Raw genomic sequence first — 72,089 nt, forward strand, 5'->3', positions numbered from 1 at the left:
TTGCATTAGCCCAAACACTAGCATTTGCACATGCCATGTTCATGCATCATATTGTTGCATTTGTTTGTGTATTGATTGCCGGCACCGTTTCTTCTCGATAGGTTCCGCTCCGGAAGGTGTTCCCGAGTACCTGTCAGAGGAGCAGTGCCCCTTCGTCGTCTATCGGGCAAGCAACCCCCCTTGAGCATTTCGATAAATCCCACTCTCTCGCTCCTGCTCCTTATACTGCATTAGGACAACAACGATTCAACTGCTACTTTTTCTGATGCGGTAGTTGAACCCATTCCTCTGCATGACCTGTCATTGCCATAGTAAATAGTTGAAACCCACTAGCATGAGTAGGAGTTGCTTGAGCCTTGATGTGCCTTCTCATCCATGCTTGTTTTCTTTATGCCAGCTATGCTTAGAGTTGTGTCAGGTCTGATTCATCGGGAATGAATCGGAGTGGTGAACATGTCCTACTGATAAAGGCTAAGTGTGTGAACACGTTTTGGTAAAGGTAGCGATGAGAGGCCATGTAGGAGTACATGGTGGGTTGTCTCATTGGAACCGTCCCTAAGCACTGAGTTCTGTGTATGTTATCCAAGTCCAGTTACTATCACGCATTGGGTTCCAGTTATCCGGCCCCTCTCGGCTTATTAATCCACTTGATCTCTGTCCAGGAGTTGCAACTAGTTTCTGGCGTTTGTAGGTAGTGCTACTTGTCTACTAGGTGGTGTTCGACGGGACGGGCTTGGGACAGACTAGGCACCGTGGCATGGTGTACCAAGTGGCACCCGGATGGTGGGCTTGGGAACCCTGCACACATCGTTTGGGGCCGTACTGGAGACTTCGGCCGGAACTCCTTGCGGATGGAACTCGAATAGGCGAGAAGCCTGGACGAGAGATTTGTGTGGTTAGTCAGGTCGTGGCCGATGCCCTCGCCTGGTTTCCGCTTGAAGGTTGCCGATGTACATGACGTGTACAGGGCGATAAGTGGCGAGAGCGTGTGTGAAGAAGTACACCCCTGCAGGGTTAACATTATCTATTCGAATAGCTGTTTTCCTCTGATATGGAAACTTGGAGGACTTATGTAGTACATAGACAACTTGAAGTGGATACTCTAAAATCCGCAAGATAAGCGTGAGTGCTATGGATGGCCTTCTCGTAGGGAGATGGGAACGGATCCGTAGTGGAGTATTGATATGGTGAATATGTGGACTCGTGTGCGTCTTCTCACCTCAAAGAAGTTTCTGATACTCGTAGTATAGGTTAGCCACTGAGTCAAAGCTGGCTTGCTGCTGTTAAAACTCCACCACCCCTTTGTTGATAATGTTGCACATGTAGATAGTTCTGATGTAAGACTTGCTGAGTACCTTCGTACTCACGTTTGCTTATTTATGTTTTGCAGTTGGTTACACTAGTGTTTCGACGAGTAGCTTGTATCCCAGCTACGATCTTGTACCCTTGGGAGGGTCGTGTTTAGTCAGGCTTCTTAGTCTTTTCCTTTTGTAGTTGTCTGTACTCAGACATGTAATGCTTCCGTTGTTTGTATGTTCTGAATGTTGGGTCATGTGACCCCTGTTTGAATTGAATACTATGTGGCTCTTCTGGGCCTTTATCTATATGAGTTTGAGTTATATTGTGATGCCATGTTGTACAACACATACTTGCATGTTATGCATACGTGTAACGTGTATTGCTATGTGTGGGGTTCGACAACCTAGTTGTTTATCCCTGGTAGCCTCTCTTATGGGGAAATGTAGTCTTGTGCTTCCATGAGCCATAGTAGTCCGCTACAGCCCGGTTCACCAGAGTCCTGCTAGCCCAGCACTACTGCTCCGGAACACTTGACTGGCCGGCATGTGATTCACATTGTTCCCGTGTCTGTCCCTTCGGGGAAATGTCACGCGGTGACATCCGGAGTCCTGCCTAGCCTGCTACAGCCCAGGTTCCCAGAGTCCTGTTAGCCCAATGCTATAGCCCGGATTCACACGCTGCTGACCGACATGCTCGATGTTGATTCATGTATGCCTGTCCCTGTAAGTTGGTGCCACCTTGGGTTCACGACTAGTCATGTCGGCCCGTGTTCTCTGTCATATGGATGCTAGCGACACTATCATATACGTGAGCCAAAAGGCGCAAACGGTCCCGGGCCAGGTAAGGTGGCACCCGTGGGAATACCGTGCGTGAGGCCACAAAGTGATATGTTGTGTTACATGCTAGATCGGTGTGACTTAGGATCGGGGTCCCGACACAATCAAAGAGCAATTTTCATAATTAAATTCCTTGAAATCCAAAATAGTGGGTTTAGCAACATCTAGGGTTTTAATTTCTTCAATCCCACTTTTATCAATTTTAGCATCAAGATCTAAAAACTCTGAATTCTTGGAACGCCTTATAGGTAAAGGTGGATCATATTCAGTCCCATCATTATCAAGATTCATATTACAAAACAAAGATTTAATAGGGGACACATCAATAACTTTTAGATCTTCATATTTATTTTCATAGCAATCTGGTTTAGTGGCCATCCTATTAACTACGGTAGCCTGCCTATCCAAAATTTCAGCAGTCAATTTCTCAAGATGATCAATTTGGGATCTTAAACCATCAAATTCTTTAGACATATCATCAAGCTCTTTATTCATAAAACTCATAAAACTTTTCTGTTCCTTAAGCTCGTTTCTGAAGAAACTATTATGTTCAAATTGCAAAACCATAAAACTCCTGACATTGCTTTCGATCTCTTCTAACCTTTTAAGGTGAAGGTCACCAAATTTAGGTAGAGCCATCGCAACAAGCAAGCAAACTAACACATACGCAAACAAAAAGCAAGCAGGCAAAAAGAGGCAAACGGGAAAGAGAGGGAGGATGCATAAAACGACAAGGGTGAAGTGGGGGAGTGGAAAACGAGAGGCAAATGGCAAATAATGTAATGCGGGAGATAAGGGTATGTGATGGGTACTTGGTATGTTGACTTTTGCGTAGACCTCCCCGGCAATGGCGCCAGAAATCCTTCTTGCTACCTCTTGAGCACTACGTTGGTTTTCCCCGAAGAGGAAGGGATGATGCAGCAAAGTAGCGTAAGTATTTCCCTCAGTTTTTGAGAACCAAGGTATCAATCCAGTAAGAGGCTACCCGTGAGTCCCTCGTACCTGCACAAAACAAATAAATCCTCGCAACCAACGCGTTAAGGGGTTGTCAATCCCTATACGGCCACTTACGAGAGTGAGATCGGATAGATATGATAAGATAATATTTTTGGTATTTTTATGATAAAGATGCAAAGTAAAATAAAATCAAAGTAAAAGCAAAAGGAAATAACTAAGTATTGGTAGATTAATATGATGAAGATAGACCCGGGGGCCATAGGTTTCACTAGTGGCTTCTCTCGAGAGCATAAGTATTCTACAGTGGGTGAACAAATTACTGTTGAGCAATTGAAAAAATTGAGCATAGTTATGAGAATATCTAGGTATGATCATGTATATAGGCATCACGTCCGAGACAAGTAGACCGACTCCTGCCTGCATCTACTTCTATTACTCCACTCATTGACCGCTATCCAGCATGCATCTAGAGTATTAAGTTAATGAAAACAGAGTAACGCCTTAAGCAAGATGACATGATGTAGAGGGATAAACTCATGCAATATGATGAAAACCCCATCTTGTTATCCTCGATGGCAACAATACAATACGTGCCTTGCTGCCCCTACTGTCACTGGGAAAGGACACCACAAGATTCAACCCAAAGCTAAGCACTTCTCCCATTGCAAGAAAGATCAATCTAGTAGGCCAAACCAAACTGATAATTCGAAGAGACTTGCAAAGATAACCAATCATACATAAAAGAATTCAGAGAAGATTCAAATATTGTTCATAGATAGACTTGATCATAAACCCACAATTCATCGGTCTCAACAAACACACCGCAAAAAGAAGATTACATCGAATAGATCTCCACAAGAGAGGGGGAGAACATTGTATTGAGATCCAAAAAGAGAGAAGAAGCCATCTAGATACTAACTATGGACCCGTAGGTCTGACGTACACACTTCATCGGAGGGGCTATGGTGTTGATGTAGAAGCCCTCCATGATCGATGCCCCCTCCGGCGGAGCTCCGGAACAGGCCCCAAGATGGGATCTCGTGGATACAGAAAGTTGTGGCGGTGGAATTAGGGTTTTTGCTCTGTATCTGATCGTTTGGGGGTACGTAGGTATTTATAGGGGAAGGAGTATGTCGGTGGATCAACAGGGGGCCCACAAGGGTGGAGGGCGCGCCTGGGGGGGGTCGGCGCGCCCCTACCTCGTGGCCTCCTCTTTTGTGTCTTGACGTAGGGTCCAAGTCTCCTGGGTCTTGTTCGTTGAGAAAATCACGTTCCCAAAGGTTTCATTCAGTTTGGACTCCGTTTGATATTCCTTTTCTTCGAAACCCTAAAATAGGCAAAAAACAGCAATTCTGGGCTGGGCCTCCGGTTAATAGGTTAGTCCCAAAAATAATATAAAAGTGGATAATAAAGCCCAATAATGTCCAAAACAGTAGATAATATAGCATGGAGCAATAAAAAATTATAGATACGTTGAAGACGTATCAGTGATCCTGCCAGCGACATCGGCGAGGCGGCTGATCCAGAGTTTCTCGCCCGCCACGAAATCTGCGTGGCTGACGGCGTCGTTCTTTTGCAGCTGCCTCACCTCCTCCAGATTCTTGGTCAGGGTCTCCTCCCGGGCCCTGACCTTCGAGAGCATTCCCTCAAGACCCTCCAGCATCAGCTTCAAGTCCTTGATGGACTCGTTGGCTGTGGAGAGTAGCTCGACCTTGTCGAGGACTGCGACCTGCGCGTCAGCCAAGGCCCCCTTGGCCACGTCCCTCTCCCCCGCCAGCTCCTGGATCTGCTTCTTCAGCCCGTCCCGCTCCACCTCCAGCTCGTTCACCTTGCCGGCATGGACCTGGTCCTGAGCATTGAGGGCCTCCTCATGCCTCTGCTTCAGTTCCTGGGTCTGCTGCACGACAAGCTCTTTGACCTCCTCGTCCTTGCCGCGGAGTGTCGCGGCGAGCTTCTCCTCGCGAGCGGCAAGGTCCTCCTCCTGGGAGTTTAGCTCGGCCTGGTGCTGACGCCGAGCGGCCTCCTCCCTGGCGGCCTATTGACTCGCCGCCTTCTGGGCCTTCTCGATATCGGCCTGCTTCATGACAAGATTCAGCTTGCGCTCGGCCAGCTGATCCTGGGCAGTCTTTAGTTCCTCACAGGCCTGGCGGAACCAAGCCTGCGTCTCGGCGACGCGCCCTTCGAGGTCTGCCTCCGCCTTGTCCACCGCTGCCATCCTGGACTTGACCTTGTCCAGGCGGGCACGGTGAAGCGCCTGAAGCTTGTGGAAGTTGGCGCTCGTGCTCTGGAGGAGCCGCTCTTCCTGGGAACCACCGCCACTGACGCTCGGTTCGTCAATGACCTCGAGCCCGGTGGTGGCAAGCACCTCGTCGTCGAACACCTCCCCCTCGGTGGGCACCCTAGTGCCCGCCGTCCATGGGAGGTGGACGAACAGGTTGTCGCTCACCTTCAGATACTTGCCCGAGCCAGAGGCGGCGGAGGAGGAAGGATGGACCACTTCCTCCTCGACAGCGGTCTAGATGGCCTCCTCGGCAGGCCCCTTGCCGGCCTCACCGGTCTCCCCGGCAGGCCCCTGGGCAGCGTCCTCAGCAACATCCTTGGTGGCCTCCTCAGCGGCGATCTCGTCGGCCTCGGCCGCGGCCTCCCTGGCGACCTCCTCGATGACAGTGTCCACGTCCTCCTGGTCCGCCGAGGAAGGATCTGGATACCGAGAAGGAGAATGAGGCGAAGTCAAGATCAAAATTTGAAAGAAGAAAAACGAGCGGGAACAAGAGGCAAACAACTCACCCGTGCCAAGCTAGGACGAAGTGGCCCCCTCCCCACCAGCATCCGGTGCCGGGACGGAGCCGCCGACGCCCGGGTTCACCTCCTCCTCCTCCTCCTCCGTGCGCATGGGCTTGGTGTTTGGCGCCCTTGCGGGGGATGCCCCTCGGGGCGGCGTGGTTGATGGGGGCGGCGTGTTGTGGGTGGCCCTTAGTGGCTCCTCCTGCTGCCGTCCTCCTCCTGCAACCACGACAAGGTCAGCGCCAGGAAATCGTGTCCCAGCACACGTCGATGGGGAGCGAGTGATGAACACACGCTGGGGGCTGCGCCGGGGGCTGTTGTCTGGGCTGGTCTCCACCACCAGCGGCGTACTCGAGGTGCCCACCGGGGCTGGCCGCCTGTCGAGGCCCTGGCCATCTTCGCCAACCCTCTGGGCCAGCGTCTCCATATCCCTGCAAAGATGAAGACAATTCAAGAAAAGAGGCACGGTCTGAGGGGACGGAGATGACAAAAGACTAGATACTTACTCATTCTCTGCCTCCTCTTCCGCTGCCTTCCTCTTCCTCCTCGGGCTAAGGGACCCGAGGTCGAAGATGACCTCCGTGTCATCGTCTGCAGGAGGAGGGGAAGCGGGTGGAGTCCGAGGATGCTTGGACGAAGAAGAGGCAGTCACTTTCTTCTTCGCCACCGTAGCCTTCACCGCCTTCCCCACTGCCGCGGCCCTCATCTGGAGCATGGACGCCTCTTGAGGTTGTTGCGGTTGTGCGGCCCTGCCGGACCGGCTCACCAGAGATGGCCCACCGTAGGACACGCCCTCTCCCCGTGGCTGGGGGCTCGACAGCCTCGACCTCCTCCCCAAACAACTCATCAAACTCATCTTCAATGAGAGGGGCCCCGGTGCCGGTGCTGCTGGCCTCCCCAGCAGATTCCGCCCACTGGGCGAGCTCCTTCTCCTCCGCGGCCACCGTGGCCTCGTCCTCCATGATACCAGCGCTGGCGGCCTCCCTGGCGAGCTTCGCCTCTGCACCCTGGCGGCGATATAGTCCAGCTCCGCTTGGGTGGTGTCCTAGATGAGCAGCGGCTCTTCGCGAACGTACTTCTCCGACAGGGTGTCGAAGAACTTCTGCACCTGGTCCGCCTCCGGCTCGACCCAATTTGGGTCAAGGCCGTGCAAAGATGGGGGGGGGGGCAAGCACCACATGTTGAAGGATCTATGACAATATAACTTCTATGTGAATATGAACAAACATAAACCATTACATTGTCTTCCTTGACGTCAACAATTTTGGCATATAATATTTTGATGGGGGCTCAAAATCACAAAAGATTTCCAAGATAGTGTATTTGCATGTGAAAGTTCTCTTCCTTATACTAATTATTCATAAATTTCTTGTATGACCAATATTGTGATTGTCAAGCCTCAAAAGATTTCTCTTTCTAAACCCAATGTGAAGCTACCACTAGGCATGATATGATTTCAACTTCATGACATTCAATTCATTCAACAATTTACTCATAGGATATAAGTGAAGCACAAGAGTAAATGACAAGCTACTCCAAAAGGATAAAAATGAATATCATGAGCATAATATTTCTTTCTCTCAAATTAATTTAAGTGAAGCAGGAGAGAATTTCTTCAAAAATACTAAAGCATACCGTGCTAAAATATATATAAGTGAAGCACTAGAGCAATTCCATAGAGAAGAGCTTTGTTGACAGGATGTGAATGCCGCTTACCTAGCCTCCCTGGCAACTATTTGAGGACTCTATTTTATTTTAAAAAAACTTTCAGATTGATAATTGTTGAAGAAGAAAGGTGGGATGCCTACCGAGCATCCCCAAGCTTAGATGCTTGAGACTTCTTGAAATATTATCTTGGGATGCCTTGGGCATCCCCAAGCTTGAGCTTTTGTGTCTCCTTAATTCTTCTCATATCACGGTTTTCCTAAATCTTAAAAGCTTCATCCACACAAAACTCAACAAGGACTCGTGAGATAAGTTAGTATAAACCAATGCAAAAACCTTATCATTCTCTACTTTAACAAATCACTAAAGTTATTATTCAAAATTGCACACTAAATTCCTCTGCATATTTAATACTCCTATCCTCAAATAGAAGCATTAAACTAGCAAACATATGCAAACATAACAACAATCTGCCAAAACAGTAGAGTCTGTAAAGAATGCAAGAGTATGAATACTTCCCTAACTCCAAAAGTTATGAAAATTTGCCACACTGTAGAAAATTTATCAGAGCTCATTTTGAAAAAAGTTTTAACATTTTATCACATTCAGACTTTCTAGGGAATTTTTGCAACAGCGGTAAGCTTTCTGTTTTCAAACAGCAACATGTATACTTGCAAAATAAGCATGGCAAAGGCTATCATTGCCACTTTTATTGAAATAAAAGATGCAAAACATTATTATAAATAATAGAAATAAAATCATAACAAAATAAAATGATTCTCCAAGTAAAACTCATATCATGTGACGAATGAAGACATAGCTCCAAGTGAGGTTACCGGTAATGCTGAAGACGAAAGAGGGGATGCCTTCCGGGGCATACCCAAGCTTAGTTGCTTAGATCTTCCTTGAATATTACCTTGGGGTGACTTTTAAATCCCCAAGATTAGGGTCTTGTCACTCTTTATTCTCCTCATATCGACATCTCACCCAAAACTTGAAAATTTCAATCACACAAAACTTAACGGAACTTTGTGAGATAGGTTAGTATGATCCAGAGCAAACCATTTCACTTTTGGTACTGTCAAAGAAAAGATTCATAATTTTTCTCACATAATGCCTACTATATCATATCATTTCCACAATTCATATTGAGCAATATAAGCCATGGAAACTAGAAAACAAGCAAACTATGCATTGAAAATAGAATCTGTCAAAAACAGAACATTCTGTAGTAATCTGTACTCCAGCCATACTTATGCTACTCAAAAAATTCTGAAAAATAGGAAAACCTGGGTAATTTGTCTATTAATCTTCTACAAAAATAATCAGCATTTCAGCACGCCTCTGTTAAAAATGAGAATTGTTTTTCTGAGCGTAAAAGTTTCTGTTTTTCAGCAAGATCAAATCTACTATCACCATAGACCATCCCAAAGGTCTTACTTGGTACTTTATTGAAACAAAATCAATAAAACATGATTAATATAGTAGCATAATCATGTGAACACACAAAAACAGTAGGTAAAAGTGTTGGGTTGTCTCCCAACAAGCGCTTTTCTTTAATGCCTTTTAGCTAGGCATGATGATTTCAATGATGTTCGCATAAAAGATAAGAACTGAAACATAAAGAGAGCATCATGAATCATAAGTTCCTCTCTCATAATAATTTTCAGTAGCATCATGAATAGATTTATCAATATAACCATCACATAAAGCATTCTTTTCATGGTCCAAAAGCATGGAAAATTTATTACTCTCCATATAAGCAATTTTATTCTCATTCATAATGGTGAGAGTATCATATGAAACTCGAATACTATAAATTGTTTCCACATTAAAAGAGTACGTAATGTTCAGAAAAGGGATATTCAAAATTATGACAATAATTATCACTACTTTTTATAACATAAGTATCATCATAATAATCATCATAAGTAGGAGGCATGCAATCATCATAATAAATTTTCCCATCAAAACTTGGGGGACTAAAAATATCATCTTCATAAAATATAGCATCCCTAAGCTTATGGCTTTGCATATCATTAGCATCATGGATATTCAAAGAATTCATACTAGCAATATTGCAATCATGCTCATCATTCAAATATTTTGTGCCAAACATTTTATTGACTTCTTCTTCTAACAATTGAGCACAATTTTCCAAACCATCATTTTCAAGAAATATATTATAAAGATGACCAATAATATGATGCAACCTCAATTCCATTTTTATGTAGTTTTCTTTTATAAACCAAACTAGTGATAAACAAGAAAATAAAAGATTCAATTGCAACATCTAAAGATATACCTTCATGCACTCACCTCCCCGACATCGGTGCCAGAAAAGAGCTTGATGTCTACTACACAACTTTATTCTTGTAGACACGTTTTGGGCCTCCAAGCGTAGAGTTTTGTAGCCATTTATCGGAATCTGGGCTCATCATTGCTTCTTCATAGTTCGTAGGTTCGTCATTGTATAGTAACATGACTTCCAGAACAGGATTACTGTACCACTCTGGTGCGGAACATGCTCTGGTTGACCTGCGTGGTTCGGTAGTAACTTGATTTGAAGTTTCATGATCATTATCATTAGCTTCCTCACTAGTTAGTGTAGGCATCATGGGAACGGTTTTCTGTGATGAGCTACTTTCCAATTCAAGAGAAGGTACAATTACCTCATCAAGTTCTACTTTCCTCCCACTCACTTCTTTCGAGAGAAACTCCTTCTCTAGAAAGGATCCATTCTTAGCAAAAAAGATCTTGCCTTTGGATCTGTGATAGAAGGTGTACCCAACATTTTGTTTTGGGTATCCTATGAAGACGGACTTCTCAGATTTGGGTTCGAGCTTATAAGGCTGAAGCTTTTTAAAATAAGCATCGCAACCCCAAACTTTAAGAAACGACATCTTAGGTTTCTTGCCAAACCATAGTTCATATCGTGTCGTCTCAACGGATTTAGACGGTGCCCTATTTAATGTGAATGCATCTGTCTCTAATGCATAACCCCAAAACGATAGTGGTAAATCGGCAAGAGACGTCATATATCGCACCATATCGAATAAAGTACGGTTACGAACTTCAGACACACCATTACGCTGCGGTGTTCCAGGTGACGTGAGTTGTGAGACTATTCCACATTGTTTTAAATGAAGGCCAAAGTCATAACTCAAATATTTGCATCCGCAGTCAGATCGTAGAAACTTTATTTTCTTGTTACGATGATTCTCCACTTCACTATGAAATTCTTTGAACTTTTCAAATTTTTCAGACTTGTGTTTCATCAAGTAGATATACCCATATCTGCTTAAATCATCCGTGAAGGTCAGAAAATAGTGATACCCATCGCGTGCATCAACACTCATTGGACCACATACATCGGTATGTATTATTTCCAATAAGTCATTGGCTCGCTCCTTTGTTCTGGAGAACAAAGTTTTAGTCATCTTGCCCATGAGGCATGGTTCACAAGTACCAAATGAGTCATAATCAAGTGATTCCAAAAGCCCATCTGCATGGAGTTTCTTCATGCGCTTTACACCAATATGACCTAAACGACAGTGCCACAAATATGTTGCACTATCATTATTAACTTTGCATCTTTTGGCATCAATATTATGAATATGTGTATCACTACGATCGAGATTCAATAAAACATTTATATTGGGTGTATGACCATAGAAGGTTTTATTCATGTAAACAGAAAAACAAATATTCGGTGACTTAAAAGGAATAACCGTATTGCAATAAACATGATCCAATCATATTCATGCTCAACGCAAACACCAAATAAAATTTATTTAGGTCCAACACTAATCCCAAAGGTAGAGGGAGTGTGCGATCGTGATCTTATCAACCTTGGAATCACTTCCAACACACATCGTCACCTTGCCCTTAAATAGTCTCTGTTCATTCTATAACTCCTATTTCGAGTTACTAATCTTAGCAACTGAACCGGTATCAAATACCCTGGGGTTACTATGAACACTAGTAAAATACACATCAATAACAAGTATATCAAATATACCTTTATTCACTTTGCCATCCTTCTTATCCGCCAAGTATTTGGGGTAGTTCCGCTTCCAGTGACCACTCCCTTTGTAGTAGAAGCACTCGGTTTCAGGCTTAGGTCCAGCTTTGGGCTTCTTCACGGGAGTGGCGACTCGCTTGCCATTCTTCTTGAAGTTCCCTTTCTTTTCCTTGCCCTTTTTCTTGAAACTAGTATTCTTGTTTAACCATCAACACTTGATGTTATTTCTTGATTTCTACCTTTGCCGATTTCAGCATCGCGAAGAGCTTGGGAATCGTTTTCGTTATCCCTTGCATATTATACTTCATCACGAAGTTATAGTAACTTGGTGATAGTGACTAGAGAACTTTTTCAATCACTATATTATCTGGAAGATTAACTCCCACTTGATTCAAGCGATTGTAGTACCCAGACATTCCAAGCACATGCTCACTATTTGAGCTATTCTCCTCCATCTTGTAGGCAAAGTACTTGTCAGAGGTCTCATACCTCCTAACACGGGCATGAGTATGAAATATCATTTTCAGCTTCTTGGAACATCTCCAATGCTCCATGGCGTTCAAAACATTTTCGAAGTCCCGGTTCTAAGCCTTAAAGCATGGTGCACTAAACTATCAAGTAGTCATCATACCGAGCTTGCCAAATGTTCATAACCTCTGCATGTGCTCCTGCAATAGGTCTGTCACCTAGCGGCGCATCAAGGACATAATTCTTCTGTGCAGCAATCAGGATAATCCTCAGATCACGGACCCAGTCCGCATCATTGCTACTATTATCTTTCAACTTAGTTTTCTCTAGGAACATATCAAAAACATAGGGGAGCAACAATGCGAGCTATTAATCTACAACATAGATATGCAAATACTATCAGGACTAAGTTCATGATAAATTAAGTTCAATTAACCATATTACTTAAGAACTCCCACTTAGATAGACATCCCTCAAGTCATCTAAATGATCACGTGACCCAAATCAACTAAACCATGTTCGATCATCACGTGAGATGGAGTAGTCTTCAGTGGTGAACATCTCTATGTTGATCATATCTACTATATGATTCACGTTCGACCTTTCGGTCTCGAGTGTTCCGAGGCCATGTCTGTACATGCTAGGCTCGATCATCAAGTTTAACCCGAGTATTCCCCATGTGCAAAACTGTCCTGCACCCACTGTATGTGAACGTAGAGCTTATCAGACACGATCATCACGTGGTGTCTCGGCACGAAGGACTGTCGCAACGGTGCATACTCAGGGAGAACACTTATACCTTGAAATTTTAGTAAGGGATCATCTTATAATGCTACCGCCGTGCTAAGCAAAATAAGATGCATAAAAGATAAACATCACATGCAATCAAAATATGTGACATGATATGACCATCATCATCTTGTTCCTTTGATCTCCATCTCAAAAGCACCGTTATGATCTCCATTGTCACCAGCTTGACACCTCACCGGCTTGACACCTTGATCTCCATCGTAGCATCATGGTCGTCTCACCAACTATTGCTTCTACAACTATCGCTAACGCATAGTGAAAAAGTAAAGCAATTACATGGCGTTTGCATTTCATACAATAAAGAGACAACCATAAGGCTCCTGCCGGTTGCCAGTGACTTTTACAAAACATGATAATCTCATACAATAACGTATATCACATCATGTCTTGACCATATCAATCACAACATGCCTTGCAAAAACAAGTTAGACGTGCTCTACTTTGTTGTTGCAAGTTTTACGTGGCTGCTACAGGCTTCTAGCAAGAACCGTTCTTACCTACGCATCAAATACCACAACGGTGATTTATTAAGTTTGTTGTTTTAACCTTCAACAAGGACCGTCCACAGTCAAATTCGATTCAACTAAAGTTGGAGAAATAGACACCCGCCATCCACCTTTATGCAAAACTAGTTGCATGTCTGTCGGTGGAACCGGTCTCATTAACGTGGTCATGTAAGGTTGGTCCGGGCCGCTTCATCCAACAGTACCACTGAATCAAAATAAGACATTGGTGGTAAGCAGTATGACGATCACCACCTACAACTCATTGTGTTCTACTCGTGCATATCATCTACGCATAGACCTGGCTCTGATGCCACTGTTGGGGAACGCAGCATGAAATTTCAAAAATTTCCTACGCTCACGCAAGATCTATATAGGAGATGCCTAGCAACGAGAGGGGGAGAGTGTGTCCACGTACCCTTGTAGACTGAAAGCGGAAGCGTTTGACAACGCGAATGATGTAGTCGAACTTCTTCTCATTCCCACCGATCAAGTACCGAATGTACGACACCTCCGAGTTGTGCACACATTCAACTCGATGACGTCCCTCGAACTCTTGATCTTGCAAAGTGTCGAGGGAGAGTTCTGTCAGCACGATGGCATGGTGACGGTGCTGGTGAAGTGATTCGCGCAGGGCTTCGCCTAAGCACTACGTGAATATGACCGGAGGCGTAAACTATGGAGGGGGGCGCCGCACACAGCTAACAATGTTTGTTGTGTGTTCTAGCGGTGCCCCACACATATATATAGGTTGCAGGGGAGGAGAGGCAGCCAAGGGGGCGCCCCAAGTAGCAGGAATCCTACTTGGGGTCCTCCCAATTCGGCCTCCCCCCTTTCATATTCCTATTCGGAGTAGGAAGGGAAGAGGGGGAAGGGGGAATCCTATTCCCTTTTTCCTTTCCTACTCCAATTTGGCCAGCCCATATGGGGGGGGGGGCGCACCAGCCCCTTAGCGGCTGGTGTGTTTCCCCTCTTAGCCCATTAGGCCCATATAGCTTGTCGGGGGTTGCCCAGAACCCCTTCCGGTGACCCGATACGTATCAGGTACCCCCAGAACACTTCCGGTGTCTGAATATTATCATCCTATATATGAATCTTTACCTCTCGACCATTTCGAGACTCCTCTTCATGTCCGTGATCTCATCCGGGACTCCAAACAACATTCGGTCACCAAATCACATAACTCAAATAATACAAAATCGTCATCGAATGTTAAGCATGCGAACCCTACAGGTTCGAGAACTATGTACACATGACCGACACACCTCTCCGGTCAATAACCAATAGCGGAACCTGGATGCTCATATTGGTTCCTACATATTCTACGAAGATCTTTATCAGTCAAACCATAGTGATGACATACATTATTCGCTTTGTCATCGGTATGTTAGTTGCCCGAGATTCGATCGTCGGTATCTTCATACCTAGTTCAATCTCGTTACTGACAAGTCTCTTTACTCGTTCCGTAATGCATCATCCCGCAACTAACTGATTAGTCACATTGCTTGCAAGGCTTATCATGATGTGCATTACCAAGAGGGCCCAGAGATACCTCTCCGATACTCGGAGTGACAAATCCTAATCTCGATCTATGCCAACCCAACAAACACCTTCAGAGATACCTGTACAACATCTTTACAATCACCCAGCTTCGTTGTGACGTTTGATAGCACATAAGGTATTCCTCCAGTATCCGGGAGTTGCATAATCCCATAGTCAAAGGAATATGTACTCCCTCCGTTCCAAATTACTCGTCGCAGAAATGGATGTATCTAGAACTAAAATATATCTAGATACATCCATACCTATGAAAAGTAATTCAGAACAAAGGGAGTAAAGTCATGAAGAAAGCAATAGTGATAAAACTGAACGATCACAATGCTAAGCTAACGGATGGGTCTTGTGCATCACATCATTCTCCTAATGATGTGATCTTGTTTATCAAATGACAACACATGTCTATGGTTAGGAAACTTAACCATCTTTGATTAACGAGCTAGTCTAGTAGAGGATTACTAGGGACACACTGTTTTATCTATGTATCCACACATGTATCAAGTTTCCGGTTAATACAATTCTAGCATGAATAATAAACATTTACCATGATATAAGGAAATATAAAATAACAACTTTATTATTGCCTCTAGGGCATATTTCCTTCACATATATATAGGTGGGAGGGTAGGGGAGGTAGCCAGGGTGCCCTAGGGCTTGGCCGTCACCCCCTAGGGGCCCTGCCATGCCCTGCTCCCCCCTTTCCTTCTATACAGAAGGGGGAGGAAAGAGGGCAGAGGGGGAAGGAAGGGGGAATCCTATTCCCTCTTTTTCCTTTCCTCCTCCCCTTTCCTTCTCGACTTAAGCTGGTCTGTTATGGGGGGCACAACAGCCCCTTATGGCTGGTGCGTTCCCTCTCTTGGCCCATAAGGCCCATAACTTTTTCCGGGGGCACCCGAAACACCTCCCAATGACCCAATAAGTACCCGATACACACCGGAACACTTCTGGTGTCCGAATACCATCGTCCTATATATCAATCTTTACCTCTCAACCATTTCGAGACTCCTCGTCATGTCCGTGATCTCATCCGGGACTCCGAACAACATTTGGTCACCAAATCACATAACTCATATAATACTAAAACGTCATCGAACGTTAAGCCTGCGGACCCTACGTGTTCAAGAACTATGTAGACATGACCGAGACACGTCTCCGGTCAATAGCCAATAGCGGAACCTGGATTCTCATATTGGCTCCTACATATTATACGAAGATCTTTATCGGTCGAACCATTATGACAACATACGTTATTCCCTTTGTCATCGGTATGTTACTTTCCCAAGATTCGATCGTCGGTATCCACATACCTAGTTCAATATCGTTACTGGCAAGTATCTTTACTCGTTTCATAATGCATCATCTTGTAACTAACTCATTAGTCACTTTGCTTGCAAGGCTTCTTATGATGTGCATTACCGAGAGTGCCCAGAGATACCGCTCCGATACTCGGAGTGACAAATCCTAATCTTGATCTATGACAACCCAATAGACACCTTCGGAGATACCTGTAGAGCATCTTTATAATCACCCAGTTACGTTGTGACATTTCATAGCACAAAAGGCATTCCTCCGGTATCCGGGAGTTGTATAATCACATAGTCGAAGGAATATGTATTTGACATGAAGAAAGCAATAGCAATAAAACTGAACGATCAATATGCTAAGTGCTACCTCTTGAGCACTGCGTTGGTTTTCCCTTGAAGAGGAAAGGGTGATGCAACAAAGTAGCGTAAGTATTTCCCTCAGTTTTTGAGAACCAAGGTATCAATCTAGTAGGAGGCCACACGCAAGTCCCTCGTACCTACACAAACAAATAAGAACCATGCAACCAACGTGATAAAGGGGTTGTCAATCCCTTCACGGCCACTTGCAAAAGTGAGATCTGATAGAGATGATAAGATAATATTTTTGGTATTTTTATAATAAAGATTAAAAGTAAAGATAGCAAAATAAACGGTGCCAGAAATAACTTGTTGACGGGAGATTAATATAATGGAGAATAGACCCGGGGGCCATAGGTTTCACTAGTGGCTTCTCTCAAGATAGCATAAGTATTACAGTGGGTGAACAAATTACTGTCGAGCAATTGATAGAAAAGCGAATAATTATGAGAATATCTAGGCATGATCATGTATATAGGCATCACGTCCGTGACAAGTAGACCGACTCCTGCCTGCATCTACTACTATTACTCCACACATTGACCGCTATCCAACATGCATCTAGAGTATTAAGTTCATAAGAACAAAGTAACGCATTAGGTACGATGACATGATGTAGAGGGATAAACTCAAGAAATATGATATAAACCCCATCTTTGTATCCTCGATGTCAAAAATACAATACGTGTCGTTTCCCTTTCTGTCACTGGGATGGAGCAACGCAAGATTGAACCCAAAGCTAAGCACTTCTCCCATTGCAAGAAAGATCAATCTAGTAGGCCAAACCAAACTAATAATTCGAAGAGACTTGCAAAGATAACAAATCATACATAAAAGAATTCAGAGGAGATTCAGATATTGTTCATAGATAATCTTGATCATAAACCCACAATTCATCGGATCTCGACAAACACATCGCAAAAAGAGTTACATCGAATAGATCTCCAAGAAGATCGAGGAGAACTTTGAATTGAGATCCAATGAGACAGAAGAAGGCATCTAGCTAATAACTATGGACCCAAAGGTCTGAGGTAAACTACTCACACATCATATGATGTAGAAGCCCTCCGTGATCGATGCCCCCTCGAACGGAGTGCCGGAAAAGGCCCCAAGATGGGATCTCCCGGCTACAGAAGATTGCGGTGGTAGAAATAGGGTTTCGTGGTGCTCTTGGATGTTTTTAGGGTATATGAGTATATATAGGCGAAGGAAGTCGGTCAGGAGAGACACGAGGGGCCCACGAGGGTGGGGGCGCGCCTCCCTGCCTCGTGGCCTCCTCGGTTGTTTCTTGATGTCCACTCCAAGTCCTATGGATCAAGTTTGTTCCAAAAATCACGCTCCCGAAGGTTTCATTCCGTTTGGACTCCGTTTGATATTCCTTTTTTGTGAAACACTGAAATAGACAAAAAAAACAGCAATTTGCACTGGGCCTTGGGTTAATAGGTTAGTCCCAAAAATAATATAAAAGTGTATAATAAAGCCCATTAAACATCCAAAACATAATATATAATAGCATGGAACAATCAAAAATTATAGATACGTTGGAGACGTATCAAGCATCCCCAAGCTTAATTCCTGCTCGTCCTCGAGTAGGTAAATGATAAAAAACAGAATTTTTGATGTGGAATGCTTTCTATCATATTCTTCAATGTAATTTTCTTTATTGTGGCATGAATGTTTAGATCCGAAAGATTCAAGATAAAAGTTTAATGTTGAAATAAAAATAATAATACTTCAAGCATGCTAACCAAGCAATTATGTCTTATCAAAATAACATAGCCAAAGAAAGCTTATCCCTACAAAATCATATAGTTTGGCCATGCTTCATTTTCGTCACACAAAATGATCTCATCATGCACAACCCCGATGACAAGCCAAGCAATTGTTTCATACTTAGCCTTTTCAAACTCTTTCAACTTTTACGCAATATATGAGCGCGAGCCATGGACATAGCACTATGGGTGGAATAGAATATAATGATTGAGGTTGTGTGAGAAGACAAAAAGGAGAAAGTCTCACATTGACGCGCTAATCAATGGGCTATGGAGATGCCCACCAATTGATGTCAATGCAAGGAGTAGGGATTGCCATGCAACGGATGCACTAGAGCTATAAATATATGAAAGCTCATCAAAGAAACTAAGTGGGTGTGCATCCAACTTTCTTGCTCATGAAGACCTAGGGCATTTGAGGAAGCCCATCATTGGAATATACAAGCCAAGTTCTATAATGAAAAATTCCACTAGTATATGAAAGTGACAAAATAAGAGACTCTCTATCATGAAGATCATGGTGCTACTTCAAAGCACAAGTGTGGAAAAAGGATAGTAACATTGTCCCTTCTCTCTTTTTCTCTCATTTTTTATTTGGGCCTTCTCTTTTTTTTCTTGGCCTCTTTTTTTCTTTATTTTTTTCGTCCGGAGTCTCATCCCGACTTGTGGGGGAATCATAGTCTCCATCATCCTTTCCTCACATGGGACAATGCTCTAATGATGATCATCACACTTTTATTTACTTACAACTCAATAATTACAACTCGATACTTAGAACAAAATATGACTCTATGTGAATGCCTCCGGCGGTGTACCGGGATATGCGATGAATCTAGAGTGACATGTATGAAAAATTAAGCATGGTGGCTTTGCCACAAATACGATGTCAACTACATGATCATGCAAGGCAATATGACAATGATGATGCGTGTCATAATAAACGGAACGGTGGAACATTGCATGGCAATATATCTCGGAATGGCTATGGAAATGCCATGATAGGTAGGTATGGTGGCTATTTTGAGGAAGATATAAGGAGGCTTATGTGTGATAGAGCGTATCATATCACGGGGTTTGGATGCACCGGTGAAGTTTGCACCAACTCTCAAGGTGAGAAAGGGCAATGCACGGTACCAAAGAGGCTAGCAATGATGGAAGGGTGAGAGTGCGTATAATACATGGAATCAACATTAGTCATAAAGAACTCACATACTTATTGCAATAATCTACAAGTTATCAAAACCAAGCACTACGCGCATGCTCCTAGGGGGATAGATTGGTAGAAAAAGACCATCCCTCGTCCCCGTCCGCCACTCATAAGGAAAGCAATCAAAGAACACCTCATGCTTCAAATTTGTCACACAACGTTTACCATACGTGCATGCTACGGGACTTGCAAACTTCAACACAAGTATTTCTCAATTTCACAATTACTCAACTAGCACACATCTAATATTACCACCTTTATATCTCAAAACAACTATCAAGTATCAAACTTCTCTTAGTATTTAATGCACTTTAAGGTTTTTATCTTGGATGCCTATCATATTAGGACTAATTTTATAACCAAAGAAAATTACCATGCTGTTATAAAGTACTCTCAAAATAATATAAGTGAAGCATGAGAGATCAATTATTTCTATAAAATAGAACCACTGCCATGCTCTAAAATATATAAGCGAAGCACTAGAGCAAAATTATCTAACTCAAAAGATATAAGTGAAGCACATAGAGTATTCTAATGAATCCCGATTCATGTGTGTCTCTCTCAAAATGTGTGTACAGAAAGGATGATTGTGGTAAACTAAAACCAAAGACTCAAATCATACAAGACGCTCCAAGCAAAACTCATATCATGTGGTGAATAAAAATATAGCTCCAAGTAAGGTCACCGATGGACGAAGACGAAAGAGGGGATGCCTTCCGGGGCATCCCCAAGCTTAGGATTTTGGTTGTCCTTGGATTTTACCTTGGGGTGCCTTGGGAATCCCCAATATTAGGCTCTTGCCACTCCTTGTTCCATAATCCATCAAATCTTTACCCAAAACTTGAAAACTTCACAACACAAAACTTAACAGAAAATCTCGTGAGCTCCGTTAGCGAAAGAAAACAAAACACCACTTCAAGGTACTGTAATGAACTCATTCTTTATTTATTTTGGTGTTAAACCTACTGTATTCCAACTTTTCTATGGTTCATAAACTCCATTACTAGCCATAGATTCATCAAAATAAGCAAAGAACACATGAAAAACAGAATCTGTATCAAACGCAAACTTCTGGAACTTCAAAAATTCTAAAATAAAATTCTGGACGTGAGGAATTTATATATTAATCATATGCAAAAATAATCAACCTAATCGTACTCTCAAGTAAAAAATGGCAGCAAATCTCGTGAGCGCTAAAGTTTCTATTTTTTACAGCAAGATCGCAAAGACTTTCCCCAAGTCTTCCCAAAGGTTCTACTTGGCAGAAACACTAATTAGAAGCATAAAACCACATCTAAACAGAGGCTAGATGAATTATTTATTACTAAACAGAACCAAAAAGCAAGGAATGAAAATAAAATTGGGTTGCCTCCCAACAAGTGCTATCGTTTAACGCCCCTAGCTAGGCATAAAGGCAAGGATAGATATAGGTATTGCCATAGTAATGGTAAGGCAAGTCGTGAAAACTCTTCTCATATTATCTATGTTCAGCAGTGAGTTTTCTTTGTGTCAAGCAAAAGTAATCAAAGGGACTAAATTTAATGGGACAAAAGTCCCCAAGATCAAGCTCGGGAGGTATGGGTTCCTCCTTTGGCCCCTTATATTCCACAACCAATTCATCATTGCAAGCGTTCTTTTGGCAAAAACTCATGAGCCTTTGTTCAAGAGAAAAACCTAGCCCATTATTTTGAATAGAAAAATCATCATTAATTTTAGAAATTCTATCAACTAGAACATTGGTAGGAACCTTTTTTTTCTAAGGTTTTCATTATAAGCAACATGATCCAAGGATTGTAAATGCATTACGTCTTCTTGGTTAAAAGGGATAGCTTCTATGGGTGGATGTCTTCTTGGCCTATTTCATTATAAATCTGAACTCATGGGCCAGAAAGATAGTAGCTTCTCGCTTAACAGAAGAATGCTCAATATTGGAAAATTCAAGAAAAATTCTTTGTATGCAAGGATGCATATGAAGAAATTGCCTTTCAAGTTCGACTACGAGCAAGGATATTGCATCCGCGAGACTACTAGTTCTATGGAGAATAGAACCACCCATATTGGGCAATGCACTGGCGCAAGTAAAGAAATCTTGAATAACTCCTTTCCCAATAATATTACCGCTACCGATTCGAAACCTTTTAGTATGCAAGATAGTAAGTTCCTAGGAGGATCATCGAAAGCATCAAAATTTCCCATGTTATTATTATTATCCATATCAACGATAACCTCCCCAGATTTAGACATCAAGTCAGCAAACACAAGGAACAAGCGAAAAGAGAGGGCGAATAAAACGGCAAGGGTGAAGTGGGGGAGAGGAAAACGAGAGGCAAATGGAAAATAATGTAAAGCGAGGGATAAGAGTTTGTGATGGGTATTTGGTATGTCCTGGCTTGCACGTAGACTCCCCGGCAACGGCGCCAGAAATCCTTCTTGCTACCTCTTGAGCACTGCGTTGGTTTTCCCTTGAAGAGGAAAGGGTGATGCAGCAAACTAGCGTAATTATTTCCCTCAGTTTTTGAGAACCAAGGTATCAATCCAGTAGGAGGCCACACGCAAGTCCCTCGTACCTACACAAACAAATAAGAACCTTGCAACCAACGCGATAAAGGGGTTTTCAATCCCTTCACGGCCACTTGCAGAAGTGAGATCTAATAGAGATGATAAGATAATATTTTTGGTATTTTTATAATAAAGATTAAAAGTGAAGATAGCAAAATAAACGGTGCCATAAATAACTTGTTGACGGGAGATTAATATAATGGAGAATAGACCCGAGGGCCATAGGTTTCACTAGTGGCTTCTCTCAAGATAGCATAAGTATTATGGTGGGTGAACAAATTACTGTCGAGCAATTGATAGAAAAGCGAATAATTATGAGAATATCTAGGCATGATCATGTATATAGGCATCACGTCCGTGAAAAGTAGACCGACTCCTGCCTGCATCTACTACTATTACTCCACAGATTGACCACTATCTGGCATGCATCTAGAGTATTAAGTTCATAAGAACAGAGTAACGCATTAGGTACGATGACATGATGTAGAGGGATAAACTCAAGCAATATGATATAAACCCCATCTTTTTATCCTCGATGGCAACAATACAATATGTGTCATTTCCCTTTCTGTCACTGGGATCGAGCAACGCAAGATTGAACTCAAAGCTAAGCACTTCTCCCATTGCAAGAAAGATCAATCTAGTAGGCCAAACCAAACTAATAATTTGAAGAGACATGCAAAGAAAACAAATCATACATAAAAGAATTCAGATGAGATTCAAATATTGTTCATAGATAATCTTGATCATAAACCCACAATTCATCGGATCTCGACAAACACACCGCAAAAAGAGTTACATTGAATAGATCTATAAGAAGATGGAGGAGAACTTTGTATTAAGATCCAAAGAGAGAGAAGAAGCCATCTAGCTAATAACTATGGACCCGAAGGTCTGAAGTAAACTACTCACACATCATCGGAGAGTCTATGGTGTTGATGTAGAAGCCCTCCGTGATCGATGCCCCCTCCGCCGGAGCACCGGAAAAGGCCCCAAGATGGGATCTCACGGGTACAGAAAGGTTGCGGCGATGGAAATAGGGTTTCATGGTGCTCCTGGATGTTTTCAGGGTATATGAGTATATATAGGCGAAGGAAGTCGGTCAGGAGAGCCACGAGGGGCCCACAAGGGTGGGGGCGCGCCCAGGGGGCAGGCATGCCTCCCTGCCTCGTGGCCTCCTTGGTTGTTTCTTGACGTCCACTCCAAGTCCTCTGGATCACATTTGATCCAAAAATCACGCTCCCGAAGGTTTCACTCCGTTTGGACTCCGTTTGATATTCCTTTTCTGCGAAACACTGAAATAGGCAAAAAAACAGCAATTTGCACTGGGCCTTGGGTTAATAGGTTAGTCCCAAAAAACAGCAATTCATCACGAAGTTCTAGTAGCTTGGTGATAGTGACTAGAGAATTATGTCAATCACTATCTTATCTGGAAGATTAACTCCCACTTGATTCAAGTGATTGTAGTACCCAGACATTCTGAGCATATGCTCACTAGCTGAGCTATTCTCCATCATCTTATAGGCAAAGTACTTGTCAGAGGTCTCATGCCTCTCGACATGGGCAAGAGTCTAACATACCAATTTCATCTCTTGGAACATCTCGTATGTTCCATGACATTCAAAACGTCTTTGGAGCCCCGATTCTAAGCCATAAAGCATGGCACACTAAATCTCTCAAGTAGTCATCATATCGAGCTTGCCAAACGTTCATAACATATGCATCTGCTCCTGCAATAGGTCTGTCACCTAGCGGTGCATTAAGGACATAATTCTTCTGTGCAACATTGAGGATAATCCTTAGATCATGGACCTAGTTCGCATCATTTCTACTAACATCTTTCAACTTAGTTTTCTCTAGGAACATATCAAAAAACATGGGAACTACATCGCAAGCTATTGATCTACAACATAATTTGCAAATACTATCAGGACTAAGTTCATGATAAATTTAAGTTCAATTAATCAAATTACTTAAGAACTCCCACTTAAATAGACATCCCTCAAGTCATCTAAGTGATACGTGATCCAAATCAACTAACCCATGTCCAATCATCACGTGAGATTGAGTAGTCATCAATGGTGAACATCTCTATGTTGATCATATCTACTATATGATTCATGTTCGACCTTCTGGTCTCTAGTGTTCCGAGGCCATGTCTGTACATGCCAGGCTCGTCAAGTTTAACTCGAGTATTCCACATGTGCAAAACCGTCTTGCACCTGTTGTATGTTGACGTAGAGTCTATCACACCCGATCATCACTTGATGTCTCAACACGACGAACTGTCGCAACGGTGCATACTCAGGGATAACAATTATACCTTGAAATTTAGTTAAGGGATCATCTTATAATGCTATCGCCGTACTAAGCAAAATAAGATGCATAAAAGATAAACATCACATGCAATCAAAATATGTGACATGATATGGCCATCACCATCTTGTGCTTTTGATATCCATCTCCAAAGCATCGTCATGTCTCCATCGTCACCGGCTCGACACCTTGATCTCCATCGTAGCGTCGTGGTCGTCTCGCCAACTATTGCTTCTACAACTATCACTGCCGCATAGTGATAAGGTAAAGCAATTCATGGAGTCTGCATTTCATAGAATAAAGAGACAACCATAAGGCTCATATCGGTTGCCGATAACGTTTACAAAACTTGATCATCTCATACAATAACATATATCACATCATTTCTTGACCATATCACATCACAACATGCCCTGCAAAAACAAGTTAGACGTCCTCTACTTTGTTGTTGCAAGTTTTACGTGGCTGCTACGGGCTTCCAGCAAGAACCATTCTTACCTATGCATCAAAACCACAATGGTAATTTATCAAGTTTGTTTTTTAACCTTCAACAAGGACCGGCCGCACTCAAATTCGATTCAACTAAAGTAGGAGAAACAGACACCCGCTAGCCACCTTTATGCAAAACTAGTTGCATGTCTGTCGGTGGAACCAGACTCATGAACGTTGTCATGTAAGGTTGGTCTGGGCCACTTCATCCAACAATACCACCAAATCAAAATAAGACATTGGTGGTAAGTAGTATGACGATCACCACCCACAACTCTTTGTGTTCTACTCGTGCATATCATGTACACATGGACCTGGATCGGATGGCACTGTTGGGAAACGTAGCATGCAATTTGAAAAAATTCCCTACGCTCACGCAAGATCTATCTAGGAGATTCATAGCAACGAGAGGAGGACAGTGTGTCCACATACCCTCGTCGACCGAAAGCGGAAGCATTTGACAACGCGGTTGATATAGTCGAACTTCTTCTAGCTCCGACCGATCAAGTACCGAACGTACGACACCTCTGAGTTCTACACACGTTCAACGCGATGACTTTCCTCGCCTTCTTTATCCAACACGATGTCGAGGAAGTAGAAGAGTCCGTCAGTATGACAGCGTGGTGACGATGATGGTGAAGTGATTCTCGAAGGGCTTCGCCTAAGCACCGCAAAACTATGACCGGGGGTGTAAACTGTGGAGGGGGGCGCTGCACACGGCTAACAATTGATGTTGTCTGCTTGTGAGGCGCCCCCTCCCCACATATATATAGGTGGGAGGGGAGGGGAGGGGAGGCAGCCAGGGTGCCCTAGGGCTTGGCCGCCACCCCCTAGGGGCCGTGCCATGCCCTGCGCCCCCCTTTCCTTCTATACGGAATGGGGGAGGAAAGAGGGGAGAGGGGGAAGGAAGGGGGAATCCTATTCCCTCTTTTTCCTTCCTCCTCCCCTTTCCTTCTCCACTTAGGCCGGCTTGTTATGGGGGCCGCACCAGCCCCTTGTGGCTGGTGTGTTTCCTCTTTTGGCCCATAAGGCCCATAACTTTTGCCGGGGGCACCCGAAACACCTTCCAGTGACTCGATAAGTACCCGATACACTCCGGAACACTTCTGGTGTCCGAATACCATCGTCCTATATATCAATCTTTAACTCTCGACCATTTAGAGACTCCTCGTCATGTCTGTGAAGTCATCCGAGACTCCGAACAATATTCAGACACCAAATCACATAACTCATATAATACTAAAACGTCCTTGAACGTTAAGCGTGCGGACCCTACGAGTTCAAGAATTATGTAGACATGACTGAGACACCTCTCCGGTCAATAACCAATAGCGGAACCTGGATCCTCATATTGGCTCCTACATATTCTATGAAGATCTTTATCGGTCGAACCGTAATGACAACTGATATGTCTCTAACGTATCTATAATTTTTGATTGTTCCATGGTGTTTTATTATCAATCTTGGATGTTCTGTAATCATTTTATCGTCATTTTATATAATTTTTGGTACTAACCTATTGACATAGTGCCAAGTGTTAGTTGCTACTTTTTCCATGTTTTTTACATCGCAGAAAATCAATATCAAACGGAGTCCAAATGCCACGAAACTTTACGAAGATTTTCGATGGACCATAAGGAAGTCAATGGTCCCTGGTTGCACCTGGGGGGGTGCCCCGATGGATGCACTACCCACCAGGGCGCGCCAGGAGGCCCAGGCACGCCCTGGTGGGTTGTGCCCACCTCGGGTGCCCACCGGACCGCCTCTTTGCTCTATAAATACCCCAAAAATACCAGAACCCTAGAGGAGTCGACAAAATATTCATCCAGCTGTCGCAGAGTCCAGAACCACCAGATCCAATCTAGATACCATCTCGGATGGGGTTCACCACCTCCATTGGTGCCTCTCCGATGATGCGTGAGTAGTTCCTTGTAGACCTTCGGGTCCGTAGTTAGTAGCTAGATGGCTTCATCTCTCTCTCTCTCTCTCTTGATTCTCAATACAATGGTCTCTTGGAGATCCATATGATATAACTCTTTTGCGATGTGTTTGTTGGGATCGATGAACTTCAAGTTTGTGATCAGATCTATGTTTTTATATCCATGAAAGTATTTGAGTTTCTTCGATCTCTTTTATGCATGATCTCTTATAGCCTCGTATTTCTTCTCCGATATTTGGGTTTTGTTTGGCCAACTTGATCTATTTATCTTGCAATGGGAAGAGGTGCCCGGCAGTGGGTTCGATCTTACGGTGCTTGATCCCAGTGACAGAAAGGGAACCAACACGTATGTATCGTTGCTACTAAGGATAAAAAGACGAGATCTACATCTACCGCCATATAGATAAACAGATCTTGTCTACATCATGTCATCCTTCTTATTGCATTACTCCGTTTTCCATGAACTTAATACACTAGATGCATGCTGGATAGCGGTCGATGTGTGGAGTAATAGTAGTAGATACAGGCAGGAGTTGGTCTACTAATCTTGGATGTGATGCCTATGTAATGATCATTGCCTGGATATCGTCATAATTATTTGAAGTTCTATCAATTTCCCAACAGTAATTTGTTTACCCATTGTTTGCTTTTTTTCTCGAGAGAAGCCACTAGTGAAACCTACGGCCCCCGGGTCTTCTTTCTCATATATTTGCCTTGCGATCTACTTTTCCTTTCCATTTTTATTCATATCTATTAAACCAAAAATCCAAAAATACCTTGTTGCAATTTATTTTACTTGGCGTTCGATCTATCAATATTTACAACTTTATCTCCCGTCACTCGCCGTTTCTGGCGCCGTTACCTGAAAGGGATTGACAACCCCTTTAACACGTCGGGTTGCGCGGTGTTGTTATTTGTGTGCAGGGGCTGTTTACGTTGTGTTGCTTGGTTCTCCTACTGGTTCGATAACCTTGGTTTCATAACTGAGGCAAATACCTACCGTCATTGTGCTACATCATGTCTCCCTCTCCGAGGAAATACCGACGTAGTTCCAGCTACCATCAAGGAGAATTTCTGGCACCGTTGCCGGGGAGGATCTTCAACATAACCAGGTTACTAATCACAAATCTCATCTCCTCGCAATTTACATTATTTGCCATTTTCCTCTCGTTTTCCTCTCCCCCACTTCACAAAAATTAGCCATTTTATTCGCCTCTCTTTTTCCGTTCACCGTTTTCTTGCCGGATCTGTTTTTTAGTGCAATCTTGTTGTGTGCTCATCATGACTCAAGAGAACACCAAGTTATGTGATTTATCAAATACCAACAACAATGATTTTATTGGCACTCCGCTTGATCCTCCGCCACTAGTGCGGAGACATGCGATATTAATGCTGCTTTGCTGAATCTTGTTATGCAAGACCAATTTTCTGGTACTCCTAATGAGGATGTCACGTCCCTTCTTAAAACCTTCATGGAATTATGCGATATGCAAAAGAAAAAAGATGTGGATAATGATGTGGTCAAGATTAAATTATTTCCGTTCTCTTTGTGTGATTCTACAAAAATTTGGTTCTCTTCTTTGCCTCGCAATAGTATTGATTCTTGGAATAAGTGCAAAGATGCTTTTATCACTAAGTATTTTCCTCCCGCAAAAATTATTTCCCTTAGAACCCAGATCATGAATTTCAAGCAACTTGAACATGAGCATGTTGCACAATCTTGGGAAAGGATGAAAATGATGCTAAGGAATTGCCCAACTCATGGGTTGTAGCGATCCAACCTCAGACGGTCGAATCTCTGTGCATAAGTGTCATCCCTGGATCGGTAATGTTGACACACACAGTACTTCGAAGGATTTATAACAGAGTAGCAATCACACACTTATTACATCGATAGTCTCAAAAGAGAACTTATTACTATAAATATGGCTTAAGGCCATCTAAATAAGATAACAACGGAAGGCTTGGAAGATAAAGTGAGTCCGTCAACTCCAACGGCATAGGTGAGTGCACGACAATGACCTAGCGCACCTTACTCTTTGTCTGGAAAGTCTGCAACATGATATGTTGCAGCCCGAATACGGGTCAGCACATGGAATATGCTGGCCAGATAACACAGTAGAGCAATGAACAAGTAAAGTCTATCACTACATGCATATGAGGCTGGTGGAGGCTCTACAGTTATAATGTTTTGCGAAAAACCATTTTTCCCTACAACAAAGGAATATATTTTACTTAACAATCATGGTAGTTGTTAAACATTGAGAAGGTTCCTCCAACTCAATCCCAATTAAACAGTTTTAATAACCCAACCAAATTAATTAATAGAGTGATGAGATCAACATGATAATCCAAGATCCAGATACTCAAAATGTCCATAACCGGGGACACGGCTAACCATGATTAGTTTGTACACTCTGTAGAGGTTTTTAGCACTTTTCCCCACAAGACTCGATCTCCTCCGTTGGATTTCTCGCACTACATGGTGTTTGAGAAACGGATGACCAAGACACAGTCTTTCAGATACATTAACTCTAACCCTGGGTAGACCGTACCAACCTATATCCCCTACATCTGCTAGCCTACCACCGGAAGAGGTCATGCAACTTACTCAACTATGCTAGAGCCCATAATAGCTTGTGGCTGCACACGGAAGTTTCTATGAATAATCGTATGATCCCTTTGAGCCTGGGTGGCGAACCATAGGATGATCACACGGGTACTCCGGGATATCCTAGGACAACACTGGATTCTCCAGGTGCCCGCAACCAATCCACCTAGTGTGTATTTAAGTAGCCACCTTAAGTTAACCATTAATTAACAATCTCACATCCGTCATGGATACACTCAAACCCAATCCACGTCTACGAGCATAGCATGGCAGTATAACCATAACGTTGAAGTAACTCATAGGGTTCGATAATAAAAGGGTAATAGGTTCTACGTCATCATCTACTTCCCAAAACCCACATGTTAAGAGATCCTACTCATGCAATGTTCGAGGGTTGAAACTAATGCATAAAAACTGGGTAAGAAAAGAGTATGATCAAAGTGTTACTTGCCTTGCTAATGATCCACAAAACCTAGTGACTCGTAGTAGCACGCTGTGCACTCCGGGAATTCTATCGCAAAATGCAAGGGTAAAACTCAAATAAGAAGATCAAATCTGAAAGTTCAACTGGAGAGCTTCAACTCACAAAAAGAAACAATCGAATCGGAGCTACGGAACTGAAACTACGGTCAAAAGAACTTCAAAATCAAATCTGCTTGAAACCAAATTTTAAATTTTCAAAATCTTGTTCAAGTTGATGAAACAGAAAGAGGGGCTCGAGATGAAGATTTTGGCGTTGGTTTCATTGGATTTGGACAAATGGTGAGGGTTTGAAGATCAGGGGCTAATCTGCGATAAAAACAGTCGCGGATAGGTCCCTGGCCGAAATAAACAGAAAAAGAAAAATCTATCGGACGAACGTCCTCTATCATAGACAAACGGACGAACGCGTTCGTTAAAAACGAACTAACGAATGAACGATTTCTAAATAACTATCCAGAAAAAAACGATCTAGGGTTTTAAAAAAACCGAACAGTTTTACCTAAACCGAAAAAGGGGACGGCGAGATCCGGCGGCGGCGGCTCGGATTTCCGGCGAGGCGGGGGCGTGCGGCGGCGGGGTGCGGCGCTGCGGCGGCGCAGGCAACGACGGCTCGGCTACGGCGCTGCTGGTGCTTGCTGCGGGGCAGGGTGGGGTGGCGGTGAGGGGCGGCGGCGGCTATTTAAGAGGGGGGAGGCAGGGTGGCTTGGGGGAGGGGCCAGGCGGCGGGGAGGCCGACTCGGCCTCGACGGTGATGGCGGCGGCGCGTGTGGGAGTGGGACTCCGGCTGGGCCGCTGGCCCAGTTCGGTCCAGGAAGTTTTTTTAAATAAAGTTCCGCCGAGAAAAATCCTAATAAAATATTTAAAAAATCTAAAATGCCAAAAACAATTTTCACCATCTAAATAAAATATTTAGAACAAGGTGAACATTTTCTTGGCCTAAAATGCAATTTTGAAAAAAACATATTTTTCTAATTCAAATAAAAGAGCAATAAAATCCAAATAAAATAATTTATTTGATTTTAACATTTTTCCTCCAATATTTTTTTTATTTTGGAGAAGTCATATTATCTCCTCTCATATATTTTTAATATTGGAAATATTATTTGGAGAGAAAATTAATTAAAACCAAAGTGATCCACTTTTCAATATTTGAGAGAATTCAAATATGGAAAATAATAAAATCCCCAACTCTCTGTGTGGGTCCTTGAGTTGCTTAGGATTTTAGGATCACAAAACCAAAATGCAAATAAAATATGATATGCATATGCTGACCTATGTATAACATTCCAAATTGAAAATTTGGGATGTTACAAACCTACCCCCCTTAAGGTGAATCTCACCCTCGAGATTCGGGTTGGCTAGAAAATAGGTGTGGGTGGTCTTTCCGTAGATCATCCTCTCGTTCCCAGGTGGCTTCATCCTCGGTATGGTGGCTCCACTAACCTTTGCAAAACTTGATAACCTTGCTGCAGGTAACTCGGCTGGCAAACTTGAGAATCTTGACTGGTTTCTCCTCATAGGTCAGATCACTATCCAACTGAATTGCTTCCAGGGGCACTGTATCTCTCAGAGGAATATCGGCCATATCAGCATGGCACTTCTTCAACTGGGAAACGTGAAACACATCATGCACTCCTGACAGTCCTTCGGGTAACTCCAATTTTTAGGTCACCTCTCCCATACGTTCCAAAACTCGATATGGTCATACAAATCTCGGGGCTAACTTTCCCTTGACTCCAAAGCGTTTAACTCCTCGTAGAGGTGACACACGAAGATATGCTCTATCTCCAATTTCATAAACTACCTCCTTGTGTTTTGAGTCTGCATAACTCTTCTTCCTGGACTGTGCTACCTTTAGTCTATCTCGAATCAACTTAACCTTCTCTTTGGACTCTTTGATCAAATCTGGTCCAAACAACTGATGGTCTCCAAATTCATCCCACATCAACGGTGTCCTGCACCTTCTTCCATACAAAGCTTCGAAAGGTGCCATTTCCAGACTGGCTTCATAACTGTTGTTGTAAGAGAACTCTGCGTAGGGCAAATTATCCTCCCAACTAGATCCATAATCTAGCGCACAAGCTCTCAACATGTCCTCCAGAATTTGGTTGACTCTCTCGGTCTGTCCATCTGTCTGCGGATGAAAAGTTGTACTAAACTCTAGCCTGGTACTCAAAGTCTGGTGCAACTGGTGTCAAAACTTTGAAGTAAACTGTGTTCCTCTATCTGATACGATGGTTCTTGGAACTCCATGCAGACATACGATCCTGGTCATATATATCTTGGCCAACTTCGCACTTGTATAGGTGGTTTTCACTGGGATAAAGTGAGCCACTTTGGTCAAACAATCCACTACTAACCAAATAGAATCATATCCTGATCGGGTCCTGGGTAATCCGGTGATAAAATCCATGCCAAGCTTATCCCACTTCCATTCGGGTATCGGCATAGGCTGCAGTAATCCTGCTAGCTTCTGATGTTCTTCCTTCACTCTCTGACATACATCACATACTGCTACATACTTGGAAATATCCTTCTTCATTCCCGTCCACCAGAAACGCTCCTTTAAATCCAAGTACATCTTGGTGTTTCCAGGGTGTATCGAGTATGGCGAGTCATGAGCCTCCTGAAGTATCAACTTCCTGATCTCTACATTATTGGGCACATAAACACGGTATTCAAACCACAAGGTGTCGTGCTCATCTTCACGAAAACCTTTGGCTTTTCCTTTGCTCATCTTCTCCTTTATCTCAGCAATTTCCTCATCATCCTTCTGAGCTTCTCGAATCTTTTCCAGTAACGTCGACTGAATTTCTAATGCTGCAACAAAACCTCTAGGGACTATCTCCAAATGTAGCTCCCTGAGATATTCGGCTAACTCCTTTGGTAATCCTCCGCTTACGAGGGTATTGGCGTAACTCTTCCGGCTCAAAGCGTCTACTTTGACATTGTCCTTGCCTGGATGATAGTGCAACTTCATATCATAATCCTTTATAAGCTCCAACCATCTCCTTTGCCTGAGATTCAACTCCTTCTGTGTGAAAATGTACTTCAAACTCTTATGATCCGTGTACACATCACAATGATTTCCAATAAGAAAATGTCTCCAGGTTTTGAGCGCATGCACCACAGCAGCTAACTCCAAATCATGTGTGGCATAATTCAACTCATGCGGTTGAAGCTGACGTGAGGCATATGTAACAACTCTTCCGTCTTGCATAAGTACGCCTCCAAGTCCTAAGTGAGATGCGTCGCAATATAGTTGGAAATCCTTGCGTATATCTGGTAGAATCGGCACTGGGCTATAACCAAACGTTTCTTCAGCTCTTGAAAACTTGCCTCACATTCATCTGTCCATTTGAACTTGGTTTCCTTCTTCAACAACTCCGTCATAGGATTTGCAATCTTAGAAAAAAAAATTCGACGAATCTCCGGTAATATCCTGCGAGTCCTAGAAAACTGCGGATCTCTCCAACTGAGGTGGGTTCCAACCACTCCGTGACAGACTGAACCTTGGTAGGGTCCATTGCTATACCTTCTCCTGATATAACATGTCCAAGAAATCCAACTTCCTTCAACCAAAACTCACATTTGCTGAACTTGGCGTATAACTGATGTTCCCTGAGCTTCTCGAGAACTAAACACAAATGCTCCTAGTGTTCCTCTTCATTCTTTGAGTATACCAAAATGTCATCAATGAACACCACGACAAATTTATCCAAGAACTCAATGAACACCTTATTCATCATATTCATGAAATAGGTTGGGGTGTTAATCAGTCCAAATGACATAAATGTGTACTCATATAGCCCGTACCTTGTGGTGAAGGTTGTCTTAGGTATATCTTGTTCTCGGATCTTCAGCTGGTGGTATCCTGATCGAAGATCGATCTTGGAAAATACTTTTGCTCCTTGCAACTCGTGAAACAAATCATTGATCATCGGCAGTGGGTACTTGTTCTTGATTGTCACTTCATTCAATGCACGATAATCAACTACCATTCTCAAAGAATTATCTTTCTTCTCAACCAAGAGCATTGGGGCTCCCGATGGTGACGAACTTCGGCGAATGTAACCTTTCTCCAATAACTCCTTAGTATGTTTCTTAATCTCCTCCATATCATTTGCGGGCATTCGGTATGGTCTCTTCGATATTGGTCCGATGCCTGGCAATAGCTCTATCAAAAACTCAATGTCTCGATCCAATGGCATGCCAGGTAACTCCTCTGGAAATACATCCGGATAATCCTTCACTACAGGCACTTCCTCCTGAACAACTCCCGTGAGAGAATTTACGTGAGTCCTCTTTGGTGTATGCCTGGATACATACTTAATCCTTTTTCCCTCCGGGGTGGTGAGCAGAATTGACCTGCTAGCACAATCAATATTTCCTCCATACTTCGATAGCCAATCCATACCCAGTATCACGTCCAATCCTTGTGACTCCAGAATTATCAGGTCTGAGGGGAAAATATGGCTGCCAATGGTTAAGGGTAACCGTTCGCACCATCGGCTGTCCATATACTCTGCACCTGGTGAGCTTACTAGAAAGGGTGTCCTAAGGGCTAAGGTGGGTAACATAAACTTGTCCACAAATCCCCTTGAAATGTATGAATGCGATGCACCAGTATAAAAAAGAATGAGAGCGGTAAATGACTAATACATCTCCAACGTATCTATATTTTTTGATTGCTCCATGCTATATTATCTACTGTTTTGGACATTATTGGGCTTTATTATCCACTTTTATATTATTTTTGGGACTAACCTATTAACCGGAGGCCCAACCCATCATTGCTGTGTTTTTTTGCCTATTTTAGGGTTTCGAAGAAAAGGAATATCAAACGGAGTCCAAACGGAATGAAACCTTCGGGAACGTGATTTTCTCAACGAACAAGACCCGGGAGACTTGGACCCTACGTCAAGAAAGAAAAGAGGAGGCCACGAGGTAGGGGGGCGCATACTCTTTTTGCTCCACCGATGTACTCCTTCCTCTTATGTATACCTACGTACCCCCAAACGATCAGAGACGGAGCCAAAACCCTAATTCCACCGCCGTAACTTTCTGTATCCACGAGATCCCATCTTGGGGCCTGTTCCGGAGCTCTGCCGGAGGGGGCATCGATCACGGAGGGCTTCTACATCAACACCATAGCCCCTCCGATGAAGTGTGAGTAGTTTACCTCAGACCTTCGGGTCCATAGTTAGTAGCTAGATGGCTTCTTATCTCTTTTTCGATCTCAATACAATGTTCTCCCCCTCTCTTTTGGAGAACTATTCGATGTAATCTTCTTTTTGCGGTGTGTTTGTTGAGACCGATGAATTGTTGGTTTATGATCAAGTCTATCTTTGAATAATATTTGAATATTCTCTGAATTCTTTTATGTATTATTGGTTATCTTTGCAAGTCTCTTCGAATTATCAGTTTGGTTTGGCCTACTAGATTGATCTTTCTTGCAATGGGAGAAGTGCTTAGCTTTGGGTTCAATCTTGCGGTGTCCTTTCCTAGTGACAGTAGGGGCAGCAAGGCACATATTGTATTGTTGTCATCGAGGATAACAAGATGGGTTTTCTTCATATTGCATGAGTCTATCCCTCTACATCATGTCATCTTGCTTAAGGCGTTACTCTGTTTTTAACTTAATACTCTAGATGCATGCTGGATAGCGGTCGATGAGTGGAGTAATAGTAGTAGATGCACTACAAAAAAATACACTTCCGTGATGATACGTGTTTGTCACAGTAGGTCATGTTTTTTGTCATTCATGTACATCCATGAAAAATTTATGACAGAATCAAGATAGTCATACCTGTGCTATCATAGAAGTGTTCCATGACATTTCCAAAATTATCATCATGGAAGTGTCCACTTCCATGACGATAAATCATGCGTCACAGAAGTGCTTTCCTCAAGGGTGACCGACACGTGGCATCCACCGTAACGGAACGCCGTTAAGCTATCGGGTCGGGTTTTGGATCCGATAACCCATTAACAGCCTCGACCAATGGGGATTTTCCACATGTAAAATCATCATTGGCTGGAGGAAACACGTGTCGGCTAACCGTTGGGACAGATGTCATCCTCTCATTGGACCGAAGGCGCCTATGATACGGCGACACATGGCACGGCCCAACAGAGGCCCATTCCTGTGAAAAGGCCGGCCCGTTTGACTTGGTCAAAAGGTGGCGGGCCGGCCCACGGAAAGCCTGTTAACGGCCTGTTCGCATATAGCCCATTTACAGCCCGCTAACCCAGGGCCCGTTACGCCCTTTCCGAATTAGGCCCAGTAGCGTCATGTGGGCCGTCCAATATGATTCAGCCCGTTTTAACTTCCGGCCCATGTGTGGCCCATGTCTTCTTTCGGCCTATATGAGGACCTTTGTAACTCTTGGCCCATTAACGGCCCGTGGTGAAACTAGCCCGTAATGAATAGTGTATCACTTTATACCCATTAACGGCCTGTTATTCCATTGGGCCGTTTCCAGCCCAAGTTATCTTTCGGCCTTCTCAGGGCCCATTGATTCTTGGGCTCATTTGCGCATTCGGTTACATATGGCCCGTTACTGTCATTTTCTGCTTGTGGGCCAAATTCAGCCCGTCGTTACAGTCGGCCCGTTTGCGGACCGTTAATACATTGGGCCGTTTTCATGTAAAAAACCCGTTGGGCTGTTTTCATAGAGTTATTAAATACAGCCTATTAACGACCTGTTATGGTCCACGAATAGTACGGCCCATGATTGGTGAAATGATGATACGCCCCGTAGAAGGCCCATGGATCCTACAGCCCGTATGAGGCCCATGGATAGTACGGCCCATAGAAGGCCCATGGATCGTACGACCCGTAGAAGGCCCATGGACCCTACGGCCCGTAGAAGGCCCATGGATCCTAAGGCCCGTATAGAAGGCCGATGGATCCTACGGTCGGACGAAGGCCCATGGATCATACGGCCTGTAGAAGGCCCATGATTATTTTGGCCTAGTTACCAAAAATAGGCTATTGTGGCCACTAGAAAAAAACAGAAAAAGAACTGCAGTGACTACAAGCAAACAACTAAACAAGACAATAAGGAAATAAATAAGCAAGCAATTAACGCTAGCCTATTACCGCTATTACACATATTACATCCACTGGGCATCAAAGTTCGCCACCAGTGCAAATATAGGGAACAAAGCAGCACATTACATACACTGGCTGTCAAAATTGGCCACCAGTGCAAATAAACGCGGCAGCAAAACAAGAGCATAATTGAAACAACTTCAAAAGAGCTCAAGAAACGTTATCCTGGGTATCCACCATGCTGGCAATAAGCTTAGCAAGCTGATTAGCTTTGTCCTGTTTGGCGCTAAAATCCTCCAAATGCTTGCTGTTGCACCAAAAAGTATGCATCTGAATGCTCCAGGGACTTTCGCGGTCCTTTCGCTTCTTGTCGCAGCACAACTGATCGATGTCTTTCAGCTTGTAGTTGAGACTCAAGAAACCGAACTGATTCAGACAGTGAGTTTGAATAGCTTGTGCAAGCGGTAGAGGCCAGTAACTCGAATACTAAACCAAGACAGGACTTTGGGGTTGTCTCGCTGTCTTCAAGATAGTCTTCCTTAGTTGTTTTATCACCTTTGTTGGAGACCAACAAGGATGTGTCACTATCCTGAACCTTATCTGCATTACTTCCTTTACCATTGCTTAATAAGGCACTCTTCCCCAATATTCTGTCAGCATTCTAAAAGAAGAAACAAGCAGACACATAACAAGTTTAGCATGTACTAGTATATGAAACTCATTTCGGTGAACCAGTTCATTAGTAAGGTGGACAGGTTTAAACTACCAAGTCTTCTATTGCCAAGTACTAGTACATAATAAAAGCATCAAACAAACATATATCTATGTCCTATGGTCACTGCATTGTCTTGCCAAATCAAAATAGAGACACGGTTCAAATCATATCAGTTCAAGACAAAGCAGCAATGAAAGAATACAAAGCGTGGGAAACTACACGACACAACAAGATTTCAGATGGGTACCACGGGTCTACATGTACAACAACACTATTGGCTCTGTTGTGATGCTAGTAATGTGCATGATATGAAAGTCAATTGTATACATAATTGAAATTGAAATCAACAGAGCTATTGACAAGAGAAACCTGTTAAAGAAACATGCGTGAACATACCTGCTGTGCCATTGGAGTTTTGATTGGATCCTTCAATTTAAAAATAAGTTTGTATGAGTAAATACAGTGATACAAGAGCAAAGCAATCATAGTTAAAAAGGCGCGCCTAGGCTCTAGGCGTTGGCAAAACGCATTGCACATAACTACGCATAATCTGTGCATAACTACGCATAAGCATGCGCTTTGGTCAGTAAAGCGCAAGGCGGTGGCAAAATGTACAATTAACGCCTAGCGCTTTTTTGAATTATGATAGCAATGGAATCTTAAATTAGAACAGTTGTTCTTCAGGTTTAGGCACTTGTTCTACATGAACAGAGTACAGTAAGACGCAAGAATATAATACTTAAAAATAGAAAATGAGTTCATAGACCTTACCACATTCTTGGTTCGGGACCAGTACAGAACAAGGCGTTCCCAGTCATCGTCCAATAAATGTGTCTCAGGAGAACGTAAGGGAATTTGATGAGTTTGTTTGCCCGTGAAGTACGTTTTCTTCAGGTAATTCCGATACTGCCACCAAGCATTCTTGAAGATAGCAGAGGTATTAGCACAAGTTACCTCATCCCGAGTTTCCAAATCAGTCCTTCTCTATAGAGAAAAATGGGAAAATTTGCTGTATTATAACCATCATGGAGGTAGGATGTATGGGACAAAGCAAAGTAATTGCCATGAATAACATTACTTACACATAACTCCTGGACAAACACCTACAACTGGCATTTTCCTTCATCTTCAGTATAATATTTCCAAGATGGGAAGATACGCACATATGATTTAACAACATCAAATGCGATAGATGCTAAACTACGACTAGCTGGTTGTGCTTCCTCCACAGGAATAGGCGTACTAACTGGTGGAGTTGGGGTTCACCGTGATAGTACTGGCCCTTTGGGCACTGGAGCTGCCTTACTAACTTCTCTTGTTTGGGAACTCTGTGGTGGAGATGGTGTTGTGTCAACAGGAACTGGGTTACTATCGGCTGGGGTTAGATTGGGTGAAGCTGGTTCTCTGTCCATCGCAGTAGGGGTACAATCTGTGAGAGTTTGGGTTATGTGTGGTAAGGCTGGTTCTTGTGCATGTACAACCGGGGTGCTATCTCCACCAAGAGGTAGCACTGTTTTATTTGAAGACTGTGTTTTTAGTCCGCTAGATACTGGCATCACCCGCTCCAATTCAAATGGCTGATAAACAGGAAACATAGTTGAATGTACAGACATTGTATGAGAGACAGATGCAATAGATAGTGTGGAAAAAAGAGGGTATGAAATAGTTGACATGTATATTGTTTAACTAAAATGGATAGCATGATATAATTTCACATATATGATGTCTATCTAAATTGGATAGCAGAGCATAACATAATTCAAAGATATGATGAATAACTAAACAGGATCGCATGACATAATTCACCTACATGTTATCTAAGTAATCATGATTGCATCATTTAATTCACATATGTGATTTATATGCTAAATAGAGAGCATTCGATATGATGTTTGGACTAAGAACATGGTGTTGAATATTGTGTATATGATGTCTAAACTATGCAATGCAAGACACCGTATGCATGATATGAGCAGTATAACCGTGCCAAGTTAGAGCATACACCTCAGTGGGGGAATAGGACTGGTCATCTGTCTCTGAATCCATCTCTGAGGAGCTATCGGGACCCAACAAGAGATCTGCTTCGACAGGTAGCACTGTCTGCTCTAAAGGCCTTGTTTTCATTCCAGATTTTTCCATCTCCCACCCAAATGGCTGATTCACAGGAAGAGTAGTTTAATGTACAAACATTGTCGACAAATGGAAATGTAATGAAGAAAAGGATGGGCAGGATATCATTCAAATATATGATGCCTGGTTAAACAGGATGGCATTACACATTTCACATATATTATGGCTGGCTAAAAGACATGAGACTGCATAATTCCCATATATGATATAGAAACTAAACAGGTGGCATTACAGAACATGTCTAAACTAAGCAGATGACATATATGATGTCAAAAGTAGGCACTGCAAGGCAACATATGCATGATATGACTAACATCATCATGCCAAGGTAGAGCAAACACCTTGGGGGTAATTAGGAGTGGTCAGCAACGTCTGAATCCGCCTCAAAACAGATATATTCCTCTGGATTACAATCTAGAGAGGGGTAGAGAGGGTTTGCCATTGAACCCACCATGGAGCGATGTCTGCATGACATTGTATTGCCGCGCAAAACTCTTCTCTTTTTCTCTACATGTTCAGCATGACTGTGTACAATATCTGACATGCATATGAAAAAAATATGGTGAGATTATGTAAGGAGAGCATGCAGAAATTTAGAGTGATGGTAAAAACCAGTGGATCGACGTTTTCCCATTGAACCAAAATAGCCCTAATGGATCGACGTGAATGTATAGTAATAAGTGATGCAACAAGTGTACAACCTCTTTGCCGTAGCTGTGTCGACCTCAGCATCATTGGGTTGGTCGCTGAAGCAGTTGAGGCAGAGGTGGTTGTCGGAGGTGTGGAGGAAGATCTGAGGAATCTGTAGACTGCGTCCAAGGCACTGCTCTGTTGTGATGGATCGTTCTGTCGTTGGAGCAGCTCCGGTGAGCCATAAGACGTCAAGGCTGAAGCAGCACAAGACATACATCGTCAATCTCAAGTGGGATTCTAATAGCATCTCCAATAGATGATGTAAAATGGATGTAAAATTAACATCACCAAAAACCACCTAACTACAACAGATGAGGTAAAAATTGTTGACTCTGAACTTAACTGTCGAAACTGAAATTTACTATGGAATCTGAATGCTACTGTCGAAACTGACCGCAATGGTAGCAGAGAGGCACTTGACATGTAGTTTAGGGAGGGCTTGGAGTTCATCTTCAACCTGCACCCCCCTGAGCCGCCAGCCACCACCGGCCCAACCGCCGCCCGAGCTCCGCCTCGCCGCCTCGAAACAACTCGCCACCGCCGCCCCGGCCAGCCCTCTAGGCCCCCCGCCCCCACCCTGAACCCTAAGATAGATAGTGGGGTACCTCTCTGGCGAGCCCCCGTCCCCGCCGCGGGTGGTTCTTCCTTAACTCCGGCGAGCCCCCCTAAACCCTAAAAATCGACTGACCCAAAAGTCGATTCAGTCGACTGAAGTGTGGCTTAATCGGAGTAGAGCAGCAACATGAGCGAGGGGGAGAGCAGCAGCTGGGCGAGCGAGCGAGCGATCGAGCGAGAGCTGGAGCAGCAGTAGTGGCGCGAGCGAGCAAGAGCCGGAGTAGCAGCAGCATATCTGGCTAGTATGGATGCCGCCGCCGAAGGGGCCTCGCACTGGGCGAGAGCAGCCGTGGAGATGTCGCCCGCGGCGCCGGCTTCAAGGTAGCCGCTCCATGGGGGTGTGGGATGGAGCACCATCGGCGCCGGGAGGTCGAGCTAAGGAGAAGGTGCGATGCGATGTGTGTACAACCTCTTTAGTGGCACCGAGTAGGCCTCGGCTTCGTCCGAGGAGTCGGTGAGGGTGCTGCGGTTCCGGTGGAGCAGGTTAAGGCGGCGCTGTGGGGATGGAGCAGCCGCGATAGACGAGGCGATCGTTGGAGCAGCTCCTTGGAGGTGGAGGACGGGGAGGCTGAACCAGCGGGACGGCGAGATGGACGACGGATCCTCATCCAGGGAGGTGGACGAGGGACGTCGAGCTGTTGTGGTGGACGACGTCGTCGGGGAAGAGGCTCCAGCCGGGCAGCGATGATGTGGCAGACGGAGGAGGGTGGGGTTTCGCGGCTGGACCGGAGAGGTTATGGCGGTCTGGGATTCCGAATGGCTAAAAGGGGGCGATGGGAGGGGATGAAGCATGACTTAGGGACGCGCTTGTCCAAAATGTAGGGTGTGTTACAAAAGTACCCCCGCCGATTTGAACTAGCGGCCCTTTCGGCTCAGGGTTAGAAGGGGGATTTCGCGTGTCGGGATTTGGCAGCTGGAGGGAGTTTTCGCGTGCGTTGTAATTTCGGGATAGCAAGGCGTGGGTTGTGAAGGCGCCAGCTTTGGGAGCACGATATCTAAATTTTCGGGATATAACAAGACACGGGTTGAATTTTAGGGACAAGCCTAACGTGTAGTAATATTGTACTTGTACGTACCAAATCAGTATGCACTTCCCTCAACCAAAAAGAAAATGAAAAAAATAAAACTATTCACACCACACAAAGAGAGAGTCTTGCCCCGTTTTACTATACAAATGCTATTCAAAGCTACTCCCTCCTTCCATCTATATAGAGCCTAATGCGTTTTTCGATGCTAACTTTGACCAAATATTAGAGCAATGATATATGACATGCAACTTACACAAAGCACATCGTTAAATTCGTCTATGAAAGGTTCTTTCAATAATATAATTTTCACATTGTGCATGTCATGTACTATTAATCTTGTCAATAGTCAAATGCGGTCTTAAAAATCTCATTACGCCCTATATAGATGGAAGGAGGGAGTATGAATCCATGTTATGTCCGATTAAATTTTTTCCCTTGCTGTATAATGCATGTAACCTACTCATACCAACATTTTAGTGCATTCCAAATGTCTATACTACCACTGCAATTCGAACTAAATTTGAATTTGTTTCTCTATTTCAATAAGAATCTACAATCATGATTGTTGCCAACTTCAACCATCATAGTTTCCTTGCTATCCGCCAGATATAAATCGGACGGCCTATAATGCAGGATGGCACGCACACCATCATCAACAACTCCGTTTTTTATAAGAGTAGAGATAAAATATATTAAATGTAGTATAACATGTTCATAACCACACCATGTGTATCACCGTTATATATTCACACACGCGTCGGTTTGAAACACTATAATAAATTCTTCAAATATACGAATTCGCTTTTTATAATGAAGTATATATGATCTCTATTCATCTTTTACACCCACACAACCCTCTTATCTTTGTAGCTAGCGCTAACTTTCTCTTGTGCATGCACATGCCTGCATCCCTCTCACCCTCCCTCAGCATTCTCTAGCTCCATCGCGCAAATTCGTCTTTTCACTTTAGGTCGTTCACCCACGGTGTGTGTAGGCCCCCCAGCTCCTTCTTTACGGCACACATCGATAAATATGCCTCTCTAGCCAGGTGTGCCTAGCACAAACACAAGCTTCCCCTCTTCTCTTGTCACCGTCCATGCCTCACTCCCACCACTCTTTTCATCGTTCTCGTACTCACACACTCCTCCCTCTCGATATAGTATGCCTCTCGTACCACCTCCTACATGCATCCCTCGCTCTCTATCCTTCTCCTCGTGCCTCATTTGCTTCTAACACACACATGCATGTATACCGATCAATCTCCCAACATATACCTAGATCGACTTTAACTACTCCCCATCGATCGATGTACCTCACAAGTTATGTCTCTCCTTTCTCTAACAAAGGGCGATTGATCTTCCTATGTAGTTACGTCTGCTTACCACAACCACATCGTCCCCCCTCATCATTCGTGGATGCCTCCTGGCCCGTCTCTCACACGCACGTGCACAGACAACAAGCAGCCATCTCCTCTCTTATTGATATTGCGGGCGTGCCCTCCGTTTATCTAGCAATCCTATCCCACATTTGTTAGAAGCAACTCCACTACCACCCCCTCCAACACTCTAGCTCTATCTCTCCCAACCTTATTCCTCTCCTGCACATATGCATGGATGCCGATCGATCTCCCTTAATACATGAGGCAGGTCGATCTCCTTAATACATGAGGTAGGCCTCTCTCCTCCTCCACACATATACCAGCCATTGTACCTCTATAGTTAATTGGGCCTCCCTCTTCCCCCACCACACACCGATAGTCGAGCGCTGCAGGTAGGTACCCATGCCACAGAGACAAACTGCACATGTCCCATCTCACGTTCCAGTAGGCCAGCCACTCTATATCTTTGACGTGGGCACACACAAATTCGATGGCACTCTTTATCAATCGCGCGCGCGCACACACACACACATCATCCCTCTCTTCGATTCTATGGACACCTCAAGATGCATTTGTATGAGTAGTTTATCTTGTGAGCTCACTCCAGACCCATGGCGGTGATTCTCGTGAGCGGCCAGCGGCTGCACCAGATGGTCCACGACGCCGGCCTGTGGCATGGCGCCGAGGATCGTCTACAGACGGTGTTGGAGACCGGATGGTGGATGGCCGCCTTCGACGCCAACTACGACTCTCAGTTGGACCAGATGATCGTTGCTACCAGCAACAAGTTCACCGTCCTCAAGAAGCTCGCGGACGACATCGTCATACTCCTCGAGCCCGCGCGCCCGGGCTCCTCATTGCCTGCCACCCTAATCGGCCTCCATGGCCGGAACAGCTTTCAAGCACTGGTGGCCCTGCGACTGCCCGCTGACACCACGAAGAATGTCCACCTGGAGGTCGCGCTTGCCTCGAGGCGCCTCGCCCTGCAAGAATTCGTCGACCTACACATCCACATGTACGAGGAAATCATGTACATACGTATATACAAGGCCAGTGAGGACGCTACGGCGTTGGCCTTCCTCAACCGGCTGGAAGCCTTGGATGCCTTTGCTAAGAAGCACCTCGACCTCGCCACAAAAGCCGCCGCTCCTTAGCCGCCGGTCGGTGGCCCGGCGCACTAAGTTGAGGAGGAGGAGGTCGTGCGTTCGTGGATCCATCTTTCTTCTTGCCTTCTGTAACCACCACTGCGATCGCATCATCGTGGCCTTAATTCTTATTATGCTATTGCATTCTCGTTCCAGTCAATACCGACATGTGCGATCCCTTTGCTTAATTATATGCATCACTGTAACTAGTACTCCATCTATCAATTTATAAGTTGTGCTTACCTTTTCCATCAACTTCGTGCAACACGCGGGCATCTTGCTAGAAACACTAGAATATGTCTATATAATCCGTATGTGATAGTCCATTTGAAATCTCAAAAAAGACAAATATTTAGGTACGAAGGGAGTAATATATTAGGAGTATATCAAAACAATAGTGATTTATTTCAAGTTTGTGAACAAATACTACTATTCTACTACTTTGGATCCGTCGCAACGCATGGGCACATTGCTGGTAAAAGGAAAAGGCATGTCGCGTTTGCGTCGCATCCCCACATGCCCGGGAATCGGGAGTACTACACGGCCCGTCCGGCACGACACATAGCTTAGGGAAGGCGTGTTGCCTAGCATTTTTCACTTTCATGTGGGACCGTCGTTGAGCAAACCGACACCCCGCCCGCCACCGGGTTGGAAAATAGAAACGAGGGGAAGACCTAGCTGTAGCATGGAAGCCAAGAAATTTGGTGTCAGACAGGGCTCGTTGATAGAGTAGGAGCATTCTGTACTAGTACTACTCCTAATACTATATTACTAGTACTACCACTATACAACTAGTAGGTACGTGCATGGCACAACATCGTAGGAACAAAATCAGGAAGATCTTGTTTTGGGTGATTTATCTTTTTTTCAATCAACGTAGTATGAATAATATGATGTGGGAGGCACCCATGAAGCTTATGTGGCTTGGTTGCATGGCTACGGAAGGTTAGAGAAAAATAAATAGATAATGTGTTTAGAGTGCACTCCACTAAATAGATATATATACTTTTGATCCATTGCAATGGACCGGCACATCTATATCTATACCCCCTATATAGTGTGTGCAAAACTTTGAAAGTTGGTCGTTGGATGAAGCCAATCCGACGGTACAAAGATGGCAAATCCGAGCACTACTGGCCGTTGGATATCATCCACCAGATTCTGCCACATGTATAATCTAGAAGACTCCATGGTTGAACTTAATTCATGACTAAGGGCCTCTCTGATTCATAGGATTGCAGAAACACAGGAATAGGAAAAAAGTAGGATTGGAATGGCATGTTCATTGGATCCCTATAGGATTTGAGTTTGTTTGATTGTGTCACATGAAAAACAAAGGATTTCTTTCAAGAGGTTGGAGTGCATGTTAGAATTCATGTGAAACGTAGTACAAATGAATCCATAGGAAAATATTCTACATGATTCAATCCTATGAATCAAACGACCAACGTAGGAAAAATTCCTAAGGATTCTAATCCTTCAAAGAGCCTATGAAAATCCTTTGAATCAAACAAACCCTAACTTTGCCACAACTAAGCCTAGGCAAAGTTATTAGTTCTTTAAAACGAGAGAAACAAGTTGGCAAGCCTAAGGGAATCTTGCCACATTTTTTGTGTGTATGTCATGTGGGGCCTTAGTGTGGCTTGCCTAAGGTGTGGCTTGAACCAAACACTCACCTAAGTTAATCAAACTTGCCTAACCTTACATTCCACCAGATTTTGCCACATGTTAGAATCCAGAAAGCTCCACATGTAGAAGCATAATGCACAAACCACCAGAATATCATGCGTGCAATGCACGTGTACCTTACTAGTACTAGTTGGTAGTAGTAAGAAACAAATTCCAGTTTTGGCACGAGCTCGTACTGCGGGAGCACCACAAGGCCTGCCACAGGAGTTACATTTTCCTCTCGGGGCCCACGGGACCAAACTTCAGTGGCTTAGTGCCCGGCCTATTAGTCAATGACATGCGGACCTTAAATGCGGCTGGCCCACATGTCATTCTCATGGTGGTGGCATGGTTCGCGACTCACTCGTTCGAGATGAACCGGCCGGTGGTGGCGTGGCCGTGGCGAGGGTGCCACAGCTGGGCGTCGGGGCGTTACGAGGCGTAGATGGCCACACCGGCGGCTACTACCTATAGTACTCCCTCCGGTCCTTTTTACTCTGCATATTAGGTTTATCCGAAGTCAATCTCATCCAACTTTGACCAAGTTTATATAAAAAATTATAGACATTCACATAACAACAACAATATCATTAGATTCATCTTGGAATATATTTTCATATTATATTTATTAGATATTATAGATGCTAATAATTTCTAATCTAAATTTGGTCAAACTTAGAAAAGTTTGACTTTCGGCAAATCCAATGTGGAGAGTAAAAAGGACCGGAGGGAGTACATAAGTACTCCAGCAGAGGATTGATGCCCGGGACGAAATGTGTCACAGCCACTGGATGAAAATTCGATGGTGCGGGAGTATAGATCGGAGCACAGCAGTGGAGCAGGAAAACCGCGTCCAATTGGTTGTGTCTGTGGTAGAAAGTTGATGGTCGCCGCAGTTCAGCTGGCCCGCATGTCATGCACACAAAGGCAGAGGAGCGGTGGGGCCGAGAGGGGTGAGGGGCACGTCGGGGGATAAGGATCCCCTGACGCGAACAATCCTACCATTCTGTCACTGACATGTGGGACCCATAAGCGTGGGTCCCACCTATCAACGAAGGAAAGGCATGGCAAGGCAGTGATAGCCACGTCAGAGGATCCATGTCCATGTCGGGGGACGTCATGCCGTGGGTTGGAGCGGCGTCGTGGGAATCGCGTGTGGGTGTGGCAGTGGTAGAAACAAGAAACGTGATGGTCGCCGTGGTTCAACTTCCATGGATAAGCTGTCATGTCTGCTGACACATGTATATCAAAACTAGAGTGTTTATATTTCAAGCACGTGAACAAGTATTATTCTACTACTTTGGATCCATTGCAACGCACGGGCCAGCACATTGGTAGTAGTAGTGTCCATCTCTATCTCTAGAGGCCTTCCCTCGTTCATCCTTTTCTCTCACAAGATAAACTACTCATACAAATGCATCTTGATGTTCCGTGGAACGCACGAGGATGTTTCTTTGGGGGTCTCTCCAGCGCAGCGTGGCTGTAGTTGCAAGTTGACGCCCCTTGAGATGCCGACATTGAGGAGTGCTCGGATTTCCTCCGATGAGCAGGGAAGATGAGTTTGATCACGTAGTAAATGCATTCTAAAGACTACTTCCGTGTCCATTTCCTAATTCTCCCCCTGCCCACTGTTTCACAGGTTAGGCTCGGTGCGAGTGGAGATTGGCTTGCATATGTACAGGAGGGTACCAACATCAATTTGCACAACATTTACAACGGTGACACCGTTCCCGTAGAACCTTTGTCCAACATTGGGATCAGCCATGCAACGGGCCACCACATGAATTGGTATGATGGAACCACGGTGAGATTGAATAAGATGGCACGAACCTTGCACATGGCGGTCAAAGGCGGACCATGCTGTCTGCGGCCGATTTGTTGTCGTACGAGTAGGAAGACGTTGTGCTCCTTTCTAACCGCATCTTCGCGGTGACAAACCAGGGGACTTATTTTGTATGGGACACATCCTACGATATACTCCCTCTCTCCCAGTTTATTTGTTTTGAATCTTTTTGTTTTATAAGTTTCAAATTCAAATTTAGAGCTCCCCATCACATGCTGAGATTACAATGTCCATTAAATCGTTGCGTGCATGTATAGTAAAGAAACAAATCTCGAGTTTGGCACGAGTTCGTGCTGCGGAAACACCACAAGCCCTGGTGCAGGAGTTACATTTCCTCTCAGGGCCGTCGGGACTGAGCTTCAGTGCCTTACTACACCTACCTTTGAGTCAATAGCATGTGGACCCGATAGGTGACTGGTCCACATGTAATGCTCCCGTAGGCAGAGGGGCAATGGGGCCAAGAGGGGTGAGCCGCAGGTCGGGGGACGTGTGGTTTCATGGGTTCGAGCGGCGTCGTGGGAGTCGCGGGTGGCTGTGGTAGAAACTTGATGCTCGCCGCATTTTAGGTGGCCCACATGTCATGCACACAAGCTGTCATGTCTACGGACACATGCACTGCATACCGATCACTGGAAGGAGTAGTAGAGAAAGCTATATATGCGGATAAATAGTTCCTTATAGTCAAGCGGAGCCACGCTACTACTCTGTTCCAAAGACATGCACACCATCAAAATAGTCCATCTATATCAATATACACCGAGAGGGAATAATTTTTTTACAAGAGATGAAATAGTTCATCCATCCATAATGCCCTCATGCTGGTGCAGCCTTTTCTTCTTCTTATTCTTCTTCTTCTTCTTCTTCTTCTTGATCTCATTCTCTGTGGGAGACGGCTTCACAACAAGCTCTTTGGACCTTGCAGCTATCTCGAAACTCACACGGGCATCAAGGGCAGCATATTTTATCCGCTCGTACGTCAAGGGATAATTCTCCCATCCAGACGACCTTAATGCCACCGTCTCATCACCCTTCTGAAGATTTGTACCGAGCAAAAAATTTGTTACTCGAATAGGGATGGTGTCTGTTTATCACAATCTTCTACATGAATTTTGATTCTGGTTTGTAGGTCAGCGATGCTTTTCAAATCAAGGTTGTACAGCTTCAGCTTCTGTTTGTCCCCTTCGATGGCTGCCCCACAGAAGTATACGTCCTCTCGAGACAAGAAATCGTGAAGCTCACGTGGTATGGAGGGCGAGTGTATGATGTGGTACACCAAAACATCATCTTCGTGGCACAGCTGAAGGACGGCGGCGCACTGGATCTTCCCAGGGGCGCGCTCCGTGTACTCTGTGTCAAGACCGATGACCCTCGTCTCTACCTTTTCGAGGGAGTTGGATACATTGTTGATCCACTGCCAAACAACCCTTGGGTGGACGGTGATGGTGGCAACTATGCACATCGAGCCTTCGACGAGGACACGTTGGACGCTAGAAACCTGCATCTCGATCTCTTCCACCATTTGGAACCGCTGGAATGGAGGGCTATGGTTTGGAGAATTAGGATTAGATGGCTAGTCTAACTGAAGTAGTAGATGATTATTTAAAGAGGTTAAAACAATGTGAACGCAGTGGGGTTTGGATGCAAATGAAGACGAAGGGGAGGTGAAGAAGCCGAGGAGAATCGGTTCCCGATGGAGAAGTAAATGGGAGAAGTGGCGTGCAGGCAGTTGATTAGACGGCTAGGTAGACTAAACGAAAAGGCTATGCAGGTAGACTGATGAGTCGTACAAGTTCGTGTACGTGCCCATCCTTCCTGATAGGTGGGACCTATGCATGCAAACAGATAAAAAATGTCCTGGATACAGAACAAGGATAACACTGTATATTTAGTGTAGAATCTTTTTAGTACTTTGAATTTTGGCCACTACTTCTGATGTTTAGTAACTTTCTTAAATTTTGGCCACTACTATAGTAAGTTCAAGTGAGTAACTATAGTAACTTGAAGTGAGTAACTCCATTTCTGATTTTTTTACATAAAACTAACCATGATATTTGTTCCTCTATTCTGGTCATAATTATAATCTGATTGCTGAACCCTTAATCATTCTCATAATGTTTACATGATGCACAATTATACTGCTGTTAAAACTACTCCATACACACACTGTCGAAACTGACAAGATGGTGGTGGAGGTGGGAACAAATGTTCAGTATTGGTGCATTTTCTGTGCTTACAAAATTCAGATTGAATTTCACTACCAAAAGAAAAGAAGTGGAGATTAAATGTTGCTTTCCACTTACTTCACCTGTGTGTAACTCTTTTGGTGCATTTTCTACAGAACCTATGTGTAGCTGCAGCATAGAGGCCAGTTCATCAACTTCTCGAAGAAGAAAAGAAGGTGGCATTTCCTTGCCTTTAGCATACAGGCCAGTTCACTTAATGTCCTCTGGTGCTATATTTCTGAGAACATCCAAGTTTTTACTTATCACTTTGCTAGCATTCACAAGTCTATTGAAGCGTGCATGTCTCTGTGAATCTTGTTGTCTACTCCAAGTAGATGGTGTGTAGCCTGGCAAAGGATATTAGTACTTGGTGCATTCTAAGTTTAAAGCCACTCTAGATTTAGAAGTGTTTACTGAAGATGACAAGTGTTTATTCAGTTCTAAATTTGATGTAACTAGTAGACGAACAATATTCATCTTTTTCTATATATGAAGAACAATAAACCTAGCTAATTCAAATAATTCCAATTTTAGGGACATGTTTTTATCAACTCTTAGTTAAGGGTTGTGGCAGTTTTCAGTTTTCAGTTTTGTGCTGCTTGAATTGATTCTACAGGAATATTTAGGGAAGAGTCATGTCTATGCTTAGCTCTCTGTAAAATGAATGAGTGAAATTGGACAATTGGAAACTTTAGGTATGTTTGCAATTGGACAAATGGTGTATAAATCCAAATAAAGCAAATAAATTCAAATGATTCAAATAAATCCAAATAAACATGGTTGATCTTCATTTTGCATAAACCTGGTTGAGTATTACATTGTAATTGACAACAAATTGACCTGGTTGGAATTCATACAGCAATAGTAATAGTTAACTGAACTTCTTTTGCGTACATTTATCACTCCAGAAAACTTTCAGTAACATGTGAGCAGCCTCTGCATTTTCTCACTGAACTTTTGAGTGCATTTATCACTTGTTGGAGTATGCTACAGGTTCTGCAAATCACAAATTCCTTTAGTTTACATCTCAGTTTTAGCAAACACTACAGTTTCAGTAAAGGAGTCATAACTGAATTACAGGCACTGTAGTTTCTCTACAGTATTGGAACACTGAACATTTTCAGTTAACTATAGCAAGAAAAACTTCCAAAAACTAGTAGATCTCCAAGAATGCCAAGAGTATTACTCAATGAATTTGATGGCATCAAACTAAATTTTCACTATAATCTTTTCATCATTTAGAAGCAGTGTACAACCTTTGTCCTGGATTATTTCTCTAGCTTTGTATCCCCTGACTGAATTTTCTCCGCCTGTACTGAGAACAGCAAATTCAGACTCACAACAACAAATTGAACAGCAGCAGTAGCAGAGGCGGGCGGGGCAGACTCACCAGCACAGGCGGGAGTGGCAGCAGAGGCGAGGCAGGGGAAAGGCAAAAACAGCATCAGAGGTCCACGACGCCGGTGTCGTCCACTAGTAGCAGCATGAGAGGCGGGAGTGGCCCGAATTGTCCACGGCGCCGGCGGCCGAAGCGTATGAAATCGGAGGCCCAGGTGGGCGGCGAAGGTGGGCGAACATGGGCGGCGACCTTCAACGGGGCCGGCGGCATAGCTCGAGGAGGGCGCCGGCGCAGGTCGCCTTCACGGTGGGCGGTGCAGGTGGTAAGCCGTGACACAGGTGCAAGGGGGTGGCGGCGCTGTTGTTGGTCGAGGGCTAGGCCATGGTTCTGGTGTTGGTCGCGGCGCAGATCCAGGCGGGCCGCGGCGCAGGTGGGTAGCCAGCGATGGCTGCAAGGCGTGGGCAACGGGGGAGGAGGAAGGAAGGAGATGGACTTCTTTGTGACGTGTTTAAAACTCTGTGGGTTTTTTTTGCAAAAAAACAAATACACTGCCCTATGGACAACTTTTCTCGGACGGAGGGAGTACTAGTTAAATCCCAGCTATGGGTGTGAAGCACTGATATGCCAGTACATTTGATTGTGACCTATTCTAATTTTGTACCTGAACTTTTTTTAGAAAGGGATGTATGTCAACTTAATGTGCTAGCAGAACTTATTGTGTTGTCTCTCTATTTTCTTTGCACAACATTCAAGATATTTCCCGGCCATTGATAAAGACGATGAACCGTTATGTACGACTTTGTTGGTGTCAACATAGCCCTTCCCGTAGCGATCCACTGCTTCCATCCTGATTGTGCTGCCTGCATGAAATTTTTGTATGCAAGTTCAGTGTGCTATGATGTTCTATATGATTGTGTCAACTATATAAGTTTTTACTGAGCATCAGCAATGCATATGGCTGAAAGATGTATTTACAAGCATCGACCGATGGGTCTCTCTCTATCTCTCTCTCTCTCTCACACACACACACACGCACACACACACGCGCAGACGCACAAGTGGGACCCGTTGAATTATTTATTTGCTCGTGACAGCTTTTAATTAGGTTCCACTGTAATCTAACTTTTTTCTTAAGTTATTAATTGAGCTCAGTGACTTCAAAAATTTGTACAGAAGCCTTGTTTGGGCCTTTCCGGCGTCGCTGAATGTGGGCTGAGTAACCATGTCAGGTTGTACTGTACTACACAGGCCTTTTTTTCAACACCAGCAATGCAACTGGGCCGACAATTGTACACAATATCCGGGTCAACTTGTTATTCTCCGCCCCGCTGGGCTGCAAACTTTCCTAGGAGGTATGCATTAGGCTTAACAAGAAAATGGACTTTAAGAAATAATAAATGGGATGTAATTATAATAACTGGATAGTTAATATGCACCAAACACGTAATTAGTTTGAAAAATATATTATTTTTGGAATTTGGAAATTTTAATTTCATTACTTGTTGCGCGCGCAATATTTCGTTGGATTTTAAAGTAATACAAGTTTATTTTGAAATTATATTTGACCTGACTAGAAATTTCGGATAAAAATATTTCGGATCCCATCAAAATGTGGGAATTTTTTTGAATTTTGTTTTGAGCGGTTGTTTGGAATTATTAATCGTTGTCCTATCTAGAAGTTGGGCTGTACTTTTAACAAACTGTAAATGGGCTATAGTAAATTCCATTAGAATTAAAAAATGGGTTGTACATTCTTACAAATCGCAAATGGGCTATATGTTCTCTGCCAAATCCGAGCTGTGGGCCTACTAAGTTGACACGTACCAAGGGCTTTGTCAACTTAGTCAATATAAATGATTCTAGCTGCAGTGATCGTACGATGTCCATCCAATGGCCGTAGTGCTTCTTCAACCTCTGGTCTTCTTGCTCCAGCCGCCCAAAGCAGCGCCGGTCGTGTCGCGTGCTCCTGCCTCCCGTGGCCGGCTGTGATGCCGCGGAGGCCTCACCGCCCCGTACTACTCCCACCGCTGGCCAGGCCATCCCTCTACTCACCACACCCCCTGTTATTCTGTGGTGACGGCAGCCTCACACCGCAGCCGAACCAGTGAACCCTCGTACTCCTCTCTGCGCGGACTTCCACTGTTGCGTCTTCCCCGGCTCCGCGTCGGCCCCTTCCTAGGCCTCGCCGTCATCCAGACCACCGCCCTGGTGCTCTCGGCGCGGCGTGGTCAACGTGGTCAACGACCGACTTCCATCGGAAGAGTACTGTACATGGAGAGGCTGACAGCTGGATCCAGGCGGCCGCAAGGAAGTGCCTCCTTATTACGCGCAAAATAATTATTCCTCCACCAGACAGCAGGGACCCACCGGACGGGCCACCTTATTTCGCGAAAAAACGTTCCCCCCTGACTGCTGGGACCCACCGGACGGGCCAGCGTATTTCGCGAAAAAAACGTTCCCCCCGCTGTCAGCTCAGACCCACCGGAAGTGCCTCCTTATTACGCACAAAAAAATGAATACTCCCCCTGCTAGCTGGGACCCACCATGGTGGGAGGCTGACTAGCGGGCCTACTAAGTTGACTGGGACGGGGGCCTTTGTCAACTTTAGTCAATATGAACGATTCTAGCTCCAGTGACCGTACAATGTCCATCCAACGGCCGTAGTGCTTCTTCAACCTCTGGTGTTCTTGCTCCAGCCGCCCAAAGCAGCGTCGGTCGTGCCGCATGCTCCTGCCTCCCGTGGCCGGCTGTGCTGCCGCATGTTGGGTAACGTAGCAGAAATTCAAAATTTTCCTACGTCTCACCAAGATCTATCTATGGAGAGACTAGCAACGAGGGGAAGGATAGTGCATCTACATACCCTTGTAGATCGCTAAGCAGAAGCATTCAAGTGAACGGGGTTGATGGAGTCGTACTCGTCGTGATTCAGATCACCGATGATCCTAGTGCCGAACGGACGACACCTCCGCGTTCAACACACGTACGGAGCAGAGACGTCTCCCACGCCTTGATCCAGCAAGGAGGAGGGAGAGGTTGATGGAGATCCAACAGCACGACGGCGTGGTGGAAGTAGCAGGATTCCAACAGGGCTTCGCTAAGCGCTGCGGGAGGAGGGAGATGTGTCACGGGAGGGAGAGGGAGGCGCCAGGCCTTAGGTATGGTTGCTCCTCCTTTTCCCCACTATATATAGGGCCAGGGGAGAGGGGGGAGGCGCAGCCCTTGCCCCTTCCTCCAAGGAAGGGTGCGGCCAAGGGGGGGGAGGAGTCCATCCTCCCCATGGCACCTCGGAGGTGCCTTCCCCCTTTAGGACTCTCCCCTTTTTTCTCTCTCTTGGCACATGGGCCTCTTGGGGCTGGTGCCCTTGGCCCATGTAGGCCAAGGCACACCCCCTACAGCCCATGTGCCCCCCCGGGGCAGGTGGCCCCACCCGGTGGACCCCCGGGACCCTTCCGGTGGTCCTGGTACAATACCGATGACCCCGAAACTTGTCCCGATGGCCGAAATAGCACTTCCTATATATAATTCTTTACCTCCGGACCATTCCGGAACTCCTCGTAACGTCCGGGATCTCATCCGGGACTCCGAACAACTTTCGGGTTACCGCATACTGATATCTCTATAACCCTAGCGTCACCGAACCTTAAGTGTGTAGACCCTACGGGTTCGGGAAGCATGCAGACATGACCGAGACGTTCTCCGGTCAATAACCAACAGCGGGATCTGGATACCCATGTTGGCTCCCACATGTTCCACGATGATCTCATCGGATGAACCATGATGTCAAGGACTTAATCAATCCCGTATACAATTCCCTTTGTCTAGCGGTATTGTACTTGCCCGAGATTCGATCGTCGGTATCCCTATACCTTGTTCAATCTCGTTACCGGCAAGTCTCTTTACTCGTTCCGTAACACATCATCCCGTGATCAACTCCTTGATCACATTGTGCACATTATGATGATGTCCTACCGAGTGGGCCCAGAGATACCTCTCCGTTTACACGGAGTGACAAATCCCAGTCTCGATTCGTGCCAACCCAACAGACACTTTCGGAGATACCTGTAGTGCACCTTTATAGTCACCCAGTTACGTTGTGACGTTTGGTACACCCAAAGCATTCCTACGGTATCCGGGAGTTGCACAATCTCATGGTCTAAGGAAATGATACTTGACATTAGAAAAGCTTTAGCATACGAACTACACGATCTTTGTGCTAGCCTTAGGATTGGGTCTTGTCCATCACATCATTCTCCTAATGATGTGATCCCGTTATCAATGACATCCAATGTCCATGGTCAGGAAACCGTAACCATCTATTGATCAACGAGCTAGTCAACTAGAGGCTTACTAGGGACATGGTGTTGTCTATGTATCCACACATGTATCTGAGTTTCCTATCAATACAATTATAGCATGGATAATAAACGATTATCATGAACAAGGAAATATAATAATAACTAATTTATTATTGCCTCTAGGGCATATTTCCAACAGTCTCCCACTTGCACTATAGTCAATAATCTAGTTCACATCGCCATGTGATTAACACTCACAGGTCACATCGCCATGTAACCAACATCCAAAGAGTTTACTAGAGTCAATAATCTAGTTCACATCAATATGTGATCAACACTCAATGAGTTCTGGGTTTGATCATGTTGCTTGTGAGAGAGGTTTTAGTCAACGGGTCTGAACTTTTCAGAACCGTGTGTGCTTTACAAATCTTTATGTCATCTCCTAGATGCAGCTACCACGCTCTATTTGGAGCTATTCCAAATAACTGTTCTACTTGGAGCTATTCCACATTGTTGCTCCATTATACGTATCCGGCATCTCTACTCAGAGCTATCCGGATAGGTGTTAAGCTTGCATCGACGTAACCCTTTACGACGAACTCTTTTACCACCTCCATAATCGAGAAAATTCCTTAGTCCACTAGTTACTAAGGATAACTTTGACCGCTGTCCTGTGATCCATTCTTGGATCACTCTTGTACCCCTTGACTGACTCATGGCAAGGCACACTTCAGGTGCGGTACACAGCATAGCATACTGTAGAGCCTATGTCTTAAGCATAGGGGACGACCTTCGTCCTTTCTCTCTATTCTGCCGTGGTCGAGCTTTAAGTCTTAACTTCATACCTTACAACTCAGGCAAGAACTCCTTCTTTGACTGATCCATCTTGAACACCTTCAAGATCATGTCAAGGTATGTGCTCATTTGAAAGTACTATTAAGCGTTTTGATCTATCCTTATAGATCTTGATGCTCAATGCTCAAGTAGCTTAATCTAGGCTTTCCATTGAAAAAATACTTTCCAAATAACCCTATATGCTTTCCAGAAATTCTACGTCATTTCTGATCAACAATATGTCAACAACATATACTCATCAGAAATTCTATAGTGCTCCCACTCACTTCTTTGGAAATACAAGTTTCTCATAAACTTTGTATACACCCAAAATCTTTTATCATCTCATCAAAGCATACATTCCAACTCCGAGATGCCTACTCCAGTCCTTAGAAGGATTGCTGGAGCTTTGCATACTTATTAGCATCTCTCAGGATTGACAAAACCTTCCGGTTGTATCACATACAACCTTTCCTCAAGAAAATCGTCGAGGAAACAATGTTTTGACATCCTATCTGCAAGATTTCATAAATAATGCAGTAATCGCTAATATAATTCCAACAGACTCTTAGCATCGCTACGAGTGAGAAAGTCTCATCGTAGTCAACTCCTTGAACTTGTCGGGAAACATCTTAACAACAAGTCGAGCTTTCTTAATGGTGACATTTACCATCATTGTCCGTCTTCCTTTTAAAATCCATCTGTACTCAACAGCCTTACGACCATCAAGTAGTTCTTCCAAAGTCTACACTTTGTTTTCATACATGGATCCTCTCTCGGATTTTATGGCCTCGAGCCATTTATCGGAATCCGGGCCCACCATCGCTTCTCCATCGCTCATAGGTTCATTGTTGTCTAGCAACATGACTTCCAAGACAGGATTACATACCACTCTGAAGTAGTACGCATCCTTGTCATCCTACGAGGTTTGGTAGTGACTTGATCTGAAGTTTCATGATCACTATCATAAGCTTCCACTTCAATCGGTGTAGGTGTCACAGGAACAACTTCCTGTGCCCTGCCACACACTAGTTGAAGAGACGGTTCAATAACCTTATCAAGTCTCCACCATCCTCCCACTCAATTCTTTCGAGAGAAACTTTTCCTCGAGAAAGGACCCGATTCCAGAAACAATCCCTTATTGCTTTCGGATCTGAGACAGGAGGTATACCCAACTGTTTTGGGTGTCCTATGAAGATGCATTTATCCGCTTTGGGTTCGAGCTTATCAACCTGAAACTTTTTCACATAAGCGTCGCAGCCCCAAACTCTTAAGAAATGACAGCTTAGGTTTCTCTAAACCATAGTTCATACGGTGTCATCTCATCGGAATTACGTGGTGCCCCTTTTAAAGTGAATGTGGTTGTCTCTAATGCCTAACCCATAAACTGTCGTGGTAATTCGATAAGAGACATCATGGTATGCATCATATCCAATAGGGTGCAGTTATGATGTTCGGACACACCATCACACTATGGTGTTCTAGGCTGTATTAGTTGTGAAACAATTTCCACAATGTCTTAATTCTGTGCCAAACTCGTAATTCAGATATTCATCTCTATGATCATATCATAGATCTTTTATCCTCTTGTCACGATGATCTTTCAACTTCACCCTGAAATTACTTGAACCTTTCAATAATTCAGACTCGTGATTCATCAAGTAAGTATACTCAACATCTACTCAAATCATCTGTGAAGTAAGAACATAACGATATCCACCACATGCCTCAGCACTCATTGGACTGCACACATCAAAATGTATTACTTCCAACAAGTTGCTTTCTAGTTCCATTTTACTGAAAACGAGGCTTTCAGTCATCTTGCCCATGTGGTATGATTTGCATGTCTCAAGTGATTCAAAATCAAGTGAGTCCAAACGGTCCACTTGCATGGAGTTTCTTCATGCATATACACCAATAGACATGGTTCGCATGTCTCAAACTTTTCAAAAACGAGTGAGCCCAAAGATCCATCAACATGGAGCTTCTTCATGTGTTTTATACCGATATGACTTACGTGGCAATGCCACAAGTAGGTGGTACTATCATTACTATCTTTTGGCATGAACATGTGTATCACTACGATCGAGATTCATTTATTTTAGGTGTAAGACCATTGAAGGTATTATTCAAATAAACAGAGTAACCATTATTCTCCTTAAATGAATAACCGTATTGCGATAGACATAATCCAATCATGTCTATGCTCAACGCAAACACCAATCTCGATGGTAGGGGGAGCGTACGATATTTGATCAACCTTGGAAATACTTCCAACACATATTGTCAGCTCACCTTTAGCTAGTCTCCGTTTATTCCGCAGCTTTTATTTCGAGTTACTAACACTTAGCAACCGAACCAGTCTCTAATACCCTGGTGCTACTAGGAGTACTAGTAAAGTACACATCAACACAATGTATATCCAATATACTTCTATCGACCTTGGCAGCCTTCTAATCTACCAAGTATCTAGGGTAATTCTGCTCCAGTGGCTGTTCCCTTTATTACAGAAGCACTCAGTCTCGGGTTTGGGTTCAACCTTGGGTTTCTTCACTAGAGCAGCAGCTGAATTGCCGTTTCATGAAGTATCCCTTTGTTCCCTTGCCCTTCTTGAAACTAGTGGTTTCACCAACCATCAACAATTGATGCTCCTTCTTGATCTCTACTTTTGTGGTGTCAAACATCGCGAATATCTCAAGGATCATCATATATGCCCCTGATATATTATAGTTCATCACGAAGCTCTAGCAGCTTGATGGTAATGACTTCGGAGAAACATCACTATCTCATCTGGAAGATCAACTCCCACTCGATTCAAATGATTGTTGTACTCAAACAATCTGAGCACAAGCTCAACAATTAAGCTTTTTCTCCCTTAGTTTGTAGGCTAAGAAAATCGTCGGAGGTCTTATACCTCTTGACGTGGGCACGAGCCCGAAATCCCAATTTCAGCCCTCAAAACATCTCATATGTTTCGCGACGTTTCAAAAACGTCTTCGGTGCCTCAACTCTAAACCGTTTAACTGAACTATCACGTAGTTATCAAAACGTGTATGTCAGATGTTCGCAACATCCACAGACAACGTTCGAGGTTCAGCACACTGAGTGGTGCATTAAGGACATAAGCCTTTTAAGAAGCAATGAGGACAATCCTCAGTTTACGGACCTAGTCCGCATAATTGCTACTACCAACTTTCAACTAATTTTTCTCTAGGAACATATCTAAACAGTAGAACTATAGCATGAGCTACGACATAATTTGCAAAATCCTTTTAACTATGTTCAGGATAATTAAGTTCATCTTATGAACTCCCACTTAGATAGACATCCCTCTAGTCATCTAAGTGATTACATGATCCGAGTCAACTAGGCCGTGTCCGATCATCACGTGAGACGGACTAGTCAACGTTGGTGAACATCTTCATGTTGATTGTGTCTTCTATACGACTCATGCTCGACCTTTCGGTCTTCTGTGTTCCGAGGCCATGTCTGTACATGCTAGACTCGTCAAGTTAACCCTAAGTGTTTTGCATGTGTAAAACTGTCTTACACCCGTTGTATGTGAACGTAAGGATCTATCACACCCGATCATCACGGCGTGCTTCGAAACGACGTACTGTAGCAACGGTGCACAGTTAGGGGAGAACACTTCTTGAAATTTTAATGAGGGATCATCTTATTTACTACCGTCATTCTAAGCAAATAAGATGTATAAACATGATAAACATCACATGCAATCAAATAGTGACATGATATGGCCATCATCACTTTGCTCCTTTTGATCTCCATCTTCGGGGCTCCATGATCATCATCGTCACCGGCATGACACCATGATCTCCATCATCATGATCTCCATCATCGTGTCTCCATGAAGTTGTCACGTCATCTATTACTTCTACTACTACAGCTAATGGTTAGCAATAAAGTAAAGTAATTACATGACGTTTATGTTGACACGCAGGTCATAAATAAATTAAGACAACTCCTATCGCTCCTGCCGGTTGTCATACTCATCGACATGCAAGTCGTGATTCCTATTACAAGAACATGATCAATCTCATACATCACATATATCATTCATCACATCCTTTTGGCCATATCACATCACATAGCATACCCTGCAAAAACAAGTTAGACGTCCTCTAATTGTTGTTTGCATGTTTTACGTGGCTGCTATGGGTTTCTAGCAAGAACTTTTCTTACCTACGCAAAGACCACAACGTGATATGCCAATTGCTATTTACCCTTCATAAGGACCCTGTTCATCGAATCCGATCCAACTAAAGTGGGAGAGACAGACACCCGCCAGCCACCTTATGCAACTAGTGCATGTTTGTCGGTGGAACCGGTCTCACGTAAGAGTACGTGTAAGGTTGGTCCGGGCCGCTTCATCCCACAATGCCGCCGAATCAAGATAAGACTAGTAACGGCAAGCATATTGAACAAAATCAACGCCCACAACTACTTTGTGTTCTACTCGTGCATAGAATCTACGCAATAGACCTAGCTCTGATACCACTGTTGGGTAACGTAGCAGAAATTCAAAATTTTCCTACGTGTCACCAAGATCTATCTATGGAGAGACTAGCAACGAGGGGAAGGAGAGTGCATCTACATACCCTTGTAGATCGCTAAGCGGAAGCATTCAAGTGAACGGGGTTGATGGAGTCGTACTCGTCGTGATTCAGATCACCGATGATCCTAGTGCCGAACGGACGGCACCTCCGCGTTCAACACACGTACGGAGCAGAGACGTCTCCCACGCCTTGATCCAGCAAGGAGGAGGGAGAGGTTGATGGAGATCCAACAGCACGACGGCGTGGTGGAAGTAGCGGGATTCCAACAGGGCTTCGCTAAGCGCTGCGGGAGGAGGGAGATGTGTCACGGGAGGGAGAGGGAGGCGCCAGGCCTTACGTATGGTTGCTCCTCCTTTTCCCCACTATATATAGGGCCAAGGGAGAGGGGGAGGCGCAGCCCTTGCCCCTTCCTCCAAGGAAGGGTGCGGCCAAGGGGGGAGGAGTCCATCCTCCCCAAGGCACCTCGGAGGTGCCTTCCCCCTTTAGGACTCTCCCCTTTTTTCTCTCTCTTGGCGCATGGGCCTCTTGGGGCTGGTGCCCTTGGCCCATGTAGGCCAAGGCACACCCCCTACAGCCCATGTGGCCCCCTGGGGCAGGTGGCCCCACCCGGTGGACCCCCGGGACCCTTCCGGTGGTCCTGGTACAATACCGATGACCCCAAAACTTGTCCCGATGGCCGAAATAGCACTTCCTATATATAATTCTTTACCTCCGGACCATTCCGGAACTCCTCGTGACGTCCGGGATCTCATCCAGGACTCCGAACAACTTTCGGGTTACCGCATACTAATATCTCTATAACCCTAGCGTCACCGAACCTTAAGTGTGTAGACCCTACGGGTTCGGGAAGCATGCAGACATGACCAAGACGTTCTCCGGTCAATAACCAACAGCGGGATCTGGATACCCATGTTGGCTCCCACATGTTCCACAATGATCTCGTCGGATGAACCATGATGTCAAGGACTTAATCAATCCCGTATACAATTCCCTTTGTCTAGCGGTATTGTACTTGCCCGAGATTCGATCGTCGGTATCCCTATACCTTGTTCAATCTCGTTACCGGCAAGTCTCTTTACTCGTTCCGTAACACATCATCCCGTGATCAACTCCTTGATCACATTGTGCACATTATGATGATGTCCTACCGAGTGGGCCCAGAGATACCTCTCCGTTTACACGGAGTGACAAATCCCAGTCTCGATTCGTGCCAACCCAACAGACACTTTCGGAGATACCTGTAGTGCACCTTTATAGTCACCCAGTTACGTTGTGACGTTTGGTACACCCGAAGCATTCCTACGGTATCCGGGAGTTGCACAATCTCATGGTCTAAGGAAATGATACTTGACGATCTTTGTGCTAGCCTTAGGATTGGGTCTTGTCCATCACATCATTCTCCTAATGATGTGATCCCGTTATCAATGACATCCAATGTCCATGGTCAGGAAACCGTAACCATCTATTGATCAACGAGCTAGTCAACTAGAGGCTTACTAGGGACATGGTGTTGTCTATGTATCCACACATGTATCTGAGTTTCCTATCAATACAATTATAGCATGGATAATAAACGATTATCATGAACAAGGAAATATAATAATAACTAATTTATTATTGCCTCTATGGCATATTTCCAACACCGTGGAGGCCTCATCGCCCCCTACTATTCCCACCGCTGGCCAGGCCCTACGGCGACGGCAGCCTCACACCGCAGCCGAACCAGTGAACCCTCGTACTCCTCTCCGCGCGAGCTTCCACTACCGCGTCTTCCCCGGATCCCCGTCGTCCCCTTCCTAGGCCTCCTTGTCGTCCACCGCCCTGGTGCTCTCGGCGCGGCATGGTCAACGTGGTCAAGGAACGACTTCCATTGGATGTGGACTGTACGTGGAGAGGCTGACAGCTGGGTCCACGGCCGCAACAAGGAAGTGCCTCCTTATTACGTGGAAAATAATGATTCCTCCACTTGACAGCTGGGACCCACCGGACGTGCCACTGTATTTCGCAAAAAACCGTTTCCCCCTGACTGTTGGGATCCACCAGCTATATCTTCGCATGCAAGGAAGTGCGTCCAGGCAAAAAAAATGATTCGCCCCCTGGCTGCTGGGACCCACTGACTACATCTTCGCAGGCAAGGAAGTGCCTAACAGTCGGGACCCACCTGGTCGAAGCGTACGTAGCATTGTCATTCTGGTCGCGAACGTGTACGTACATATATACTGGTGGATGTAGAGGCGCGCACGTGTCATATTAGAGGCGCGTACGTGTCGTAGTAGAGGCGCGCACATAGCATGTACACGTATGTATAACGACCAGGGTGCAAGAAAGAAAATACGGCCACGTATGTGTACATACGGGCGGGGTCTCGAACACCTACTCGCTCATACGTACGGCCAGGGCTCGTGTACATGGCTGGGTCGGAACGGAGAAACATCGTCATCGTCGTGTTCATGGGGAGGCAACGGAATGCGTCATGTTCATGGGGAGGCAACGGAACGCGTCGTGTTCATCGGGAGGCAACAGAACGCGTGGGAGCCAACCGGCTGGGTCGGAACGGAATGCGTGGTCGTGTTCATCGGGAGGGCTTGAACGGAACAGGCGATGGAAACGAAGCCTGGCGTACTGTACAACGGAGGAAACAGACCTCCTACATTCGGAACGGGGTCCTGTTGATCGGGAGGGGTCTGGCGTATCGCAAAACGGAGGAAACGCACCTCCTACGGTCGAAACGGGGGTCCTGTTTATCGGGAGGGGTGTGGCGTACCGCAAAACGGACGAAACGGACTTGTGTAGGAGCGCTACGGTCGAAACGGGGGTCCTGTTCATCGGGAGGGGTGTGGCGTACCACAAAACGGGACTCCACGGGATACTGTTCATCTCCACCGTCGACCTCCTCCAGCCTCCACGGGCTACCGTCGACCTCCCCCAGCCTCCACGGGCTCCTGATCATCCAGCCTCCACCGCGTGCTACTCCACCGGCTACTATTTAACCATCCCTCCATGGGCACCCCTCCACCGTCTACTGTTCATGCAGCCCTCCACACCACGGGGTCCTGTTCAACCACCCCTCCACGGGTACCCCTCCACCGTCTACTGTTCATCCAGCCCTCCACCACACCACGGGGTCCTCTTCATCCAGAGGCAACGCCACCGCTCACTGTTCATCCAAACCCCCAGCAACGCTCACTGTTCATCCCAGAGGCAGCATCGATCGGCTTCAATTAGCAGCAGTAGCGAAGGAATCGCTCGATCGGGTTCAGTTAACAGCCATCGATCGATCGCTCGGGTTCAGTAACGCCTAGCCTGCAGTGCAATCGCTCGGGTTCAGTTAGAGCCCAACGCCTTGCTCGGGTTCAGTTAGAGCCAACGCCTCGCACACACGCGCGTACGTGTACGAGAGAAATGCGCATCGCTCGGCCCCCGACCTCCCACCGTAACCGGGAACTCCCCGAAATTTTCCTCCCCCTCGCTTCTAGCACGGTTTTTTCCGTCATGGACGGCCAAAAGAATGTCATGCAGCTGCGTCTCCGGCCCGCCCAGGACGAAAAGCCCATTTTCTGTCATGATTTTTTGTCATAGAAGTAGGAGCCAACCACATCTATGACAGAAAAAATTATCGTCATAGAAGTGTCATATGTATGACAGAAAAAATTCGTTCGGCCAAAAATGTCATGAATGTGTCTTTTTTTTTGTAGTGATGCAGGCAGGAGTCGGTCTACTTGTCTCGGACGTGATGCCTATATACATGATCATACCTAGATATTCTCATAACTATGCTCAATTCTGTCAATTGCTCAACAGTAATTTGTTCACCCACCGTAGAATACTTATGCTCTCGAGAGAAGCCACTAGTGAAACCTATGGCCCCCGAGTCTATCTTCATCATATTAATCTCCTACTACTTAGTTATTTCCTTTTTTATTTACCTTGCCTTTATTTTACTTTGCATCTTTATCATAAAAATACCAAAAATATTATCTTATCATATCTATCAGATCTCACTCTCGTAAGTGGACTTATAGAGATTGACAACCCCTATTTGCGTTGGTTGCCAGGATTTATTTGTTTTGTGCAGGTACGAGGGACTCGCGCGTAGCCTCCTATTGGATTGATACCTTGGTTCTCAAAAACTGAGGGAAATACTTACGCTACTTTGCTGCATCATTCCTTCCTCTTCGGGGAAACCAACGCAGTGCTCAAGAGGTAGCAAGAAGGATTTCTGGCGCCGCTGCTGGGGAGGTCTACGCAAAAGTCAACATACCAAGTACCCATCACATACCCTTATCTCCCGCATTACATTATTTGCCATTTGCCTCTCGTTTTCCTCTCCCCCACTTCACCCTTGCCGTTTTATTCGCCCTCTCTCTCTCTCTATCCACTAGTGCAGAACCGGGCAATAGCACCGGTTCGTAAGGCCCTTTAGTGCCGGTTTAGGAACCGGCACTAACGTTTCGCCACTAAAGCCCCCCCCCCCTTTAGTACCGGTTCAGCATGAACCGGTGCTAAAGGGCAACCACGTGGCATGAGCCAGCTCCGGGGGCCGGGAGCTCTTTAGTACCGGTTGGTAACACCAACCGGTACTAAAATATTTGGGGGGTTTTTGGTTTTATGATTTCTTTTTCATTTAATTTTGTGTTTTCCATTTTAATTCTTTTTCGTTTGCTAGTATTTTACGGTACTACACATTGTACACGTTATGCATATATATATAAATAGAATTTCTAGTAGAACCAATCATATATATATCATCAATGTCTCACAAACCACCATATTAATTTACACATACACACATGTATAGCTATATACAATTTCTCCTACATATGCATGTTGCCTTCGGAGCCAGTGGCATTAGCCTAATTGGTGCCTTCGGAGCACGATGACAATTGGAAGTGGTTCATGACCTGTTCGATGGGGGCGGTAGCGGGTAATAGTATTCTCCCTTCGGATTTATGACCTGGTCGAGCAAAAATCCCGCTATTTCCTCTTGAAGTGCTTCTACACGCTCCGTTTCTAGGAGCTTGTCCCGCACCTCTTTGAATTGTTAAGAAGGAGATCAATATGCATGTGTATTAGTTGTGTGACTAGATATCAATAATGGTGTAAAAATTGTAAATAGTGTTCTGACAAGCGTACCCATTCCTGTCTTTGAGATTGCTCCTTTCGGACGCCATCATGCGAATGTTCTCGCAAACGCAGAATACACACAGATTAGTCCCCTGCGCCTGCTTCAGGGCCTTTATTACTAGAATGGAATTTAATTTGATCAGATAATAATTAATCAAGCATGATAATTAAAGAGATGGCAGCTAGCTAGCTAGTACTACTTAATTACTTACCTTGGATCGAAACCATTTCAGCTGTGGTTTCCATTCGCCTTCCGTGACGCTCATGAACCTTGCCCAAGCCCTGCCCGCCGACAAAGAAAATGAATAAAGGGGTTATTAAATAGTTCATATCATGAAATGACGAACTAAATAGGACGAGATATATAGTTAATAATGATTGAAATTACCTGTTGACTATCCCATACAAGATGTTGTAGTCACTATTTGCTTTGAGTAGCGAGTCCAGTATTTCAACTGTTCAGGCGTCAACTTTAATGATACACAAGATCCAGTGAAATCTGCATGCACACACATTTGCATGTCTTAATTAAGCAGGCATATGTAAGCAAAAACATGTAGCTAGCTAGTAGGCAAAAACAGAGAATTTGTAGTACAAGAAAGTGTGACTCACTGGAAGTTGTAAGGAAGTAGTATATCTTCATTGTATTTGAGGCGCTTCAAGAACTCTAGGATGCTGTCCTCTACCTGCTTTTCATAATACTTGTTCATTTTCCATGTGTATTCATTAACGGTGTTTGGGTCAATGAACCCAATGCCATAGCGTCCACCTTTTCTCATTTCATACATCTTCATCCTGCATAATACCACAGAAAAGAATATAGTGAGGATAATTACAGGTAATGATTGATCAAAAGGATCACTACAGCTAGCTTGAGACTTAAATTACAGAAAGAAATCACTTACAGACAATAGCAACTGACAATAGATTTGTCGAGTGCGTCTTGATTGTATAACTGAAACAGTTCAGAATACTCAACGGCCACAGCTTTCTCATGGTAGTAATCATCCTTCTTGACATACACCATGAGGGACTCTCGATCGAATCTCTTGATACCATTGATGCAACTCATACATTCTCGTTGGGAGCTTCTTGACATCTTCTGGCTCGACCAAAGGTTGGCCCCGGACATATTTCCATTTTATTTCCTCCTCTGTAATCACAGGCATGTCCTCGATCTCGAGGAGTTGTCCAACAGTGATCTTGAGTTCTTCAGCCTGCATTATATGCTCCTGGGTTATTACCACATTGCCCACCTCGGGAACGTAAACTATTTGGCCACAATAATATTGGGCGCGCGTACTGTCACGTGTTGTTGGCGGCAAAACAAGCGGGGGGGGTCGATTGCGCCGCCTGTTCTCCCAGCTGGGCAATGGTTTTCCCGCATTTTTCGATAGCTGCTTGTTGTTTGCTCGAGCTCGAGCTCGCCTCCTTCTGTAGACGTTGTCGATGTAACTTCCTGATGTGGCGCTCATAGTCTGTGTCAACAGGCTTAGGAGCTGGTGGTTGAGCCATACGAATGAAGTGGTCAACTACTTCCACAGGCACTTTCTCCCTTGGCGGTGGTGGCGGTTTCGCTCCAAAATGGGCGTCGACTTCTGCCCGCACTATGGCATTGGTTTGCTCCTCGGTCCTGTCGTAAGCCCTCACAGGAAGAGGAGTAGTGAGGTCTGGACCATATTTATATCGCTTGCCTCCGCCTGTACTTCCTGTACTATGACCTCGACTGGTACCGCTACGCACCATAGCTGCGGGGTGTCTCTTCTGCGATTGCTGAGGCGGCGGAGACAACTGACGGGGCTGAGTTGGACGAGGAGGAGTGGCCTGAAGCTGTACCGGACTTGGAGGAGGAGTGGCCTGAGGTTGTGCCGGACTTGGAGGAGGAGTGGACGTCTGACGCTGTGTCGGACTTGGAGGAGGAGTGTCCTGACACTTTGCCGGACTTGGAGGAGGAGGAGTGGCCTCACGCGTTGGTGGACTTGGAGGAGCGGGAGTCTGCTGACTCGGTGGCGGACTTCGACGAGGAGTCGGGTGACGCGGTGTCGGTGGCCTTCGAAAAATGATGCAATCCTTTCTCCATAGGATGATACGATGTTTGGCATCTCCGAGTGTGTGCTCCTCGTCACCTCCAGGAATGTCAAGCTCTAGCCCCGAATATTGGTCCACCACCTCATCAACCAAGACACGAGCATAGCCCGCTGGAATAGAGTTGCAATGGAAGGTTGCCTCGGGGGAATTTGAAAAAGCAACGGCGTCCGCCACCTTCATGGATATGTTCTTCATTTTGAAGTGTAGCTCGCAGTTAGTGTTCTCCGTGATGTCATCCACGGGGTATCTATCCAGCACTACTGCGTCGCCCGGGGCGGAACCCACGCTACTTCTCGGCATGGATGGGGCGGTGGTATCCAATGCTGGATCATCCGCTAGCTGCTACAGCTGCTGAGACCCCCTTTGCTGGCTAAGTGAGTCGATCTGCTCCTGCTGCCGCTGGAATTTAGCTGCAAATTCCGCTTGACTTGCTTCTAGGCCTTGAAGGCATTCATAGTCGAGCTTCCTCTGCTCCTCCTCCATCTTCCTCTTCTTCTCCTCCGCAATCTTCTTTCTCGCACGGGTTCTGTAGTCGGCGTTCCAGTCCGAAAACCCCTCATACCACGGAATAGCGCCCTTGCCTCGTGTTCTTCCCGGGTGTTCAGGATTTCCCAGGGCACGCGTAAGCTCGTCGTTCTCTCTGTTGGGCTGGAACACCCCCGATCGAGCCTCTTCTATTGCAACAAGTAGCGCATCGCCGGCTCCATTCAGACATGCCTTCGTCGAAACATTGCCTGTCTTCGGGTCCAACTCCCCCCCATGCGCATAGAACCAAGTCCTGCACCTGGGGGGCCAGCTCTTAGTAACCGGAGTGACACCTGCATCCTCCATCTCTTTCTCAGAATTATCCCACTTAGGCATTGCCACCGCGTAGCCACCTGGCCCCAGCTTATGGAACTTATCCTTTTTTCGGCATTCTTCTTGTTTATTCTCGACCGTTCCTTAGCTAATTCTGAATCCTTGAATTTCACGAAATCGTCCCAATGAGCACTTTGATTCTCTAGTATCCCCTCGAATACTGGAGTCTTCCTTCCTCCCTTGACGTACTTCTCCCACGTCATTCTCTTGTGGTTCTTGAATGCAACCGCCATCTTCCTAAAAGCAGCGTCCTTGACTTTCCGCACATCTGCTTCTATGAAATTATCTGGTAGGGTGAAATGTTCCATGAGAGTATCCCAAAGCAGATTTTTTTGATTCTCGTCGACAAAAGTAACATCTGGACGTGGATTTGCTGGCTTTCTCCATTCTTGAAGGGAGATCGGGAGTTGGTCCTTCACAAGAACTCTGCACTGACGAACGAACTTGTCCGCAATCTTCTTAGGCGCTAATGGTTCGCCATTAGGTTTGAATGCCTCGATATTGTACATTACGCCCTCCTTCAACTTTTTGTTCGGGCCTCGTTTCGTCCTTTTGCCTGAAGATTTGCTCGATCCGGATGGCTGAAAGAAGAAAGATCGATTCGTTAATATATCTTCAACTCATTTAAAACATGCTATGATCACCAGATTCCTGCTTATATAAATATATATACCTCGCCGGTGTTTGTTGTTTCAGGATCAACATGTTCTTCGTCGTAGTTCATGACTTCATCTTCTCGGTCATCGCGATCGAATATCATATCACCCTCTCCGGTGTTGTTTAGAAATTCGGAGCCATCAAAATCTTCTTCATTCTGATCATCATCTGGCCCGCGTATGATATCGAACATGGTCTGTTCTCTCTCTCTGTCGGTATTGTCCGCCATAGCTTTTATTTAACTATGCCAAAAGAAATATAAAACAATTTAGTATAATCTCGAATAATAGATATAATCTCGAATACATCATCTCGAATAATAGATATAATCTTGAATACGTCGTCTCGAATAATAGATTTAATCTCAAATACGTCGTCTCGAATAATAGATATAATCTCAAATACATCGTCTCGAATAATAGATATAATCTCGAATACATCATCTCGAATAATAGATATAATATTGAATACATCACTAGCTAGCTAGCTAGCAAGCTAATAAAGATCGAATACTACAGAGTAATCTAGGCCACTCGCGGTTCCTGAGGTGCGAGCGGTGGACACCCAAAGAGAAGGAACCATCACTGGATCATAGCTCGGGTGATCTCCCCAAAGAACCTGCCAGGTATTGGAGAACCTGACGTCCATAGCAGCCATGTAGCGATGGACGTGCTCGTCCTCCTCCCTGACACGGCGACGTACCACCTCCGGCGGGGCTGGCTCCCTCCGCACCGAAAGTGGCCCACGCGAATGCCACCAAAGGAGATGAGGGTCGACGACGGGACCCGGGGCCGGGTTCCTCACCAAGCGTCGCGCCCCTGAAGGTAGCACCTCCCAGTGCCAGCCCGGCAGAGCCCAGTTCCGGACATGGGTCCTCTGAAGCAGGACGTCGTCGCGGACGTGTCGACGGCGAGGATGCAGGCCGGGCATCGTCGACAACAAAATACTATATGCCGCAAAAGTAAAGTAATATTTTTTAAATGATGGATTGTGATGATTTCATATATGCAAATTCTAAATTTTATAACTAAAAATATAATAAACTAAAAAAACATCGATCATCGTCTAACAATTTGAAATTAATCTAATTCATCTAGCTAGCTAAAACTAACATTTCCAAAATTTCTAACATTTCTATAACATTTGACATCATATATATTATAACTAACATTTCTACATACTATTTGACATTAATCTAATCTAATTAATTAATTCATGTAAAACTTTGTATGAAAAACAGAAAAAACTAAAAGCTAAAAACAGAAAAATTGTGTGTGTGTGCGCGTCTAGTGTGTGTGTAGTGTGTGTGTGTGTGTGTGTGTGTGTGCATGTAGTGTGTGTGTGCGCGCGCGCGCGTGTGGGTGCGCTACGGTCGACGCCGGCGCCGGCGCCGGTGTGCGCTACGATCGATTGGAGGGAGGAGAGGGGCCGGGGGAGGGGCTCACAGCGCGCGCGGGCAAGGTCGAGGCGACGGCGACGGTGAGGCGAGGTCGATCCAAAGGCGACAGCGACGGCGAAGCGAGGGTATCGGCGACCGGGACGGCGACGGGGGTGCCGCGGAGTCGACGGGGACGACGCGACGAGGACGGGGGCGTCGCGGAGTCGATGGGGACGGCGCGACGGGGGCGGCGACGGCGCGGAACGGGGCGGCGGCAGAGAGGTGGGAGATGAGAAACTGAAAATTTTCGAAGTGTTTCTTATATAGGGGACACCTTTAGTACCGGTTGGAGCCACCAACCGGTACTAAAGGCCTGTTTTGGCCAGGCCAAGCGGGGGGAAGCACCCCCCTTTAGTACCGGTTCCTGGCTCCAACCGGTACTAAAGGCCCCCCTTTAGTACCGGTTGGTTCCACGACCCGGTACTAAAGGGGGTGCGCTGCCAGG

Source organism: Triticum urartu, chromosome 1A, assembly GCF_056163025.1.
Source record: "Triticum urartu cultivar PI428250 chromosome 1A, HENAU_Tu73, whole genome shotgun sequence".
In the NCBI taxonomy this organism is placed as follows: domain Eukaryota; kingdom Viridiplantae; phylum Streptophyta; class Magnoliopsida; order Poales; family Poaceae; genus Triticum; species Triticum urartu.